Below are 72,089 nucleotides of genomic sequence, written 5' to 3' on the forward strand. Positions count from 1 at the left end.
GAGGTCAATTTAGCATGGCCAATCAACCTAACCCACACATCTTTGGACTGTGGGAGGAAACCCAAGCACCCAGAGGAAACCCACGCACCCAGAGGAAACCCACGCAGACATGGGGAGAATGTGCAAACTCCACTCAGACAGTGACCCAAGGCCAGAATCGAACCAGGATCCCTGGCACTGTGAGACAGCAGTGCTAACCACTGTGCCACCCTAACGGTATGCTTTGTCTGTGTAGCATGCAAGAAACAATACTTTTCATTATACAGTAATACAGCTAACATTAATAAATCAAAATAAAAATAAAAGTTGTACCTTAACGCAGGTAGCTTTAATCTGCAAGCCTGGGCCGAGGAAAATTAACATGTTTGGAAAAAGAAATACTGATAAGATAAACTAGTTGCTGGAATGTCGCTTTTTAACAACATCCAAGTCACAAAAGCACTCTGTCTCTGGCCTCACAATGTTTCCATTTATTGAAAGTTGTCATCACAGTGGAACTTTAATTATCACACTTCTTTTTAAAGATCAGGATTGGTTTCACAATTCCAAAACAAGCCAATTATTTCATTCTATTAACTTTTCTTAATTTAGATCAGAACAATCCATTTCAAGGAATCAATTCCACAAATTGTGAATTTTTTTAAAAAAAAGAGAAATAAACACCAGCACGCAGGATTCCAACATTCAGACAGTATCCAAACAGTGTGAAAGATCCTACCTGTTTAGAGTTTATTTATTAGTGTCACAAGGAGGCTTACATTAACACTGCAATGAAGCTACTGTGAAAATCCCCTAGTCACCACACTCCGGCACCTGTTTGGGTACACTGAGGAAGAATTTAGCACCTAACCAGCACCAGTCTTTCAGACTGTGGGAGGAAACCGGAGCACCAGGAAGAAACCCACGCAGACACGGGGAGAACGTGCAAACTCCGCACTGACAGTGACCCAAGCTGGGAATGGAACCTGGGTCCCTGGAGCTGTGAGGCAGCGGTGCTGACCACTGTGCCACCCTGTGAAAATCACTGACCACTGAAATCATTTAATCCCCTCTCCACTTAACTTCTTTAAAATAGTATTTCCTGTCTTAATACTAATGTCCACTGATGATTGGAGCACAAGATATAGATGTGCGATAAGTCCTTTATTTCCCATCATCAAAGTAGCATCATAACTCGTTCACTGTGCAAAAGCGGAGTTTTTCTGATCATCTCTTCTGCACAGTCAACTCTAGGTTTTTGAATGAGCCTCATCACAGGCCAGGGGCTGAGTCCAAGGCCAATTCAGAGACCGGTGGGCAAACTTCATGTCCAAATCTCATACCCGAAAATAAAACCTGAAATTCCCTCAAGTTCCACAGTTTTACCCAAGTGATGATGTTTTGGCTATCTCCACTGGTTCTGTAGATGAAACACACTATGTAATGGGATACTGAGGAGTACAAACTTTGACCAGTTATCTGCCCCAGCTTTGCGGAATGTCAATGGGCAGGGGTGGAAGTGCCAGAACACTGGGCTGCTTGGGGTAACAACTGCTATGCAGTGACCCATGAGTGTGAACTGGTCAGAACTGGGATGGGGTTTGGTGATGCTCTGTCAAGCACGCAACTCAAAAGCTCGCACTTGAAACACATGGATCTTGGGTGAGGCAGTGGAGAACTCCAACAAGCAATGAGAAGCACCACCTGGAGTGGAAGATTAACAATGACAAACAGAAAAGTACGTAAAACCCTACAGGTCATTTGGACTTACTTAGCTGGTTTGGAAATTCAAACAGCAGCAAGTGGGAGGTAAATTAACCCTTTTCATCCCACCTCATTTAGTTGAGATTTAGTTTATTTTATTTATTTCAAAGTTTTAGTTTATTTATTTATTAGTCACAAGTAAGCTTACATTAACACTCCAATGAAGTTACTGTGAAAATCCCCCAGTCGCCACACTCCGGCCTGTTTGGGTACACTGAGGGAGAATTTAGCACAGCCAATACACCTAAGCAGCAAGGCTTTGGACTGTGGGAGAAAACTAGAGAACCCAGAGGAAACCCACGCAGACACGGGAAGAACATGCAGACTCCACATAGACAGTGACCCAAGGCTGGGAATCGAAGCCGGGTCCCTGGTGCTGGGAGGCAGCAGTGCTGAGCACTGTGCCACCGTGCCACCCCAACTACTGTAAACTATGAAGTTTCACAACCCAGCAAGGGCAAACAAGTGTTGCCAACTAACCGTGTGCAACGTCACAACCAGTGAAGTGTGCATAAACCTCTTCCATCCCTCAAACTGTACACACCGTGAACATTTATTTTAGTATTTGGAACTGGTCATTTAACAACTGAATACAATTAGCAGCAACCGCACCCAGCCTCTTCTGTTGCGTCCATCAACATGGACTGAGGTGCTCTGCACAATACAGAAAAATAAAGGAACAGATAAATTACTTCACAGGTACCAAATAAAAATGTATTTCTACATGCCAGTTAAGGTACAGGCCAGGATCATTTCAATCAATTTGCCTCATGTACAGTCACTTCCAAAAGAAGGATAAATATATCTAATTTACTCTCCTGTGGCCAAAGTTCATTAGAATTCAAGTCTCCCAGATGTAATAAAATTGACTGACATAAAATAAGGGGCAGTCACAACCCTGGCAGGGTGGAAATGCTAAAACTTTGTCACTAGGGTTGAGCTAGTTTTGCCCCATGTGAGTTGGAAGGACTCACAGAATCCCTGCAGTGCAAAAGGAGGCTAATCGGCCCATCGAGTCTGCACCAACCACAATCCCACCCAGGCCCCATTCCTGTGACCCCAGATATTTACCCCAGCTAATCTCCCTGACACTAACGTCAATTTTAGCATGGCCAATCCACCTAACGCGCACATCTTTGGAGGAAACCCGGGCACCCAGAGGAAACCCACGCAGACACGGGGAGAATGTACAAACTCTTACACAGAGAGTGAGTGACCCGAGGCTGGAATTGAACCGGGTCCCTGGGACCCGACTCAAGGTCAGGATCACTGTTGACCTGGAAATTAAGTTATTACGGTGTATATTTCCTCGTATCTTAAATTTGCTCCAACAGACACAAGCAAACCTTATCCACAAATAAAGGTTCTGGCCTGAAGACTGAAAATTAAACTATGGCAAAAACCACAGCTACCTATTTACACCAACATGATTCAACAATAGTAACTAATTTTTCCAATGACTGGATTCTCCCCACCTCCACCCCTTTTACTTTCCCATTTCTTTCCTGAGAGCGCTAGCTCACCGGGAGTAGTGTTCCACAGGTAACGCCCAGTGCCTTTCTAATGACCATCCCGCATTGAATTTAGATAGCTACTATCCCGGATCCTTCCAATCCAGGAGTCTGGGAGGACTGATACCTGTGATGCCTCTTCCCAATTCTGATGTAAAAGACTAACTGAGACACAGCTAGCCAACTCCTTCCGTGTATAGTTAGGGCTGTTTCACCAAACAAGCTGTCAGGGAGCCTGAGAATTGACAGGTAGCTACCAAAAATCAATACCGCCCCCTCACGCACCCTCAGATGGGAAAAGGGAAGGTATTGGGGGGAGTGGGGTGGAAAATCTTTACTTTCATTCCCTTCTTGATCTCTGAGCAAAGCTTAGGGAACACATTTGATGAGCAGTCACATTTACATTCCTTCTTCTCCTAACCCCTTCTGCCTCACACACCCTCACTGCCTCTCAAAACTGTACCTCAAGATAGTGGTTTAACAGCAGCTTCCAGGAAAACTTGAGAACTTTATAAAAAAAGGACTTCTTTCCTTTTTAAAAAAAGTGATATAAATAAGATGCTGTCTCACAGTTGCTGGTATGGAAGATATTGAAGGGAAAGGCAAATTATTTGTTATAGAATGCACTGAAGTAAGCTTTATAAAGCTGAACCTTTACTATGAATGCGCTGTACATGAAGCATTTTCCAAGAGCACTTGTGACAAGATTTCAGATATGACGCAACTTAGATTCAAAGATATGGAACGTGAGATATCTGTGCTGGTGTGACTTATACTGGCTCACCTGTACCTCATTAAACTAGGCATGTGCTGCTTCAAATAAAAACTAATTCAAGTTTCAGTGGATTCTTAACACAACTTAAAATGTTACATTGATCTGTACTGGTGGCAGTCAGTTGGTGCACAAGCTAAATGCACTCAGATTCTAACCCCAGTTCCCACAATACAAACACCCAGTACAAATCTGCACTTTCATGGAATGAAAAAATTAAAAATAATTGAACAAAAAACAGAAACTATTCAACTCCTTCAGGACGAATGAAAGTTCCTTCCCCTTCTCTCAAGTTCTATCAGTCCTCCTTCTTGTCCTTTAAGGCACGAAGTCTCTCCAGGAGAGGAGGGTGGGAGTAATGCCACATGGAATACAGCCAGTCGGCAACTGGGAAACCGAGGTTATCCTTGTTCAGTTTTATCAGTGCAGAGTACAGATCTGTGGCTTTTCCTAGATCCTTCGCGAATGCATCAGCCTGGAATTCAAATCTCCTGCTCAGCACAGTCAGACAAAAGGATAGCACCTGTTTAAAAACAAAAGCAAATTCACCAAACGTCAGATGCAAGTCTGATCAGAAGTTAGTAAAAAATAACAGTTGCTCATGGCTTGACAATGACAAGCCTGCTCTGCCCGTACTCACATATGGTGATGAACTCAGAATATCACACCAAGAACCTAAAGTTTAAAAAGTTTTAAAGTTTATTTATTTGTAGGCTTACATTCACACTGCAATGAAGTTACTGTGAAAACCCCTTAGTCACTACACTCTGGCACCAGTTCGGGCACACTGAGGGAGAATTTAACATGGCCAATGCACTTAATCGGCCTGTCTTTGGACTGTGGGAGGAAACAAGAGCATCCAGAGGAAACCCACACAGACTCAGGGAGAACGTGCAGACTCTGCACACATACTGACCCAAGCCAGGAATTGAACCTGGGTCCCTGGCGCTGTGAGGCAGCAGTGCTAACCACTGTGCCAACATGCTGTCCCAGTTTAAGTGCAATTTCTTCCCACTGCGTACTGGTAGTTCTAAGTGAGTAAGCAAGCCCCGTGATAGCAACAAAGCTCGATTTGAATCAATAAAGGCACAAAGCATTCATAGCAGCTCCATCTTACCTCATTATAGGGAGAGAAAATGAACTGGAAGATGATCATCAGCCCAATGAGAGTCGGCTGGATGTCAGAGAAACCAAAGGCAGTGAAGAGCTCCTTCCTGTCCATGAGAACGGCAAACAGGAAAAAGCAGAAGAAAGAGTTCACCTGAAACAAAAGCATCAGTTTTACACACTGATAATCCCAAACATTAAAGGACATAAACATCTCGAAGCAGATCATACAGAGGGTCAAAGATCTGCATTTTAGGTTAATCCAGAAGAACTGCAGGCTGTAATTTAATTCAAGTTCATTAAACATGCATTACCCTTCAGTTAGCTTGGCACAAAATGTAATTTGATGCAACTCAACACAAAGTTTGCATTTGAGCATAAACAGTTTCAAGCATATGTTTGATTAAAGGCACCAAGATGGAAGCCAGACTAGGGGCAGGAAGGTGGCACAGTGCTTAGCACTGCTGCCTCACAGCGCCAGGGACTCGGGTTCAATTCTGGTCTCGGACGACTCTGTGCAGAGGCTGCATGTTCTCCCTGTGCCTGTGTGGGTTTCTTCCAGGTGGTCCGGTTTCCTCCCACAGTGTGTGGGTTAGGTGGATTGGCCATGCTAAATTGCCCCTTTAGTGTCAAAGTTGGGTGGGTGGGGAGTAATTCTCTAAGCCCGCTACACTGCTCTAGCAGGAGACAGCAGTAGAGGCTGTTTGGCAGGCTCCCTGCTGGGTGCCACAGCCTCCTCGCATCTCCAGCACCAAGGTTTTTTAGAGGCATCAGCTCCATGCTGAAATTCGGCAGATTTAAATATTGAAATTTGAATTTCTGTTTCATTAGCGGGCCCAGGACTGAAATTGCTGGGCCCTCTCCCCTCTCCACATCCTCAACCATCACTGACTCACGCCAGCGGGGTTCACTCCTGCTCCCCACAAACAAGGAAAAGATGGCCGACCTCACTGGACGCCATGGAGGACTCCCCAGAAGGTCAGGGGTAAGAGGGTTGCTGCCTAGGCAGTGCCAGCCTGGCCCCCTGGGACACATGATTGGGGTGGACTGGGGTGGTCACTCTAAGAAGTCTCACAACACCAGGTTAAATCCAACAGGTTTATTTGGTAGCACAAGCTTTCAGAGTGTCCCTCGTTCTTCAGGTGTGACAAGTAGGTCTCCTCTCAATACATCTTACAATTTAAGAAAGGAAATGGATCCTAAATAAATAAATAAACTGTTGCCACACATGCAAGTGGGGCAGATGTTTTTTGATTCTGTAATAAGTTGGCTGCTTTTAGCTGGAAAAGTAGAGGATTCCCTGTAATAGTTTCACCTTCTGTTTCTCCTTGTTACACCAGAAGCCCCAACAGTGCAGGGTGGAACAGATTGCAAAGCCCTCAATGGTCAAATGGCTGACCTATATTCTGACTGCCTAGCTTTGATAGAGGGTCATCTGGACTCAAAACATCAGCTCTTTTCTTTCCATACACATGCTGCCAGGCCTGCTGCGATTTTTCAGCATTTTCTCTTTTGGTACCCACCTGAAGAATGGTTACATGGGGGAGGAGAAACCAAGAAGGCACCAAAAACCTTATTTCAGCAAACCACTCCTTCCAGAAATGGGGAAAAAAAATCCCTTCACAGATTGCAGTAAATTGTTGTAAACTGTACTGCAGTAGACCCAGGGCTATGTGTCCATTCATACTTAACCAGTCCTTCATCACCCACAAATGCAAAGCTCATTAAGTACATACATACATAATATATATGCATTACCTGGCTAATGACAATGTTTTTCACAGTATGGCCCAGTTTCCAGTGCCCAAGTTCATGACCAAGTACAGCTAGAACCTCTTGGTTACTGCATCCTTGCCTCTTATTCTGAAAAGAAAGCATAAATTATATTAAACACAACTGAATGGGCTCCATCTTGTGCTCAAATTTACCTCTAAGATGAAGCAGTCTAACAAGATCCCTCTCCTAGACATGCTAGTTATGACATTCACTCGTGGGTTCTCCATTGCTATACACTGCAAGCCCACCTTCACTGGCCAACATACACACTGGCATTCCCACAGCTCTACGTTATTGGTTTGACCTTACCGGCAACCTCGTACATACAGCCCGAGCCACTATGCAAGATTGACGCCACAATGGGCTGCATCAAAGCTACCCTGCGGGATAAACATAAAATCCCTACACTGCAGAAGGAGGCTATTTGGCCCATCAAGTCTGCACCAACAATAATTGCAACCAGCCCCTGTCCCTGTAACCCCACATATTTACCCTGCTAACCCCCTTGATACTAGGGTTAACTTAGCATGGCCAATCCACCTAACCCACACATCTTTGAAGTGCAGGAGGAAAGCAGAGCATCCGGAGGAAACCCATGCAGACATGGAGAGAATGTGCAAACTCCACACGGGCATAATGACTTTGCCAATTGCAGCTCAATGACCGGACCTAAGAACTGCCACACCCGATTGTCCAATGTGGCCAGTCACCCCAGACTAATCTGGAAGTATAAGGCATCTCAAACATTTGAGCAACAGGGAAAGCTAACTGTTACACACTGCTGCTGTGCAGTAGCAAGGAGTGGTGCTCTCCACTATGAGAACGCTACCATCAAGCCAAAAAGATGTTCTGATTATTACACAAATTAGCAACTTGGTATATAAATTTCAATGCCGATGTGATGCCAGATACGTAGGCCGTACATCCCAACAATGGGTGAATGTCCCTTGCAAAATGCTAACAGTATTCAACCATCCCACACTTGTAAACTCAGAACGTAGTATCCACCATTAGCCATGATGCTGCAATTGGACAGTACTTACTGAACAATCTCAAGTGTCCTAAAAACTACATTATCAAGTCAGTATCATGCAGGCTCAATATGATTCACTTACACTTGCTAAAAGTTACATACATTCATATATAGGGTATCCTCTGCAAACAGATATCTCCAGGCATTGTGTCTTTTTAATTAAACAAAAACTTTGGGAATAAATCTTCCTTGGTCATTCTCCATGGAGATGCCCCAACCAGTCAGAGCCCACTTGCCAACCAAACAGCATCTTTTTCTCATGCAGTATAAATTGTTGTTCCCTTTGAAATTTGATATTTGTGCATCTGTCCTGATGAGTGCAAGACAAGAAGCTTCAACAACACGTCTCATTTTGCAGCAGTACTCAAAAAGAAACATTTGACAAGTAATATTCCACTGCCCAGGTTGGGTGAGCTTCCCACAGGTCAGTCAAGTGTTTGAGCCGACATCACAGACTCCATCACCTGCCCTTATTGTGGTCTGTTGCATTGTCAAGTTAGGCAAGGGCAGGATTGGTCTGCAGCTGGGTGTGGCCATTGTTACCTCCCCAGCCTTCAGCAATGTTGCCCATGACCCAGAAAACAAACAATCAAAACATTTCATTGGAAGTTACGAATATTGCAACCAGCAGGCTTACCTTTGGCCTTAGCTTGCTCTCAGTGGTTTCAGTTTCAGTGCTATCTCCTGCAGCAGTCTGCATTTCAACATTCTCATCAGCTGTCCCTTTGTTTAATGGGGAATGATCTTCAAGGAGCGTATCAAACAGGACAATACGCTTGTTCTTAAAAAAGCCATAAAAGTACGCATTGCTGTGTGATGACCTCTTTGAACCTATTCAAAACACTGAAGGTTAATACATTTTACTACACCACCTTAAGACATTTGTTTTAAGTATGTTATTTTTATATGAAACTTCCAGGAGGTTTTGTACTTAGGCAGCACGGTGGCACAGCATGAGCGCTGCTGCCTCACAGTGCCAGAGGCTTGGGTTCGATTCCCGGCTTGGGTCACTGACTGTGGAGTTTGCACATTCTCCCTGTGTCTGTGTGGGTTTCCTCTGGATGCTCCGGTTTCCTCCCACACTCCAAAGACATGCTGGTTAGGTGCATTGGCCATGCTAAATTCTCCCTCAGTGTACCCTAACAGGCGCCAGGGTGTGGCAACTAGGGGGATTTTCGTAGTAACTACATTTCAGTGTTAATGTAAGCGTACTTGTGACACTAATAAATAAACTTTACCTTTACTTAAAAAGGCAAATCTTCCTAAATTTATTAGACCAGCATTTCATTTTGGATTGTTCACCAAAATTCACTGAAATTGGGGTGGCACAGTGGCATTTACAGTACCAGGGTCCTGGGTTTAATTCCAGCATCAGGTCACTGTCTGTGTGGAGTTTGCATGTTCTCCCCGTGTCTGTGTGAGTTTCCTCTGGGTGCTCTGGTTTCCAACCACGAATGTGCAGGTTGAGTTGATTGGTCATGCTAAATTGCCCTTTAGTGTCAGAGGATTAACAAGGTGGTCAGGAAGGCGAATGGGATGCTGGCCTTCATAGCGAGGGGGATTGAATATAAAAGTAGGGAGGTCTTGCTGCAGCTGTATAGGGCATTGGTGAGGCCGCAGCTGGAGTACTGTGTGCAGTTTTGGGCACCGCACCTGCGCAAAGATATTTTGGCCTTGGAGGGAGTGCAGAGGAGGTTTAATAGGATGATACCGGAGTTGAGGGGGTTGAGCTATGAGGAGAGGCTGAATAAACTAGGCTTGTACTCGTTGGAGTTTAGAAGAATGAGGGGAGATCTCATTGAGACGTATAAGATGATGAATGGGATGGATAGGATAGAGGTGGAGAGACTCTTCCCACTCAAAAAAGACAGTAGGACTAGGGGGCACAGCCTCAAGATAAAGGGGGGGCGGTTTAGAACGGAGTTGAGGAGGAACTTCTTCACTCAAAGGGTGGTGAATCTCTGGAATTCTCTGCCTGTTGAAGTGGTGGAGGCTGCCTCGCTAAATATTTTTAAGATGCGGGTTGATGGGCTTTTGATAAGAGAGGGGATTAAGGGTTATGGGGAGAGGGCGGGAAGGTGGAACTGAGCCACGACAGATCAGCCATGATCTTATTGAATGGCGGGGCAGGCTCGAAGGGCTAGATGGCCTACTCCTGCTCCTATTTCTTATGTTCTTATGTTCTTATATGTAGGGTTACGAGAATAGGGGCTGTGTGGGATTGTGGTCAGTGCAGACTCGATGGACCGAATGGCCTCCTTCTGCACTGTAGGGATTCTATGATTATTAGGTCAAGGGTATTGAAAACCAATTAAAAATTCTGGGTCAAACTGAGCACGGTGAAAAAAATAATGTAACAGGTAAAAATGCTCAACTAGAGGTGAATTCAATGGTTTAAGAAAGCATCTGGCACGGGTAGATTGGAAAGAGCATAAGACCATAAGAACAGGAGCAGAATTAGGCCATTCTTCCCATCGAGTCTCCTCTGCCATTTAATCATGGCTGATACATTTTTGCAGAATAAAGCAGTAATGGAGCATTCAGAGATAAGCTAGTGCAGGTACAAACTAGGATATTCCTTGGAAAAGAAAAAGGTAGAGTATCTGAGGTTAATGTGCCCAGGGTGACAATAGAAATCAGAAAATAAAACAGCAAAAGGAGGTTTATGACATTGATAGGAGCAGGACTCAATGAATAATGCAAGGGAACTGGAGAACTAAATAGAATCCCTACAGTACAGAAAGAGGTCATTCAGACCATCAAGTCAGCACTGACTCTCTGAAAGAGCATCCCATCCTGGTCTTTCCCTCTGCCCTATCCCTGTAATGCTGTGCATTTATCATGGCTAGTTCACCTAGTCTGCACATCTTTGGACACCAAGAGGCAATTTAGCATAGCCCATCCACCTAGCCTGCACATCTTTGGATACTAAGGAGAAATTTAGCATGGCCAATTCACTTAACCTGCACATCTTTGGACACTAAGGGGTATTTTAGCATGGCTGATCCACCTAGCCTGCATATCTTTGGACGTTAAGGTGAAATTTAGCATTGCCATTCCACTTACCCTGCACATTTTTCTTTTGGCCAAGAGGCAGAGCGGGATTATGAGAAAAGATTGGTATTAAAGTGACTCTGTACATCATCTTCTTAACATACAAAGTGTATGTGAAATTAGCTAGGGACAAGTTTGGGCGTAATTGAGAGCCAGAGGGCAATCTTCATGTAAAGCAGAGGACATTGCAATAATAATAAATAAGTATTTTGTATCTGTCTTCATAAAGGAAGTGGTTGATGTGAAGCTATACTCAAGAGGAATGTTCTTGAAGCTGAAATTTGAGAGATTAGCTATTGGATGTTATGGTGAAACAAAAGTCTTGACCTTTGTGAGGGCTCAGTTGGTGAAACAAGCATGCTGATAGATCTCCTAATCTGATATCATGAGGAACAGCTTTGTTACTGTCCCAACCTCCAAATCATTAACATGCAAATCAGGGCTCCTGTGTTCAATTACAGACTAGGCTACCAGTGACGTGTGCCTCCCTGGACATGGTGTCACAGAGTGACTGCCAAACCAATCAAGGAAGAAGAAAACTTAAAGTTTATTTATTAGTGTCACAAGTAGGCTTACATTAACACCGCAATGCAGTTACTGTGAAAATCCTCGAGTCGCCACACTCTAGCGCCTGTTCGGATACACCGAGGGAGAATTTAGCATGGCCATTGCACCTAACCAGCATGTCCTTTGGATTGTGGGATGAAACCCACACAGACACGGGGAGAATGTTCACATTCCGCACAGACAGTGACCCAAGCCAGGAATTGAACCCGGGTTTCAGGAGCCATGAGGCAGCAGTGCAAACCATTGTGCTGTGAAATTATACACTGCTTTCATTTTAACATGAAACACAGTTTCTGAGTCCAACAGGCAAAGCAGCTCCATTTCAAACCATCATAAATGCCTTCCACCATAAGGTGATGTTCCACAGCAGGAGATCTTATCAGCAGCAGAGGCAACCAACTCACCAGCGCTTCAAGGGACAGAGATGAATACAAACCAACGTTCAAGAATCCCACTGATTCAACATCCAGGGGATGTAGAAAATGTAAAGTCAGTTGCTGAAGGGGAAACGCGGCAACAGGGAAAAGCGGCAAACAGTGCCAGCTGAGAGGCTCTATTTATGGAGGCCACTGAATGCTTCTGGTTACGTAGGCAGGCAGGGCGTTATATAATAAAAGGAAATCACAAGGGTTGGCATGTCATGAGATTAGAATCTTTTAAGAAATCTTCAGGAATTTATTACCTGAAATAAATTCAAATTTTTGGCAACACTCAGCAGGTTAGGCAGTATCTGTGCAGAGAAGGAAAATATTTGCATTTATAAAAGTGTTTTTCATGAAGGCTCAAGTTGCTTTACAGCCAATGAAGTACTTTCTAAGTGTGGAACTGTTGCATTCTGGCAAATTTAGTGGCCAAATTGTCACAACAGTGGTGTGATAATGTTTTCTGAAATATTGATTGATGGATAAATATTGAACAGGACACTGGGGATCACTCCCCTCTTCTTCCTCAAAATAGCGCCATGGGTTCTTTTACATCCAGCCAAAACGAGAAAAGATTGATAGGTTTAATGTGTCATCCAAAAGAACGTACCCCCAACAATGCAGCACTCCCTCAATCTTACACTGGAATGTCAGCCTTTATCTTGTGCTCAAATCTGGAGAGGAACTTGAGCCCCTGGTCCCTTGTGACTCAGAGTAAGAGATTACAAATAATCAAGTCACAACAGAGAGAGAAACAAGAATTAACATTTCAAGTTGGTGAGGGGGACCTTTACGGAGAACTTGATGAAAGGTGGTCCACCTAGAATAACTCTTGCCTTTCTCTCTCTGCAGATGCTGCCTGACCTGCTGCACACTGTGAACACTCCGTTTTTACTTTACACTTTTAGCATCCATATTATTTCTCTTCTGTAAAAGTTTGTCCGGATATGAACACATTTTCAGGTTTAGAACGTGGAATCTCTACAGTGCAGAAGGAGGCCATTCAGCCTGTCAGGTCTGATCAGCCCATCCAGGCCATATCCCGATAATCCCACACATTTATCCTAGCTAGTCCTCCTGACATTAAGGGGGCAATCCACCTAACCGGCACATCTTTGGCGTGTGGGAGGAAACTGGAGCACCTGGAGGAAACCCATGCAGTCACGGGGAGAATGTGCAAACTCTGCACAGACAGTGACCAAAGCCGGGAATCGAACTCGAATCCCTGGTGCTCTGAGGCAGCAGTGCTAATCACGGCGCCACCGTACTGTCCCTATTTATTGACACACACTGGAGAAGAGCTGAACATCATTATTCAGTCAACAAGGAAGGTTTCACCAAACGGCAATATGTTCACATTAAACAGGCTACTTTCAGTGAAGACATGAAAACAATTTTACATGCAAGTTTCAGCCAAAAAAATGCTACAGTAAAGATGTATTGTCTCATTTAATGCAGTGTCTTACCCTCTACTACATAAACCTTGGTTAGTGGAAAACTGATACTCTTGGCCATTTCTTCAATATTCTCCCTCAACTCCCCATCAGGAAGTGGGGTGAATTTATCAAACAGTGGTGCAATATAATCAGCATATATCGTTACCAACACCTAAAAAGGATGGAGAAGGGAGACAAAGTTAGAATCACATCAGACCTTTCACATTCATGCTATCAAATAATGCTTTGGTCTCAACAAGAGCATTTCTACCTTGATTTGATTTATTATTGTCACATGTATTGGCATATAGTGAAAGATATTGTTTCTTGCGCACTATCCAGACAAGGCATACTGTTCATAGATTAAATAGTGGGGGGGGAGAAGGAAAGGAAAGGGTACAAAATGTAGTGTTACAATCATAGAAAGATCAATTTAATATAAGGTAGGTCCACTGAAAAGTCTGATGGCAGCAGGGAAGAAGCTGTTCTTGAGGTGGTTGGTGTGTGATCTTAGATTTTTGTATCTGAAGAAGAGAATGTCAGGGGTGTATGGGATCCTTGATTATGCTGGCTGACTTTCTGAGGCAGCGGGAAGTGTAGGCAGTATGAATGGACGGGAGGTTGGTTTGCGTGATGGACTGCACTAGGTTCACACCCCTTTGTAGTTTCTTGTAGTCTTGGTTGAAGCAGGAGCCATATCAAGCTGTGATACAACCAGAAAGTATGCTTTCTAAGGTGCATACTGTCATGCGTCGCAGAAAGAGGTGGATTATCAATACATCCGTGACAAATGATAGGATGAAAAAGCCAGCAATAGTTCGAGAGGTCTTCTTTGATTTTAGTTTCAGTCTTAACATCCATTGTGGATAAATTCTAATTATAAAACAACATCACTCCGACACTTGTGGAGAAACTTTGGGACCATTCAACTTCATTGAAATTCCAAAGTATACAATCATAGAATCGTACAGTACAGAAGGAGGCCATTCGGCCCATCAAGTCTGCACAATCCCACAGAGGCCTTATCCCCTTAACCTCATGCATTTACCCTAGCTAGTCCCCTGACACTAAGGGTCAATTTAACACTGCCAATCCACCTAACTTGTACATCTTTGGACTGTGGGAGGAAACCAGAGCTCCTGGAGGAAACCCACACAGACACAGGGAGAACGTGCAAACGCCACACTGACAGTGACCCAAGGCAGGAATCAAACCTGGGTCCTTGGAGCTGTGAGGCAGCAGTGCTAACCACTGTGCCACCCCAGGGACATTGTTGCTCAAAAGATTTAAAACAGAATGAAACATGTAGCACTATTCTTGAAAATTTGCTCCCGTGTTCATTCAAATTTAAAATTGGAACTTAACCAAAATATTGAAAATGAAAAATTGTCAAAAAGGATAACAAAGCTACTTTTGCATATATATTTAAAAATTAAAATTCTCATTGTGATATATTAAATCTATTGCATTAAAAACTTCTGTAATACTTTGTCTCCTTTTCATATTAGAGAATCATAGAACCTCGAGAGTGCAGAAGGAGACCATTCAGTCCGCACCGACCACAATCTCGCCCAGGCCCTATTCCCATAACCCCCATCTATTTACCCTGTTAATTCCTCTGACACTAGGGTCAATTTAGAATGGCCAATCAACCTAAGCTGCACATCTTTGGACTGTGGGAGGAAACCAGAGCATCTGGAGGAAACTCACGCAGACACAAGGAGAACATGCAGACTCCACACAGATAGTGACCCGAGGTCAGAATTGAACCCGGGTCCCTGGCGCTATGACATTAATATTAATAGGTCCCTTTGCAGTTCGAGAACTGTCTGTGCATAACTTGGCTGCTGCATTTCTCCACATAATAGAAAAGGCACTTCAAAATTCACTGAATGCAGAATATCATGAGGAAACAATGAGGTTAGGCTTAAATGCAAGCCCTTCCTTTCTTTCCTTTCCAGAAGATGGCACCTCAAAAGGACAATCACCAGCCATCTTCATCTTAGTGACTAGTAAGCATGGGTGAAATTGGCAACAAATATTGCAGACTATCATAGCAAGAACACAATCAGCTTGTAGACCTTGTTTTATGATGTATTGCCATTTCATGGCTCTTCATTGACATTGTCCTTACTTGACGTGAACACACACCATCAACAGCAGAAGTCCCCTGGTTACTGATTAGGGACTGACATTTTGACTGGCATCTTCTGTCCTCTCAGGTTCACTGTAGGCCATGGCACTGTCCCTACCATCACCAGCATCAATACTGGGGACTGGATGACAAGCCCATCCTGGTCTCTAAAGCTCAGTGTTCACCAATAAACTCACCAAACCAATGGGAGAGCCGCTCTCCCTGCCACCACTCTACAAAGGTCATAAAGACAAACATTTGCAAGCATATCTTTTGTAATGCTTCAGCATTAAGGTGAAGGCTCAAAATTATAACCATAATATATTTCTTCTTAAATAACTGAAGGAGTGATGAGTTGAAATGTAAAGCCTTGGTGGGCCGAGGAGTGATTGGCACAAGAGTTTTCTTCAAAAGCACCAATAACATTTAATTCAATCCCCGATACAGAACTCTGACAACTTATTTGAGCTTCTCAGGCACAGCAAGTTTGGGAAGCCTAAGCACAATTTTAGGTAGAATGACAGGACAGGAAAACCAATAGCTCAGCATTAATCAAGAGACTTCACCTCAAACATAACAGGTTCATTGGTATGGCAACAGGATGTCTGAAAGCATAAATTTTGGATTCATACAAATGACTAATTTGCAGGATTGTGGGGTAAAAGTTGGGACATGGGATTAAATTGTACAGATATTTTACCAAGTGGTCTCTTGCTGTACTGAGAGGTTCTATGAAATAGTGCAATATAAATGACGTAGGTTGTCCATAAGATATGGGAGCAGAATTAGGCAATTCAGCCCATCAAGTCTGCTCCCATCATTCAATCATGGCTGATAAGTTTCTCAATCCCATTCTTCCTTGATCCCTTTACCATTCAAGAACCTATCTAGCTCAATGACCTGGCCTCCACAGCCTTCTGCGGCAATGAATTCCATAGATTCCCCAATTCCACAGCTTCTGGCTGAAGAAATTCCTCCTCATCTCAGGTCTGAAGAGTCATCCCTTTACTCTGAGGCTGTGCCCTCGCATCCCAGTCTCTCCGACTAATGGAAACATCTTCCCCACATTCATTCTATCCAGGCTTTTCATTATTCTGTAAGTTTCAATGAGATCCCCCCTTCTAAATTCCAAGTACAGACCCAGAGTCCTCGCTGTTCCAAAGAATTGTACCATCAGTTTTGTAGTGCAGTCACTGTTGCAATGTAGGCTAAGCTTCTCAGCCAGCTTACTCACAATAAAGTCCCACAATATCAGGAGCTCAGGAATATCCTCCCGATACATCTGTCTCACTGGCCTCCTTTAAAGACACTTCTTAAAATTTGCCTCTTTGATCAAGCTTTTGGTCAGGTGTCACACTTTGCTCTATAAAGCCTCTGTGAAGTACCTTGGGATGTTTCATCACATTAAAGGTGCTTTCTAACTACAAGTTGTTGTTGTTGAGGTAAACAATCAAGCAATCCCTTACGATGAAATTGGTTGAAGGATAAGTATTAGCCAGGTCACAGGAGAACTTCCCTAATCATCTTTGAATACAGCAGTGGGATCTTTTACTGCCATTGGCAGAGATAGCTGGGACCTCAGTAAATGCCTCATTGCAAAGCAGCACCCAGGCAATACAGCACCGCGGCATCATCCCAGGTGATGTGTTCAAGTCCCAGAGCCAATTCTATGAGATTGAGGAACAAGGCAAACATTTACCTTCGATCGGGTCCACAGTTGCTTGATGCAGGCACCTAGTGAGAGTAACCTTTCCATTCCCTCAGCAATCCCTCACCCCAGAAAAGTCTGAAGGTGATCTCCCCACCCACAAAAACTTCACACATATTCGTAAATTAACCAATCAAGCTTTATATTATTTTAAATTAGACATAAATCAATAGCAAAACAGAACATCAAAACAGAACGAAGTGCATACGGGCAAATTAACAAGAAATCAAAAGTCAGTTGTCTCGATAACTAAGTAGGTGGTAGCACCGTGTATGAGGTGCCCTGGGTACGATTCTTGATCCCAATCAGTTTGCTATCATGACCAACAGAAAGAGCCACTAGAGCTCATTTCAATACTCTTGGCAAGAGATTGAAGAAAGAAAGGCAGGTTCACAGAGAATTGGGGATGGGAAGGGAGTGGGAAAGGAGTGGGCGGAGGTAAGGTTGGGGTAAGGAAACAAAAACAGCTGCCCAAAGTCCTCTACCAATCCCTCTTTAAAATAACCCATTGCCGCTACTGTACAGACTCATGGGAAATGTCTTTTGACCAAGATAAGGGGAGATTTCTGGTACCACTGAGCCTTATCTCCAGATTCAAACCAGAGAAAGTCTACAGCACAGAAGGAAGCCATTTGGCCCATTGTGTTTGTGCTGGCTGTCTCCAAGAGCAACTTGGCTAATTCTGCACCCTTGCTCTTTCCCTGTTGCCCCGAAACCTTTAACTCTTTAGAGGCCTATTCATTCCCCCTTCTGTTAAGCAGTTCATTTCAGATCCAAATCACTCACTGCTTAAAAGACATTTTATCTCATGTCGGCAATGCTTCTTTTGCCAGCCACCTTAAGTCAATGACTTCTGGCTCTTGTCTCCTCCTGCCATGGGGACCAGTTTCCTGAACACCTGCTCTGTCCAGACTCCTGATTTTGAACACTGCTGTCAAACCTCCTCTCAGCCTTCCCTATCCTGCGGAGAGTCCCCCCAGGCTCTCTCATGTCTAAAACTACCATCATTGGGAAAGGACTGGAAAGGGGAACAGGAAGTCAGATTGGAAGGAGGGGACAAAAAGCAGGATTAAAGATAGGAAAGTACTGCGTTACTGTGTCACTGCGTACTCACCAGAGAAACAATTAGTGTGAAAAGCCAAGCGTAGATGAAGAAATAATCCCCACCAATTTTAATGATGTACAACAGGAGCGAGGTTACAGGGAGTAAAATACACTGGGTCACTGCAAATTTCTTCAAGGCATCCTTAAAAAAGAATCCCAAAGTCTGCAGAAATAAATACAACTTGTTACAAGCCAACATTACCACACTGAGCATTAGAATTGTCTATTACGTTTCACTGTAAGAGAATTGGGTGCATTATTGCCTAATCCATTTAAGAATATTTCTCAGTATACAAAATTTAAGGGAAAAGGATAAGACACATATACAGATGTAGCAATGTCCCCTCAGTTCTGTCCGCATCAGAGAGAGCTGTATTGGTTTCAGAATTCCATTCAATCCAACTTGCTGGAAATCTCTAGAGTGTGTGTTTTGGAAAGTTGTGAGGGGTGGAGGGGGGATGGGGGTGGATCTGGATTTTAGCAAGAGATCAAATCAAGTCTCAGGTCAGATCATAACCACCCCAATCCCAACCACCCTCATTCACGTCCTTGTTGTGCATTTTTGTTCTCTGGAAAATCACTTCCTGAAAGGGTGGTAAGGGCAGAAACTGTCACCATAGTAACAAAGTACATGAAAAGCCATGACCCGCAAGGCTACAGATCTGGCACAGAAAGGTGGGATTAGGCTTTCCACCAATCGGCCCGATGGGCTGAATGGCCTCTTTCTGTGCTGTAAACTTTACCTGCTTTCTAAAAGGGTAATCAAGGCTAAGGATTAAAAATATTTACCCTCAGAAAACCTACTGCCTGGGGCTTTTGGCAAAATCTTAACTGAAATTAATTTAGTTTAGAAGTTTTGTCAAAAATGCTGGCAATTAAACTTAAAGCTGCTTCTTAATATTTTTGCACAACCAATAGAAGCCAAAAGCTTAACATTTTGGTGGTGCTGTTTTTAAAAGAAAGATTGATTGTATTTTGTCCAAACTGCTAACAGTCTTCCCAAATGCTGCTCCTGCATATTTATGTTACAGTACTTAGTACATGAGGAGGACTTGTGGTGCAATGGGTAGCTTCCCTGCTTCTGAGCTAGAAATTCCAGGTTCGAGTTCTGCCCCAGGATCTGATGGCCAAGGAAAGTGCATTCATAACATGGTCAAACAGGAAGAGTGGGTCAACCTGTAAATCCTTCCAACAAGCCAATGGTTGGTGGTAAGAGCAGGAGAGACTCCTGGTCAACCACACTTTGCAGTGGCGTCCCACTATATAAACCCCTGGTGACAGACTAGAGACCTGTTCCAGGAATTACTAGCTATGGAAACAGATGAAAGTCTGCCTCAGTGTTCCACTGGGTGCAGGAAGAGAATTGGAACTTAGTACATGCGAATGAGCCAAACAGTCACAGCCAATCTGTGACTGTTAAATAATGAGATTTCTATTGCAACTAATTTACGGGAAAGCATCTAATCTATCTAAAATAGATCAATCTCTCAAAATCCAGGCCGCAATGCAGCACCAGAAAGGGATAAAATCAAGTTCCATACCCTACAACAATTTGTATTTTATTCCCCATTTGGCAAGCATTCCCACATGCCATCATGGTTGGACGCTCTCCCACAAAGGGGAATGAGGGAGCCAGGAAGTGAAGTTTAGGAGACATGGTGGGCTATTTTTGCACAACTTCTGGATACTGGATACACAGGAAAAGGATACACGGGAAAAGGAGATATGAACAGAAATGCAGAGTAAATGAGCAAACTTAAAATAAAAATTATAATTAAAACATTTTGATGATGGATTATTCAGTGTGTCACTAGGCCATGAAGACCAGCTGTGAAACATTACAGAACTGAAACGTCAACGCTTTTTGAGCGGCGCAGTAGCAAAATGGTTAGCAATGCTGCCTCTCAGCTTCAGGGACCCGGTTCCATTCCGGTCTTGAGTCACTGTCTGTGTGGAGTTTGCACATTCTCCCCATGTCTGTGGGGTTTCTTCCGGATGCTATGGGAAATGTGTGGGGTTACGGGGATAGGGCAAGGGAGTACCTGGGTAAGCTACTCTGTTAGAGACGCGATGGGCTGAATTCTCTCTTTTTAGTTCAGATTTCCAGCATCTATTGTATTTTGCTTTGGGAAGGTAACAGTGTTCCTGATTCAATCCCTGGTTATGTACTGAGCCAGCGATTGGTTAGAGCATCGATGGGGTCAATGGTCTCTGACCAGGGAGGGGACTAAAAATCAATGGGAAGATTCCTCCCCTCACAACATGGATAGAAACAGCTTCAATACCAGTACACTCACTGGATTAAGCTTAAACAAAAAATAGGTCATGTTGGGTACCAGAAGGCAGTGGAAACATATTCTAGCTGAATTCACTGTCTCTGAGAAAAAGCAGTGGAAGGACAAATGTTCGATCCTCTTCTTAAAAAAAAACCTCACCTCCTCTTAAACAAAACCTGGACTGTCACAGTTACTGGGACAGGGCAAATTTTGTTTCTAAATTAACAATTTCAATTAACAGTGGGTACACAACGCTGTGGTACAATAAAGCTTTCAGATATTTCAGCCCTAAGTTTTGGAGTTTTCTCCCCAAATCTCTTTCCCTCCCTACCTCTCCTCCTTTAAGACACTCCTTATATCTACCTCTTTGTCAAGGTTTTTGTCACCTGGTCTAGTACAGTATCTCGCTATATGGCTCAAAATCTCAATAACACTCTTGTGTTGCTCCATAGCAAAGTTCCCTCCATTGAAGACACTACATTAATGCTTTCATGGATTATCCTAATTTTTTTTCCTGCTGGCCACAGCAAACACAGGGTTAAAATTGCTCATGGTTAGCTGTCTCTGCATATATACATTACAGCTTTCCATAACATGTCAAAAGTGCTGAAATGCAGCGGTTTGCTTGCCAGCATGGATTAGTGAGCGTCCATTCAGTTGCTTCTGTGATCATGAGATGGAATCAGAACTGTTTGGAGATATCAAATCTGTCTTGCAGGGAGGAGTCAAGCTGTTCCATTCAATTTCAGACATCGTCGCAGGTTACTCATCTTAAGTGTTTCTTTGGCAGCTGCCTTTGTGTGAGCAAACACAATCCTCCGAATGGCTAACCATCTAACTGAATGCTAATGTCTTGCATTCAAGGATACCACCAGGAAGATCTGAAGCTATATTCTTGGGCAGCGTTGCTTGAATAAAATAGCAGAGCCAATATGGTGCTACCACTGGATTCCACAGTCATGGATAACCATGGAGCAAACAGTCGCTTTTCCCCCGCAGGTTAGTTTCACATTCAGCATAAGTGCGGAGGAGGCACCCTTGTTCTTTTTGCTACTGGCATGAATTAAGTTTACCTATTGTAAGTAATTTATAGCAATGTTGGACCATTTACCTGTTTATTATTCACTCACTTTGTCTGGTAGTTTATAGACCAAGCTTAGATTTGAAAGTTTATTCCTCCACCTTGAATGGCTCACAAAGCAGCATATGAAATATTGCAGGAAGTTGCAGCACAGTGGCAAAGATTATGTATTTAACCTCCAAGTCTTGCTACATATACCCAAATGCAGAGGAAATTTACCAGGATTACACTCAGCACAGTGGCACAGTGGTTAGCACTGCTGCCTCTCAGCACCAGGGACCCGGGTTCGATTCCCGGCCTTGGGTCACTGTCTGTGTGGAGTTTGTACTTTCTCCCCACATCTGCCTGGGTTTCCTCCGAGTGCTCCGGTTTCCTCCCACATTATGAAAGATGTGGTTAGATGCATTGACCAGAACAGGTGCCGGATTGTGACGACTAGGGGAATTTCACAATAACTTCATTAGTGCTAATGAAAGCCTTACTTGTGACTAATAAATGAGATTTACTTTAACTTTAAAATATCTAGCAGGTAAAAGCTCATCCTGGTTTGCAGACGCTGTTACAAAAGTGACACAAAATCCCAAAGAAATATTGAAACTTAAAAACCTGCAACTTTTAGTTAGTGATTTATTTTTAAGTATTTTTAATGAAGATTATGTTTTGGTTACTAATTACTTTTTGTGCTTTTAAAGAAAGTTTGGAAATGACATACCTGTTGATTAAAACCGTGTTTCTCCTCAATGATGAAGGTGTTGTAGATGCTCCAGGGAAGGCCTGTGACTGCACTGAATAAGGTGGCTAGAAATAGGAATGCCAAGGATTGAGTTATCTGCAAACAGAAAGGAAAAATATAAGGGGAACTCCTAGTTTTAGAAGTACAGGTTGCGCCACAATGATGATTCCAAGAAGCAGAAGTATTTTTAGTATGAAATACTGCACAATCTGTATGTTAGTTCAGCAAGAATAACATCACTTCTATATCCTCCAAGACGGCAGCTTTACAAGCAAGGGTTCAGAATCGCAGATTAACTGTCGGAAAAATTATATAAGAACTACAAACTTATCTCCCGAATTGCAGTCAGCACACATGTGGATTTTTAAAAAGAAAATTCATGCATGTAGTGGAGAGGAAAGACCATTTTATGCTACAGGCACTTCTTCCATGTATTTTCACTGTATGATACAAGCAACAAACTGGATTTCTCAGCAGGTCTGGCAGCATCTGTAAGGAGAGAAAAGAGCTGACATTTTGAATCCAAATGACCCTGATAAAGGGTCGTCTGGACTCGAAATGTCAGCTCTTTCCTGGTTGAGATTTTCCAGTGTTTTCTCTTTTGGTTTCAGATTCCAGCATCCGCAGTAATTTGCTTTTATTAATAAACTGGATCTGATTGCAGCAGGTCATCTCACCAGCATTCATTAGTCAGACTTTTTCCTGTCTCCTTCAGCTAAAATGTTTTGGAATTTGCTGGACATCTGGGCTTATAACAGTGCACGAGGGCATAACAGTATGACAAGGGCAATGTGGCATCTCGATCAACATTTAACCAACGACATTTTAAGGTTAAGAAAGAAGCAGGAAGTGGGTAAAGTCAAGACAAAACAGGTGCAGAAATAAAGACAAAGAACAAAGAAAATTACATCACAGGAACAGGCCCTTCCGCCCTCCAAGTCTACACCAACCATGCTACCTGATGGATTAGACTGACAGATAAAAAGATAAAAAATTCAAAATGTGATAATTTTAAAGTTCCTCACAATTTATTAAACTGGCCGGTCTCATTCCTGAGTATAAGTTGCTCACTGTCTGGGGTAGAGGTTGATTGCATTGCATCAACAATTATCACATGTACTTGTTAAAATCCAGCTCCAAGTTTATGCGGCAGCAACAAGTTAATGGGCAATTAATGTCAATTCTGCAAACTCTTATAAACAATAGGGAGGCTAAGGAGGCTTGTGCAAAAAGCACACAGCAAAATGATATAACAAGTTTTGGAGAATCGCAACTTGCAGCCAATTTCACTGAATGCGATCACACAAAATGCAATGAAGCAGATGACATGATAAATCTCTTTTAGTAGTGTTGGCCAGGACAGGGAGAATTTAATTGCTCATCTTCTCAGTGGAGCTGTCAGATCTTTCACATTCACTTGTTAAACAGGTAGGGCTCCCGTTTAACATCTCATTCAATACATGGCATTGCCAACAGTGCAGGGCTGCCAGAAGCACTGCACTGAAATATCAATCGTGGACATTGAGGCTCTCAAGTTTCAGGAGCACAACAAGTTTCCGGTTCAGTGGCGATAGTTCTACCATCACCTGGGCAAAGATTCACACTAAGTTCAACTCTTCAGTTCATTCTGGTGAACTTCTTTTAAAGTTAAAGTTTATTTATTAGTGTCACAAGTAAGACTTACACGAACATTACTGTGAAATTCCCCTAGTCGCCACACTCCGGTGCCTGTTCGGGTCAATGAACCTAACCAGCATATATTTCAGGCTGTGGGAGGAAACCGAAGCACCCAGAAGAAACCCACACAGATACGGGGAGAATGTGCAAACTCTGCACAGGCGTGACCTAAGCCGCAAATCGAACCCAGGTCCTTGGCACTGTGAGGTAGCAGTGCTAACTACTGCGCCGCCATGCCGCCTATATGTAAGGAATCTTAAGATTTCAGGCCAGAAAATAATTAAATGCAAGTTATCTGTATGCAATATTTAAAGACAAAAGGAAAATAATGTCAGTGTTCAAATCACATTGTGCAAACTAGATGTAGAACACAGCTTTCATTTAAATTCATGACTCTGGCTGGCATCATCACACGGGATTGAAAACTGTTCATCTCAAAGTGCTTACCTCATACTCGGGTCCTAGACCGAAACGTCCTATGATGTGTCCAGATATTCGCCATAGAAAGGGAATTCCACCTAGCAAAAGGATAAGCTGCAAAGGTAGCAGAATAATAACTTTAAATCATGGAATCCTTACAGCACAAAAAGGAGCCCATTCAGCCCATCAAGCTTGCATCAACAACATTCCTACCCATACCCTAGCCCTGTAACCCCATATATTTACCCTACTCATCTCCCTGACACTAAAGCGCAATTTAGCATGGCCAATAAACCAAAACCACACATCTTTGGAGTGTGTGAGGAAACCGGAGCACCTGGAGGAAACCCATGCAGACACGGGGAGAATGCACAGACTCCACACAGTGACCCAAGGCCAGAATTGAATCCCAGTCCCTGGCGCTGTTAGACAGCACTAACTACTGTGCCACCGGGCTGTAAAAGCTATCATTACTGGCAATGGCTTGGTAATAAACACTACTTTGGTATTACAGTTGTAGCAAATGGGCTATAGTTACAAGCTCACTGTGCTCAGAGGTGGAGGTTTGGCAGTCAGTGCAACAGTTTCAAATTCAAAATTATTTAAAACAAAGCTACAGAGCATCCCCAGGGATGTTAGTTAGAGCAGCACGTAACTGATCCAGAGTCCAGAAGTCCAAGATTCAATTTCCAGGCAGCATACAAAATTCACCAGCTCTCTATTCTGGATAAAGCCCAGGAAAATTTGCAGTGTCTTAATATTTGGCATAAGGGAGGGTAGATTCTTGATCAAAATATAAATCCTAATTGCAATTTACTGGACTCAACTGGAGCAAGAGTAGGGATGCCATAACTGCACTCTGTATCAGTGTCCCTAGGCAAGAGAGTAAAAAAATCGACCAAGGTCCCCACTGTTGCTTCCTATCAGGGCTGCTGCCAGAATTAGATACAAGTCAGAGATGGAGAAGATCAGGTTCAGTTCAACTCCCTCCTCTCTGGATTGAATTTCATTGATGATCTCACTGCCTTGGCTGAAGAATGATGAGCAAGGACAATATCTCACAGCACGAGACAGCAGATTCAGGAGAAGATTAAAGATTATTAACATGGGTGGAAAAAACAACCTCCTCGGATCAAGTGAGTGAATTTGAATACTAATTTCCACTCATGATCAGTTTGCTTTAGTGAATGGGGCAGCTTTGCTTAATACAGGATTCAAACTAAATAAGCCACTCAGCATGTACTTATTACAGTTATATCCATTGGATAGCGATCCCAAAATAGCTGAATATTGGAACAGAACGCAAACACTTCACATTCTGTTTTCAGTTTCAAATTTACACCTTTGTTGTTTATTAAATAGGTTCCAAAATCTCACACTCAAAATACAAGTTACTGTCATTTAAAGACTGACATAACCACAGTAGACATGAGAGACCATTCGAACGGAGGTGAGGTAGAGAACGGGGTTGGGGGGTGGGGGAGGGGAGGGGTCACATTTATATAACTGTCTTTCACTACCTCAAGAACATCACAAACTTTGCGTTTCTCAATCTCATGTCAATAAAAAATAGACCTAATGTCCTTAAATGATCAACCTCTTTTCTCAACTGTGACAACTGATGGTATTGCGCATGACAAGCTGGTTTCCATCATCCTGTCAGTGGCATTTCTCCATCACATCCTTCTGTAGCAAAAAGTTCCACTAATTCATCTCAATTCTTCCTCCCCCTCCCCCACTGCACCATTTTCCATGGAATTTCCTGTCAAATTTCACAACTGCCCACTTCAAAAAGACAAAGCTATCCGCATCGTATAGAATCACAGAATCCCTACAGTGCAGGAAGCGGCCATTTGGCCCATTGAGTCTGCACCGACAACAATGCCACCTAGGCCCTATTCCCATAACCCACACATTTACCTTGACATTAAGGGACAATCTGGCATGGCCAATCAACCTAACCCACACATCCTTGCAGGCAAACTTTTTTTTAAGTCACCGAACAAAGGCACAGGTTACACATTTTCCGAAGAGTATAATGGAACCCCTAAAGTGCAGAAGGAGCCATTTAGCCCACTGAGTTTGTTCCAACTCTTACCCAGGCTTATTTTGCAACCCCACATATTTATTCCACTTATCTCCCTAACCCATATATCTTGGAACAATAAGGGGCAATTTAACATGGCCAATCAAACTAACCTACACATCTTTGGAATGTTGGAGGAAACCGGAGCGCTCAAAAGAAATCCATGCAGACATAGGGAGAACATGCAAACTCCACACAGGCACCCAAGGCTGGAATTAAACCCAAGTCCCCGGCATATGAGGCAGAAGTGCTATTTGTTTTAAATATTTTGCCTTTAGATGAGACTGGGAGGGAAGCAGAGGAGTATGCCTATCTGCAAGTGTTCTCTCTGCCCATTCACTCACTCACCTAGTCCCACAAAAACATCTCTCTAACTGACAGTCAGTTAGGCAACTCACCACTACAAATTCCATGATGTATCCATACACATACACAACCAAAACTGGTTTTTATCTATACAATGCTTCTAAATCAATTCCCACTGCACCACAGGAAGAGAGAAAGTATTCTATTACATGAGAAAGAAGGACTTTGAGGATAGATGTGGAAAGTTAAGTTGGTTTTACTAAACAGTTGACAGCTACGATTGTTAAATATAAATTTAACAGCACATTAGTACCTAATTCCTAATGCACTAATACCCTTGCCTTTCCTGACTTCCAGGAATAATCATAGTAAGAAGTCTCACAACACCAGATTAAAGACCAACAGGTTTATTTAGTAGCAAACGCTTTTGTAACTCTGCTCCTTCGTCAGGTGAGTGGAGAGTTCTGATCAAAAACAGGGCATGTAAAGACACACACTCAGTTTACAGAATATTGATTAGAATGCGAGTCTTTACAGCGAATCAAGTCTTAAATATAGCATTAAGCATAGGTTAAAGAGATGTATATTGCCTCCAGTCAGGACAGTGAGATGTTGCAAGCCCTCTTTCTGTTGGTGAACACTTCAGTGGTCACAGGCACTCAGCCCCTGATCTTCGGGTAAGCGTTCTCCAAGGGTGCCTTCACGACACACGACAGCGCAGAGTTGCTGAGCAGAGACTGATAGCCAAGTTCCGCACACATGAAGACGGCCTCAACCAGGATCTTGGGTTCATGTCACACTATCTGTAACCTCAACAACTTGCCTGGGATTGCATCAGCTGTAAAGACTCGCATTCTAATCAGTATTCTGTAATCTGAGTGTGTATCTTTATATGCTCTGTTTGTGATCAGAACTCTCCACTCACCTGACAAAGGGGCAGAGCTCCGAAAACTAGTGTGTTTGCTACCAAATAAACCTGTTGGATTTTAACCTGGTGTTGTGAGGCTTCTTACTGTGTTTACCCCAGTCCGACACTGGCATCTCCATATCATGACTTCCAGGAATAATGAATAGCATTGGTGAAATTATCCAAAAAAATGTGTAAGGGTGAAGTAAAGAGACAATTGACATCAGAAAATTAAGACCTCACATGAAATAAACAACCTTTCACTTTATCATAGAAATTAGCCATTAAAATTTCCATTTACATATGTATGTGCAGTAGTTTTAGGAATAGTAGCACTACTCACTGTTCCCTCAGTCTCAGAATAAAGACCAGACCAGAATCCAAAAGTACTTTTATCTAGTTGGTACAGCCGAGATTTCTCAAAAGTTTCAGAGTCCATGATCTTCCCCAGTTCTTCAGGCACCAGCGTGGTGTCTCTGTATGTCTTGCGCTAAAGAGCAGGAAAAGAGACACAATTCACACACATGTTTGCAGCAGAAACATTAAATCCCCATTCTGACAGCCAATTTCCTCGCTTTCTGTCTCTGACTTATAATGACAGAGCTCCTGTTTCACTAAAAGTGGTCATTCATAAGTTTGGATGTTGAGCATGAACAAGCTCAACAAGCACTGAAACATCAAGCCCAACCCATTCTTCAGCAGGGGATCGTTTGACAGTAACCAAGAGCAGAAACCCTGACTATTCCCTCCTTTGTTCACCCAGCCACGTAGTAGACAACTGTACATAGGTTCATGGATGCTTGTAGCACGATAAGAAGTCTCACAACAGTCCAACAGATTTATTTGGAATCACAAGGCTTTCGGAGCGCTGCTCCTTCATCAGAAGCACTGCTGTCTCACAATGTCAGAGATCTGGGTTCAATTCCAGCCTTGGGTCACTGTTTGTGTGGAGTTTGTACGTTCTCCCCGTGGCTGCATGGGCTTCCTCCTTACGCTCCAGTTTCCTCCCACACTCCAAAGATGTGCGGGTAAGATGGATTGGCCATGCTAAATTGCCCTTTGTCAAGGCGACTAGCAGGTTAAATAGATGGGGTTGAGGGGATAGGGCTTGGGTGGGATTGTGGTCAGTGCAGACTCAATGGGCCATTCTGATGAAGGAGCAGCGCTCCAAAAGCTCGTGATTCCAAACAAACCAGTTCGACTTTAACCTGGTGTTATAAGATTTCTTACTGTGCCCACCCCCAGTCCAACGCCGGCATCTCCACATCATGTTTATAGCACAGAAGGTGGCCATTCGGCCAATCCTATCCATGCCAGTCAACAAAGATCTAACTATGCCATGCCATTTTCCGGTGCTTGGCCCAAGCCCTGGAGGTTATGGCAGTGCAATGAGTATACCTTGGCTAAGATCAGTCAACACACAGTCCTGTGGAAGTAGAATCCTTCTTGTTTTGCTCTGACTCAGGGCCACAACAATCAAGGTAACCATTTACTGAACACTGACAAAGACATTTTGAAATTGAGCTAAACACATCAAGTGTACTTGGTTTTTTTTCTCCCCCCACTTGCGAAATCCTGAGTAAATGTAAAGTGCCCTTAACCCTCAAGGATTGAAGTTAGTTAACTCTCGTAATCAATTTAAAAAGTCACAGTTAGAAATTAATCTGATCAAAGGTACCCTACTTCAGAGTCCATGTGACACAAGAGATCTTCCCCCTGCCCACCCCACCTCTATCCCCATCATCATCCTCACCACAACTACAATTCCATTATCACTGGCACATCTTCCCATTGCATCACTAACTGTAGTTGACATATGCCAGATATTGGACTGTTGATTTAGAATCATACAATCCTTACAATGCTGAAAGAGGCCATTCAACCCATCGAGCCTGCACTAACCAGAATCCCACCCAGACCCTATCCCTGTAACCCTACCTATTTACCCTTGCTAGTCCCCTTGACATTAAGGGGAAATTTAGCATGGCCAATCCACCTAACCCACACATCTTTCGGACTGTGGGAGGAAACCAGAGCACATGGAGGAAACCCATGCAGAAACGGGGAGAAGGTGCAAACTCCACACAGACAGTGACCCAAGTTGGGAATCGAACCCTGGGACCCTGACACTGTGAGGCAGCAGTGCTAACTACTGTGCCACCATGTCACCCTTGTTAAGTTTCCTGTAGGTACTCAACACAATTGTCTTAATTTCCAAAATAGAATTATGGAATTCAACACAAAACTACAAAGTACCATAACCAATTGTGATGTTTTTAAACAAAAGGTGTCATTAAGAGCACACGGCAAACCTCAGTGATCCCAAACCTGACAAACATTCATGTAGGACATACAAGGACATGAAGTCGGTACAGAAAACGGCAAGGGGAAACGTGATATTTGATAATTGAACAGTTTAGCATTGGGAGGAAGGAGGTATTAATGGTTTTAATGGGCTTCAAAGTGGATAAATCCCCAGGCCCAGACGAGATCTATCCCAGGCTGCTGTGTGAGGCAAAGGAGAAAAATTGCAGGGGCTCTTGATGCTAATTTTCAAATCCTGTCTGGCCACAGATGTTCCAGAGGACCCGAGGGAAGCTAATGTGATACCATTAGTCAAGAAAGGAAGTAGGAAAAAAATAGGAAATGACAGGCCTGTGAGTCCAACTTCAGCGGTAGGGAAACTATAGGAAAAGAATTCTGAGGGACTGAATTAATTTCCAGTTGGGGAGGTAAGGATTAATCAAAGTCAGCATGGCTTTCTCAAGGGGAGATCATGTCTTACAAATTTGATTGAATTTTTTGAGGCAGCGACTAGGTGTGTAGAACAGGGCAGTGAAGCTGATGTAGTTTATCTGGGCTTCGGTAAACTTTTGACAAGATCATGCAAGAAAGGCTGATTAAGAAGCCCTGTTTTAAATGGAAACAAAAATGCCCCCTCAGTGATACAGTGTGTCAGGCACTCCGATACAGTGTGTCAGGCACTCCGATACAGTGTGTCAGGCACTCCGATACAGTGTAACAGTGCAGCAACCCTGACCTGCAATTTTATCATCACCTGACCAAATTAATTTGGGCACCCTTTTGTATGTGGGCTGTCTCAGTGGCAGCCCAGGCAATTTGGGAAATAAGATCCAAAGTTGGCTTAGTGCAGAAGGCATAGGGTGTTGGTTACAGGTTGTTTTTGTTTCTGGAAGCCTGTGTCCAGTGGTGTGCCATAGGGATCGGTGCTGGAGCCCTTGCTGTTTGTAGTGTTAGTCATTAATGATCTAGATGTGAATGTGTGGGGTATGATCAGTAGGTTCACAAATGACATTAAAATTGGTGGTATGGTAAATTGCAAAAGGGAAAGTCTTAGATTACAGGAGGGTATAGACAGGCAGAACAGTGGAATTTAACCCTGAAAAGTGTGAGGTGATGCATTTTGGGAGAACTAATAAGGCAAGGGAGTACACAATGAATGGTAGAGTGCTTGAAGTACAGAGAATCAGTGGGTTTTGGGATGCCTGTCCATATATCCCTGAAAGCAGCAGGACAGATAGATAAGTTGGTTAAGAAGGCATATGGGAGGCCGAGGCACAGAATCCAAGAGCAGGGAGGTTATGATGCAGCTTATAAAATGCTCATTAGGCCACAGCTGGAATACTGTGTGCAGTTCTGGTCATCACACTATAGGAAGGATGTGATTGCACTAGAGAGGGTGCAGAGAAGATTCAGATGTTTTCTGGGCTGGAGCATTTCAGCTATGAAGAGAGGCTGGATAGGCTGAGGGGGGATCCTAATTGAGGTGTACAAATTGTGAAGGACACAGATAAGGTAGATAGGAGGAAACCTTTCCCTTTAGTTGAAGGCATAGATTTAGTTAAGGGGCAGAAGATATAGAGAGAATTGAGGAAATACTTTATCACCCAGAGGGTGATGGGAATCTGGAACTCATTGCCTGAAAGAGTAGTAGAGATGGGAACCCTTGCAACATTTAAGAAATATTTAAATGAGTATTTGAAACACTATATCGTACAAGGTTATGAACCAAGTGCTGGAAAATGCAATTAGAATATTTAGGTGCTTGATGGCTGGCACGGACAGAATGGGACGAAGGGCCTCTTTCTGTGCTGTAAAACTCTATGACTGGGAGACACAGGCTTGTGGTTTTGGGCAGGAGATATGGGGGGAAAATGTGAGGAAGAACCGTTCTTACACAGCAAGTGGAATAGGGGTGGCACAGTGGCTAGAACTGCTGCCTCACAGCACCAGGGACCCGGGTTCAATTCTGGCTTCGGGTCACTATCTGTGGGGAATTAGCACATTCTCCCTGTGTCTGTCTGGGTTTCCTCTGGTGGATGGGTGTTTGCGCGAGTGCTCCAGTTTCCTCCCACAGTCCAAAGATGTACAGGTTAGGTTGATTGGCATGCTATAAATTGACCGTAGTGTCTGGGATTAGCAGCGTAAATACATGGATTTACAGGAATAGGACTGGGGGGGATTGTGGTTGGTTAGGACTCAATAGGCCAAATGGCCTCTTTCTGCACTACAGGGATTCTATGATTCTTCTATGGTAATGAGCCGAAACCCATTGCCTTTGAGGATGGTGGAAGCAGAGATGATCAAGGATTTCAACAGGATTGGATATAACTCTTGGGGCTAAAAGGATCAAGGAATATGGAGAGCTGGAAAGGCAGGATCAGGGTACTGAATTCAATGATCAACCATGATCAAAATGAATGGCAGAACAGGCTCAAAGGGCTGAATGGCCTACTCCTGCTTCTAGTTTCTATGAAATTGGATGGGCACTTGAAGGAAACTTGCTTGCTAAAAGGATGAAACAAATGATGGGACTGACTGGATCACTTGACAGCTAGCTGTCATGGACTCGATGTGCCAAATGGCCTCTTTCTATAATCACGATAATTCTCTCATCACGCATGGTGTATTACTTTTAAGCCCCCCCCATCACCACCACCACTACCACAGCCTTTGCTTTTTCCAATTACACAGCAGTGGAATGTTCAGTTTGTTACTGGAGACAAAATGTATGTAGTTTAAGCAATCATGTTTAAACTTAAACCATTGGGAAAGGAGTCTGTGTGTGTGTGTGTGTGTGAGTGAGTGAGAGACAGAGAGGGGCAAAGACCACTCTTTCACTATCTGGCTCATTCAAAAGCTGTCTATCTAATCAAAAAGCAAGGATTTAAATTTCAAATTAAAGGAGTTCAATTGTTATTTTTTTAAAAAGAAACCTTGTAACCAATTCTTTGCACCGTTAATAGCAGAAGGGCAAATTGAAGTTTATTTATTAGTCACAAGTAGGCTTACATTCACACTGCGATGAAAATCCCCTCATCACCACACTCTGGCACCTGTTCGGGTACACTGAGGGAGAATTTAGTAGGGCCGATGCACCCCAACCCGCATATCTTTGGGTTGTGGGAGGAAACTGGAGCACTCGGAGGAAATCCACACAGACATGGGGAGAATGTGCAAACTCTGCACAGACAGTGACCAGAGGCCGGGAATCGAACCCAGGTCCCTGGCACTGTGAGGCAGCAGTGCTAACCACTGTGCCACCGTGATGGCCCACGTACAACAAGATGCCAAAATTGATTGGGTAAAGTGATGTTAAAATAGCAGGTAAGGGTTGCTGCACTGTTACATTGTATCAGAGTGCCTGACACATTGTATCAGAGTGCCTGACACATTGTATCAGAGTGCCTGACACATTGTATCACTGAGGGGGCATTTTTGTTTCCATTTAAAACAGGACTTGCAGACAATTCACTCTGATCCTCCAAGGTGGGGATTATTCTTCTTTTTGGGTCTCACTCCTCATCCCCATTTCTCCTGTAATGGGGGGTGGTGGTTAATGTGGCTCCCACTTACCTGTCTGTGGGCCAGGTAGGCCTCCCACACATACACGGCCCAGGAAAAGAGCAGCACCGAGTAAAAGATTTGGTTTTCGATGCTTAACTCTGCAATAAAGCGAATCATGATTGCCCCTGCCACTTCCGACTGTCACTGGCACCGGAAAACTGTTTACTTTTCTTTCAATTTCCCCTTTGACAGGCACGTGGCCCTAGCTAGAGATAATAAAAGTCAGTTTCTACAGAAACAGCTCTCCACTTTTCCCCCTCTGCTTTCCTTTACTCGCTGCTTTAGTCCCTTTTTTCAATTAAATCTTTATAGTTTTTTCTCTCTCCCTATCTCTACTGAACCAGCCCTTGCTGCCGGCTGTGTTACAGTTAAATGGGTCCGGGCGGACAGGAAATTGGTGCGCTGAGGAATATTGTTCCGTCGCACAGACAGAATTTGTCCTTGCCTACAGAAGCAGACAGTGGGGGTTCCCTCAAACCAAACCAAATCAAACTAAACTAAACTAAACTGAACAAAGAAAAGTGCCACCTCCTCACAACTGATAAAAATCATAAATCACAAAGAAACAACAAATTAAATAATGCCAACAAAAAACAGAAAATGCTGGAAAATCTCAGCAGTTCTGACAGCATCAACAGAAAATGCCGGAAAGTCTTAGCAGGTGGTGGTGGCACAGTGGTTAGCATTGCTGCCTCACAGCGTCAGGCATCCAGGTTTCATTCCCGGCTTGGGTCACTGTCTGTGTGGAGTCTGCACGCTCTCCCTGTGTCTGTGTGAGGTTCCTCTGGGTGCTCTGGTTTCCTCCCACAAAGTTAAAAGTTTGTTTATTAGTCACAAGTAAGGCTTACGTTAACACTACAACAAAGTTACTGTGAAATTCCCCTAGTTGCCACACTCCGGCAGCTGTTCGGGTCAATGCACCTAATCAGCACATCTTTCAAAATGTGGGAGGAAACCCGCGTAGACATGGGGAGACTGCGCAAACTCCACACAGACAGCGACCCAAAGTGGGAATCAAACCGGGTCCCAGAGGAACCTCACGCAGACACAGGGAGAATGTGCAGACTCTACGCAGACAGTGACCCACGCCGGGAATGAAACCTGGATGCCTGACGCTGTGAGGCAGCAGTATTAACCACTTTGCCACCTGAAAGATGTGTTGGTTAGGTGCATTGGCCATGCTAGATTCTCCCTCTGTGTGCCCAAACAGGTGCTGAAGTGTGGCATCTAGGGGATTTTCACAGTAACTTCATTTCAGTGTTAATATAAGCCTTCGTGTGACACTCATAAATAAACCTAAATCAGGTCTGACAGCATCAGCAGAAAATGCTGGAAAATTTCACCAAGTCTGACACCATCCTTTCAGATTCCAACAGCTTCAGTATTTTGCCTTTAAGAAGTACCGTCTTGCCAGCGAGGTCTTAATCCCTGCAATGCAACCAGCATTGTGGAAAGGCATCAGAAGTGATGATGGTTTCCACATTTTCCTTGTCCAGGGTCCCCTAGTTGTAGCAGATGTAAGTAAAAGGGAAGGAACACAAGTGGCAAGTGGCAGGATGAGCTGGATAAAACACCACGAGCGTTGACATTAATTTGAAAGCAAAACGCTGTGGATGCTGGAAATCGGAAATAAAAAACAGAAAATGTTGGAAAAATTTGGCCAATCTGCAGAGATTGAAACAGAGTTAATGTTTTGAATCCTTATTACATCTGAAGAAGAGTCGAACAAACTCAAAACATTGACTCTTTCTCCATAGATGCTGTCAGCCCTACTGAGATTTTCCAACATTTTCTGCTTTTATACAAGCATTGCAGCTTGTTCCTCTTTCAAGGTGAACCGTGTAATTTGCAGAGCTCAGAACTGCTCCTGTTCATACTTTCTTTTATTTTTCTGTGTAAGTATATAAGTTGATTCCAAGGCAGGAGTCCTGTGTCCATGGTGAGGTGTGAATACTCTGTCTTATAGTTTTAAAGCTGATATTGGAAAACATAGAAATATAGAAAATAGGAGCAGGAACAGGCCATTTGGCCCTTCGAGCCTGCTCCACCATTCAATATAATCATGGGTGTTCATGCACTTTCACCTTCCCACTCTCACTTCCTCTTCATAATCCCTTGATTCCTTTAGCTGCAAGGGCCACGTTCAGCTCCCTCTTGAACATATCTAATAAACTGGCTCCAGCAGCTTTCTGTGGGAGAGAATTCCACAGGTTCACAACTCTCTGAGTGAAGAAGTTCTTCCACATCTCTGTCCTGAATGGCTAATCCTTTATTCTTAGACTGACCCCTAGTTCTGGACTTCCCCAACATTGGGAACCTTCTTCCCACATCCAGCCTGAGAAGGTCCATCAGGATTTTATATGTTTCTATGGGATCCCCCTCTCATTCTTCTAAATTCCAGTGAGTACAAGTCCAGTCGATCCAGTCTCTCTTCATATGTCAGTCCTGCCATTCCAGGATTCAGCCTGGTGAACCTTTGTGGACTCCCTCAATCTCAAGAATGTCCTTCCTCAAACTAGGAAACCAAAACTGCACACAATACTCAAGGTGTGGCCTTATCAAGGCCCTGTATAACTGCAGCAAGACATCCTTACTCCGATACTCAAATCCTCCTGCTACGAAGGCCAGTATGCCATTAGCTTTCCTCACTGCCTGCTGTACCTGCACATCAACCTTCAGAAACTGTTCCACCATGACACCCAGGTCATGTTGCACTTCCCCTTTTGCTAAACTGTCACCATTCAGCTAATAATCTTCCTTCTTGTTTTTGCTACCAAAGTGGATAAATTCACATTTATCCACATTATATTGCCTTTGCCAAGTATTTGTCCATTCAGCCAGCCTGTCCAAGTCACCCTGCAGTGTCTTAGTATCCTTCCCACAGCACACACTGCCACCCAGCTTAGTGCCAACTGCAAATTTGGAGATATTGCATTCAATTCCTTCATCAAAATCATTGATGTAGTTGGTGAAAAGCTGGGGTCCCAGCACTGAACCCTGCCATACATCACTAGTCACTGCCTGCCACTCTGAAAAGGACCTATTTATTCCCACTCTCTGCTTCCTGTCTGTCAACTATTATCAATATATTAGCCCAATAACAAGAGTTTTAATTTTGTTCACTAATCTCTTGTGTAGAGCCTTGTCAAAAGTCTTTTGAAAGCCCAGATACACAACATTCACTGGTTAACCCTTGTCCACTCTACTGCTCACATCCTCAAAAAACATGATGGGGCAGTGTAAAGTGTGACAAATTCCATAGGAACATAGAAATTAGGTGCAGAAGTCAGAAATTCACTCCTTCGAGACTGCTCCGCCACTTAATCAGATCCTGGCTGATCTCTCCTGGTCTCAAATCCACCTCTCCACCTGTTCCACATATCTCTTTAACCCTTTTTTAATATGTGATTTGATTTGATTTATTATTGTCACATGTATTAACATACAGTGAAAAGTATTTTTTCTTGTGCACTATACAGAAAAAAAAATACTGTTCATAGAGAAGGAAGTGAGAGAGTGCAGAACGTAGTTGTTGGAGAATTTAAAAGAGTTAGAATGAATTTTAGAAGCATAGAATGAGAGTAAAAGGTAGAATTAAAAGGTGTGCTGGACACAGTTTGCAAGAAGTTGTTTCACTCCGGCACCATCAATGCAATGTCTTACCAGACAATCTTACCCATCAGAAGTGACAATTAGTGCAGGGGGAAAAGATTTGTGCAGATGATCAGAAGACAGAGGATTAGAGCAGATCAGATGCAAGTTTATTAATTACTGTCACAAGGAGACTTATATTAACACTGCAATGAAGTTACTGTGAAAATCCCCTTCTTGCCTCTCTGGCGTCTGTTTGGGTACACTGAGGGAGAATTTAGCACGGGCAATGCATCTAACCAGCATGTCTTTCAGATAGTGAGAGGATGCTGGAGCACCTGGAGGAAACCCACACAGACACGGGGTGATATGCAAATTCCACATAGTCACCTAATTCTGGAATCGAACCCATGTCCCTGGCACTGTGATAACCACCATGCCACCCTTGTCCCTATCTGGATGTCATATATCCTGTCATTGTTATATGTAACTCTGACAAAATAGCAATTTAGGAAGCAGAGGTAGTTGAAGCAGCATAGTTTGTAAATAGAAACATAGAAACTAGAAGCAGGAGTGGGCCATTTAGCCCTTCGAGCCTGCTCCACCGTTCATTTTGGTCATGGCAGATCATTGAATTCAATATCCTGGTCCCCCCTTCCCCTCCATATCCCTTGACTCCTTTAGCCCCAAGAGCTAGATCTAATTTCTTCTTGAAATCAGACAATGTTTTGGCCTCAACTACTTTCTGTGGTGGTGAATTTCACACATTCAACACTTGTTGGGTGATGAAATTTCTCCCCCCCTCAGTTTTAAAAGGTTTACCCCTTATCCTCAAATTAAGACTCCTAGTTGGGAACATTCTCCCTGAATCTACCCTGTCTAAACCTGTTAGAATTTTATAAGTTTCAATGAGATCCCATCTCACTCTTCTAAACTCCAGACTTCTGTAAGCCTACTTGTGATGCTTAGAACTTTGCAATTATTATCTATCCTGGTGACTAAATGAACAAGACTATTAGGTGTTAGTCTTTCAGTATTGACCTTGTTGACTAAGTGACTTAGAGAGTCATAGCATCATTACAGCTTGGGAGTCAGTTTAAATGAGCGACAGAGTGGCACAGTGTTTAGCACTGCTGCTTCACAGCTCCAGGGACCTAGGTTCAATTGCCGGCTTGGGTCACTGTCTGAGTGGAGTTTGCACATTCTCCTCGTGTCTGTGCGGGTTTCCTCCAGGTTCTCTAGTTTCCTCCCACAGTAAGAAGTCTCACAACACCAGGTTAACGTCCATCTGGTTTATTTGGTAGCAAACACCACCACATCGTTCCTCCCACAGTCCAAAGATGTGCGGGTTAAGTTGATTGGCCATGCTAAAATTGCCCTTAGTGTCTGAGATGTTTAGGTTAGAGGATTAATGGGTAAATATGTAGAGATATGGGGTAGGGCCTGGCTGGGTTTGTGGTCGGTGCAAACTCGGTGGGCCAAATGGCCTCTTTCTATACTGTAGGGTTCTATGATTCTATGAACTCTGTTGGCTGTATAGCTAGTTTGTGATGCAGAGCAATGCCAACAGTGTGGGTTCAATTTCCATATCAGTTGAGGTTATTCTTGAAGGCCCTGCCTTCTCAAACTTGCTCCCTGCCTAAGGTACGGTGATCCTCAGGTTAAATCACCAGTAGTCACAGCCTTCTGGGACAATAGGACCTTACCTTTCAGCCTAATCTATATGTGCAATAGCACAGGCAATCCTGTCCTATCTTATTGCACGTTTTTCTTCAGGTTCATTGGACAAATAACAAGCACTGACTTACTTCACAAGCTGTGGTTAATTGGAGCACTGGGTGAAGTAGTGGCCTAGTGGTATTCTCACTGGGCTAGTAATCTTAGTAGACCTAGGGTAATTATCTGGGGACCTGGCTCAAATCCCACCATGACACATGGTGAAATTTGAATTCAATAAAAATCTGGTTCATTGTCCATGTTTTCCAGCAGATCAATCATCTCAGACCAGTCCAGGGATTGAATCTGGGATTTTTCTGATCAGGTTAGCTCAATGATAGTTCAGATTAGGGAAGACTATTGCTATTCACAGATAATATTTGCATAGCACGTGCTGTCAGCTGTCTTTGCAGGATTTTTTGTGTGTAAAGTCCCAGTGTGGGACTTGAATCCACAACTTTGTAGTTTAGAGACACCAATGCTATGGACTGAGTGTCAGTAACCCAGGTTAGCATCTCCAATGGCAGTAACAAGAAAGAAAGCAACGTCAGGATGTTGCAACATACTAACCTCACCAAAGAGCTGAAGAAAATCAACATAATTATCTTGATAGTTTCCAGCACAGTAACGCCTCGATGTCATATATGAATCAGATTTAAATTATATTTGACAACAAAGGCGGCATGGTGGCATAATGGTTAGCACTGCTGCCTCACAATGCCAGGGACCTGGGTTCAATTCCCAGCCTTGGATCACTGTCTGTGTGGAGTCTGCACGGTCTCCCCCATGTCTGTGTGGGTTTCCTCCGGGTGCTCCAGTTTCCTCCCACAGTCAAAAAGATGTGCGGGTTAGGTTGATTGGCCAGGATAATTTGCCTCTTAGTGTTAGGGGAATAGCAGGGTAAATACATTAGGTTTACAGGAATAGGGCCTGTGTTGTTGGTGCAGGCTTAATGGGCTGAATGGCCTCCTTCTGCAACGTAGGGATTCTAAAGTGATAAATCCCTAAAGAATCTGCATTGTTCAGCTATTTCTGAAAAGTCCCACTTTATGGGTTTTTTTCTGATAGATTACAGTGACAATGTGCCTTTGGAGAGTCAGATAGGGAAGTTGAAAAGAGGACTCCCTGCATCACCCAGAAATACCAAATTTTCTTCAAAGTCTGAATGGAATCCATAAACACACATGAGGTTTCCTTTGAGACAAGTTTACACATGGAATGGTATTTGGAGCAAATGATATGCTGACTGACTCTGCAGGCTTGCAATGCATCAAGCAGAACTTCCAGAAAGTAATCCTTTCTCTCAGTGTTCAGCCTAAGACAGAGAAAAGAAAACAGGAGAATATTTATTGTTGGTTTTCCAGAAGCCAGTTGTATAATCCCACCTTCTTGATAATCCATTCCCTCTGCTAATCCTCATGGTTTGAAGTCAGAGGTTCCAGCAGCCTTTCAAAACAAGGATGCTGTGGTTTCAATCTGACTGTAAGAATTTATCCTTAGCACAGTAACTCCTCAATGTTATACTTGAATTAGGTTTAAATTATATTCTATGTTCTATGTTTTCTCCTGCCGGTGTTGTGTTCAATGCTGTTTTCTTCAAGTTTAAAGCTTTATTGATTGGTATCATTACGTAGTCTTATTTTAATACTGCAATGAAGTTACTGTGAAAATCCCCTAGACGCCACATTCCAGAGCCTGTTTGGGTACACTGAGGAAGAATTTAGCACGGTCAATGTACCCGAACCAGCACGTCTTTCACACTGTGGGAGGAAACTGGAGCACCTGGAAGAAACCCATGCAGAAATGGGGAGAACATGCAAACTCCATAGACCTTGACCCAAAACCGGGAATCGAACCCGGGTCCCTGGTGCTGTGATGCCGCAGTGCTAACCCATTGCGCCACCGTGCTTCAGGAAGGGAGTCAGATAACCAATTTTGATGTGATCCTTTATTTCTCCCTAGACTAACAGGTCTGTGGTAAAAATGAACATGTTTGTCCCATTTCCTGTTGTGCACCCCATCAGTTCATTCTAGATCTTCTCTGTAATTTCTTGATGTTTCCAATAGGTCCTGGATCTGAATGCCATTTATCCGTTGATCTGGAGTATTCCCAACCCATTCAGATCCTTCCTCAGTTCAACGTTTGGCTCTATTTCCTGTCTGGTAGCAACTGGGTGAAGTCGGTTATTTCATCATTATTGGGTCAAAACCCTGGAACTTCCTACATAACAGCACTGTGGCAATATCGTCACCACTGCAGTGGTTATGAAGGGCAAACTGGGAATGGGCCATAAATGCCAGCCTTGCCAGCGATGCCCATATCCAGTGAAAGAATAAATAGAAATAAAATGTAAAAGGGCACAATCTGCCAGAAACTCCCCACACTGCACGTCTGGGGTGTATCATAATGCAGTCTCAGACGCACAGAGGCGGCTCCTTCAATAGAGTGGTCTTTGTGCAATGTATAAATTTACCCAATGACACTTTTACTCATTATACTTAACATGGACACTGAATTAAGATGCTCAACAATAAGTGATCCAGCCACAACATGTGTATTCACTTTCTCTGTAGGATGACAGACAGAAATATGTTTTAATAATCATAGAATCCTTACAGCACAGAAGGAGGCCATTTGGCCCATCAGGTCTGGACTGACCACAATCCCACCCAGGCTCAATTCCCATAGCCCTTCATATTTACTCTGCTAACCCCCATGACACTAAGTGGCAACTTACCATGGCCAATTAACCTGATTCACACATTTTTGGACTGTGAGAGGAAACCAGAGCACTCAGAGGAAACCCACGCAGACACGGGGAGGACATGCAGATTCCACACACAGACAGTCACCCAAGCCGGAATTGAACCCAGGTCCCTAGCGTTGTGAGGCAGCAGTGCTAACCACTGTGCCACCGTGCCACTCCAAAGTACCCATGGTACACATGCATCATTTGGTTAGCACAGTGGTAAAGTGATTAGCGTTGCTGCCTTACAGTGCCAAGGACCTGGGTTCAATTCTGGCCTCAGGTGACTATTTGTAGTTTGCACGTTCTCCCCGTATCTGCATGGGTTTCCTCCGGGTGCTCTGGTTTCTTCCCACAGTCTAAATATGTGCACGTTAGCTGAATTGGCCATGCTAAATTGACCCTTAGCGTCACGGGAATTAGCAAGGTAAATGCATAGTTTACGAGGATAGGGCGTGAGTGAGATTGTTGTTGATGCAGGCTCGATGGGCCAAATGGTCTCCTTCTGCATTGTAGGGATTCTTTGATCTTCTAGTCTATGTCAGCCTTCTTTGATTTTAGTAATGTTAGCAGGTCTGGGATGTTGTGATTAGTGCTGTTGGTTTCACAGGCCACCCGATTGAGCTCTGATTATTTCTCACTCTCCTCTCCTCCATGGCCCAATCAGCCATTCTTTGTGGTGAAGCAGGACAGTTAATTTTGGTAAACTATTCATAGAATCATAGAAACAGTGCAGAAGGAGGCCATTCGACCCATCAAGTCTGCACCAACAACAATTCCACCCAGGCCTGATGCCTAGAACTTCATCCATTTACCCACTCTTCCCTCCAACCTGCACATCCTGGGACACTAAAGGCCAATTTAGCATGAACCTAACCTGCACATCTTTGGACTGTGGGAAGAAAGCAGAACACCCGGAGGAATCTCACACAGACACAGGGAGAATGTGCAGACTCCACACTGACAGTGATCTGAGCCAGGAATCGAACCCAGGGTCCCTGGAGCTGTGAAGCAGCAGTGCTAACCACCGCACTGCCCCCATTCGCCATGGAGATGACAGTGGGATGCTTACCTAATTACGCCACACATTACTTTACTCCCTATCCACCAACACACTTATAACATGGTAGGTTCTCATTTTATCACTTGAAACTCTTGATTGAATTGCATAGAACTGTAACAGACTCCTAGGTATTCATTCTTATGCGCTTGTTACCAACCTGTTTTCAGGTTCTTTTATACCGTCATTCATGTGTTCTGATTCCAAAAGGTTTGGAATTTCAGTTTGTTATTACCCATATCAGTATTTCTCCAGATCAATAGCTCCACCCGCATCAATATCTTCACTTTCTTCAGTTAGGGGGAAATATTGCTCCACTTGGATTTCACCGTGCTCAGATTTATGTTCCGTGGAGTAAAACTCACAAGACGCTGAGCAGGGACACAGAGACCAGTGTGCTAATGTCTTAGCTGGCACCCATTTGTCAGTTAATTCTTTCCTAAGCCTCTTGCCAAGTCCAGCATTTTGGCAGGGATACATGAGAAGGAGCTGTTGCAAGGCTGGCACAGTCACTAGGTTATCTACTTGGCACCTCTTACTGCTTACACATCAACAGAATGATAATCTCCAGTCTAAGACAGACGTGCACATTCTCAGATAATTTTTTTTGGGGATATAACAGAGGGAGCTGGGATACCGTTCGGATCAGCGCCGACTGTTACAAGGGTGCTGTGACACACTTCTTCCAGCAATTCAACAGAGAATTGGGAAATGACTGAATATTGCTGGCTAATTAGTCTCCAAGGCTCCTGCAGTCAGTGTAAATTTGCTTGCAATTTCGAACATGCGTTCAGCAGCTACCTTCATTGTTACTGATAGCACATGATCAAGCCCAGTATCAGTCGTCAGCTTTCCTTTGTCCTTTATATGATCTGAGTGAGGGCAGGAACTTTTTTTATAGATTAGTTAGGACACCATGATTGGCATGGACTTTGATTTTCACACTAACTTCATTGCAGTGTTAACATAAGCCGATTTGTGACACTAATAAATAAACTTTAAATTTTAAAACCTTTATACCAAATATGCCACAGTCGTTCTTCAAGTAGAATCATTTGAATCATAAAATCCCTACGGTGCAGAAGTAGGCCATTCGGCCCATTGAATCTGCACTATCTATCCAACAGAACATCCCACCAAGTTCATTTCCTGTAACTCCACATATTTACCCTGCTGATCCCCCCAACCTACACATCTTAGGACACAAAGGGGCAATTTAACATGGCCAATCCACCTAACCTTACATCTTTGGATTGTGGGAGGAAACCGGAGGAAATACACACAGAAAAGGAGAGAACGTGCAAACTCCATACAGACAGTCACCCAAGGCCAGAACTAAACCTGGTCGCTGGCAGCAGTGCTAACCATTGTGCCCTTAGCATGGAATTTGTTTTTACAACTAAAACGGACAGATACAATCACATTCAAAAGTTGATGGCTTCAATGATGAAGCTATTATTGCACTCAAAATACCTCCCTTGATTACGTGAGACTTAAACGCTTAATTAGAATCATAGAAATCCCTCAGTGCAGAAAGAGGCCATTCAGCCCATTGAGTCTGCACTAACAATGATCCCACCCTGTGGCCTATCCCCACATCCCCACACATGCATCTGGCTAAGTCCCTCTAACCTACATATCCCAGGCCACTAAGGGGCAATTTAGCATGGCCAATCAACCTAGCCCACATATCTTTGGAAAGCTTAGTGTTCCAAGATGTATAGGTTAAGAGGATTAGTGAGGTAAATACATGGGGTTATGGGCTGGTAAGATGCTCTCTCAGAGAGTAGGCCCAGGCTCAATGAGCCAAATGGCATCCTTCTGCACTGTAGGGATTCTATGATGCTATTTTCAGGTACACTGAGGGAGTATTTAGCATGGCCAATGCACCAAACCAGTACATCTTTCCGACTATGAGAGGAAACTGGAGCACCTGGAGGAAACCCATGCAGACACGGGGACAATGTGCAAAATCCACACAGTCACCCAAGGCCAGAATTGAACCCAGGTCCCAGGCACTGTGAGGCAGCAGTGCTAACCACTGTGCCACCATGCCACCCACAAATCAGCAGCATGCCTGCCATATTTACAATGATAATCAAAGATCAATTGTTATCTGATCATATGCTGTCCATGCCCTAAAAAGATTGGCGTAAGAGGTCAAGTGGGAATGGGCAAGACAAATTTTTTTAAAAATTGTTCAAGGGGAATGATTGAAGGGGTTTTATCTTTGGGGGCTGCTCTTTGTGGTTTGCTGCAGAGGCCCCCCCCCCCAAATAGAACACTCTCCCATTCTTCCCACTCACTATCCCCAGACCCCACCTTCCCTAAACCCTCCCCCAACCCACAACTCCGGACATCCCTGCTCCAGGATCTATGGGCCTTCTTTAACTCCTTTCTTGCAGCCCCGCAGTGCCCACTAATGTGCTTTTGGTGCTCCCAGGATAAGAACATAAGAACATAAGAAATAGGAGCAGGAGTAGGCCATCTAGCCCTTCGAGCCTGCCCCGCCATTCAATAAGATCATGGCTGATCTGAAGTGGATCAGTTCCACTTTCCCGCTTTTTCCCCATAACCCTTAATTCCCTTGTCTATCAAAAACCTATCTACCCGTGACTTAAATATATTTAGCGAGGTAGCCTCCACCACTTCAACGGGCAGAGAATTCCAGAGATTCACCACCCTTTGAGTGAAGAAGTTCCTCCTCAAATCTGATCTAAACTGCACCCCCCTTATCTTGAGGCTGTGTCCTCTAGTCCTGCTATCCTTTCTGAGCTAATGAATGGCATTGCCAGCCAGGCTGATTGGCCAACAGCTCCTGAGAACAGGGCAACAATCTGCAACAAAATGGAAGCACAAGAAAAAACACAGGAAGCAAGATATCTTATCATGTGGTGAAGACTCCATCTGCACACTGGCAACGCCTTTGAGAAAATGCAGAGGAAATTTACCAGGATTACACTTGACAAGGTGGCAGAGTGGTTAGCAATGCTGCCTCACAGTGCCAGGGACCCGGGTTCGATTCCCAGCTTGGGTCACTGACTGTGTGGGGGTTGCACGTTCTCATGTCTGCATGGGTTTCCTCCGGGTGCTCCAGTTTCCTCCAAAGTCCAAAGATGTGCGGGTTAGATGGATTGGCCATGATAAATTGTCCCTTAGTGTTAGGGGGACTATCCAGAGTAAACGCATGGAGTTATGGGGATAGGGCCTGGGTGGGATTGTAGTCGGTGCAGACTCAATGGGCTGAATGTCCTCCGTCGGCAGTGTAGGGTTCTATGATTCTATAAAGGACTCCAGTTATGTGGAGAGACCAAATTAAAGAAAAAAGAACAAGAAAATTACAGCGCAGGAACAGGCCCATTGGCTCTCCAAGCCTGCACCGACCATGCTGCCCAACTGAACTAAAACTACATACCCTTCCAGGGACCATATCTCTCTATTCCCATCCTATTCATGTATTTGTCCAGACTCCCCTTAAAAATCACTATCACATCCGATGGTGACTTTGACACCCATCATTATGAAATGCTTCGAAAGGTTAGTCACGGCATGAATTAATTCCAGCCTCCCGGACTACCTGAATCCATTACAATTTGCCTACTGCCACAACAGGTCCACAGCAGGCACCATCTCCCTGGTACTGCATTCAGCCCTGGAACACCTAGATAACAAGGACATCTATGTCAGACTCCTATTTATTGACCACAGCTCTGCCTTCAAAACTATTATTCCCACAAAACTCATCTCCAAAGTCCGTGGTCTGAGCCTCGGCACCTCCCTCTGCAACTGGATCCTGAACTTCCCTAACTCACAGACCACAATCAGTAAGGACAGGTAACAACACCTCCTCCACGATCATCCTCAATACCGGTGCCCCACAAGGCTGTGATATCAATCCCTTACTATGCTCCTTATACACAAAGAACAAAGAAAATTACAGCACCGGAACAGGCCCTTCAGCCCTTCAAGTCTGTACTGACCATGCCGCCCAACTTAACTAAAATCCCCCACTCTTTCGGGGACCATATCCCTCTATTCCCATCCTATTCATGTATTGGTCAACACCCCTTAAAAGTCACTACCATATCCGCTTCCACTACCTCCTCTGGCAATGCGTTTCCGGGCACCAGTTTTTTACACTCTCTGTGTAAAAAACTTGCCTCGTACATCTCCTCTAAACCTTGCCCCTCACACCTTAAATCTGTGCCCCCTAGTAATTGACTCTTCCACCCTGGGAAAAAGCTTCTGACTATCCACTCTGTCCATGCCCCTCATAATCTTGTAGACAAATTAGCTAGGGCTATTTTCCTTTTGAGCAGAGAAAGTTAAGGAGAGATTTACTGGAAGGGTTTATTGACAGGGTAAATATTGAGAAAGTGTTTACACCAGCAGACAGCAGGACCAGTTTCTTTTTACTGTATTTTCACACACTGTTTTTTCCCTTTGGGGAAGTGGTGGAAGGATTCCTAAGCTGATTATCAGCCCATTCAACCAGGTAACCAGAGGAGAAGATTTAAGGTAATTGGCAGAAACCGAGAGGATGGAGAGATTTTCATTTTGCAGAGTGATGTCTAGCCAAGAACACAAAATGCCTGAAAGTCTGCAGAAGGAAATTGGATGATAACATTCTGAAAGGGGACTGGAGAAGTACTGGGAAGTGAGAAAATTTTGTCAGGCTATTGGGGGAAAAGAAACAGTGGAGGGAATTAAGAGCCAGTGCAAGTGGACCGGGCTAAATGGCTTTTTCCTCGAACAAAGAAAATTACAGCACAGGAACAGGCCCTTTGGCCCTCCAAGTCTACACCAACCATGCTGCCCAACTAAACTAAAATGCCCCTATCCTTCCGGGGACCATATCTCCCTGCATTCCTATCCTACTCATGTATTCCCGTGCTGAATGATTGAGGGCTGCCCATTTTCAGGAAGCATTCGGAAAAACCCAAGGGTGAGCGGGAAGAAGGCTGATGTTTCCCTGTGAAAGGCCCATCAGAGATCAAAGGTCAATGGCCCAAGCCACCTTGGGTGGTTCACTCCCTGACTGGGCCAGATTTTAACTTGACATAGAGTGATGTACAAGGCAAGATTTTTAACACAGTGTGTGGAGGGTGCCCTGGAACTTGCTGCCGGGGGGGAGGCAGTGGAAGCAAATACAATAGTGAGTTTTAAGGGGCATCTGGACAAATGCATGAATAGGATGGGAGTAGAGGGATATGTTCCCTGGAAGGGTAGGGGTTTTTTTAGTTAAGTTGGACAGCCTGGTCGGTGCAAGCTTGGAAGGCCGAAAGACCTGTTCCGGCGCTGTAATTTTCTTTGTTTTTTGTTCTTTGAGTGCATTTGGAATGAGTGGACATTACAGAGAGTGCTAAGGACTAACATCGATAACAAACAAGATGCGAGACTTCAAAATATGAAGCTCTTTACTGAGATAATATAATACATTGTAGCTTGTTTAGTATTTCGTTACGTGGCACCTCGATTTATCAGGGTGGAAGTTTTATTCAAAGCGATTTCCTTTTGTTTCTTTTTCGTTAATGTTGCTCTAACTGGCCTTTCGTTCAGATTATATGATGAGAGTCCAGTTCAGTGCTGAAGACACTGGGAGTGTGGCACCGTGAGCAGACGCAGCTGGAGGAGCGGCTGGTGCACTCCGAGCCAGCGACTCGGCGAGTCATCTTCTTCGCAAATTTCATTATCATCTCTTCCATGTCTCGGATCTTCATCTCCATCTGCTGGAGTTTCCTCATGATCTTCTCTTGGATGGCGAGCCCTCTGCGGAAACGTTTGATTTCTTTCCTCTTCTTCTCGTTTTTCAGGTATTTCTTGTTGGAGGGGGATCCGATTTTCAAAATGCACGCGTACTTCTCCCACATTTTCTGCAACCAAACATATCTGTAGTTAACAGGGAGCAGCCTACGGAGCGCATAAAGAAAATGTCGGGTTAGGCCACCAAGAGATCCATTCAAAGACCCACAGGCTCTTTTCCCAGCTGAAGGAAGTGCTCTGTCAATTAAGAACATAAGAAATAGGAGCAGGAGTCGGCCATCTAGCCCTTCGAGCCTGCCCCGCCATTCAATAAGATCATGGCTGATCTGAAGTGGATCAGTTCTACTTTCCCGCTCTCTCCCCATAACCCTTAATTCCCTTGTCTATCAGAAATCTATCTAACCGTGACTTAAATATATTCAGCGAGGCAGCCTCCACCACTTCAACGGGCAGAGAATTCCAGAGATTCACCACCCTTTGAGTGAAGAAGTTCCTCCACAACTCCGTTCTAAACTGCCCTCCCCTTATTTTGAGGCTGTGCCCTCTTGTTCTGCTATCCTTTCTAAGCTGGAAGAATCTCTCTACCTCTACCCTATCTATCCCCTTCATTATCTTGTACGTCTCTACAAGATCCCCCCTCAGCCTTCTAAACTCCAACGAGTACAGACCCAGTCTATTCAATCTCTCTTCATAAGCTATGTTCTTATGTTCTTAGGCACAGTAAAGAGTTTCACAACTCCAGGTTAAAGTCCAACAGGTTTATTTGGTAGCACAAACTTTCAGAGTGCTGCTCCCTCATCAGGTGAGTGGAGGTTGGGTTCACAAACAGGGCCTATGTAGACACAGACTCCATTTACAAGATAATGGTTGGATGCAAGTCTTAGGTGAACAGGTACCTGTTAAGACTCGCATTCCAACCATTATATTGTCAATTGAATCTGTGTCCACATACGCCTTGTCTGTGATGAAGGGGCAGTGGTCTGAAAGCTCGTGCTACCAACTAAACCTGTTGGACTTTAACCTGGTGTAGTGAGACTTTTTACAGATCTTGAAAACTGACATCACCAATCACCGCCACCAACCCCCAAAAGATTGACTATCTTACAGATCATGTTTAGATTCAGATTGGAAAGATGTCTTTTTTATAGAATCCCTACAGGGCAGAGGGAGGCCATTTGGCCCATTGATCCTGCACCAACAACAATCCCACCTCATCCCCGTAACCCCATGTATCTACCCTAGCTGGACCCCCGACACTCAGGGGCAATTTAGCATGGCCAATCCACCGAACCCACACATCTTTGGAGGATGGGAGGAACCTGGAGCACCCAGAGGAAACCCACGCAGACATGGAGATGACATACAAACTCAGACAGTGACCTGAAGCTGGAATTGAACCCAGATCCTGAAGCTGGAATTGAACCCAGATCCATGGCGCTGTGAGGCAGCAGTGTTCACCACCGCGCTGCCCCAAATCATTTGGCTGAAATATTGATTCAGGTGGAGTAAGCTATACTCCCGCAGTGACCAACACATTCAGTTTGGGTGGGGGAAGTGTGCAGGGATTGACAAAAAAAAAGTGGACTAACAAGAGGAATTCATGTAGCCTGCTGCTACCAGACGTTTTTTCTATACGACTAGACATTTGGAAAATTTGTTCCTGATATACATACAATGTATATCCCACACAGCCACAACCCAACACCCAGCCAGTGGCGCTCCAGCACCATCCCTGGCAGCAAGGTGTAATTACAACACAGCAAGTTTACATTTATATTTATATTATATATGTTATATATATTTGAATGTTGGAATTTTTAACACTACAGAATCGTAAAATCCCTACAATGCAGAAGGAGGCCATTCGGTCCATTAAGAGTGCACCAACTCTGTGAAAGAGCGTCATACCCAGGCTCACACTTCCGCCCTATCCCCATAACCTTACAACAATAAGGACAGGCCATTTGGCCAAACTGGTCCATGCTAGTATTTACACTACACACAAGGCTCTGTCCACCCTTCTTCATGGAATCATAGGATCCCACAGTGCAAAAGGAGGCCATTTGGCCCATCGAGTCTGCACTGACTATGAGGAGAACATGCAAACTCGACACACACGGTATGGACACCCTATCAGCACAACCTTCCATTTTCTCGCTCTTGTGTTCACCTAGTTTCCTCTAAAATGCTACTCAAATCGAGACATTTTTCTTACACTGAACACAATTAGTTCATCCCCTGTTTTAAGCATAGAGTTGGACCATATCTTAATAATAGTTTTGTTTAGGCTGTCTGTGTTGTTTGACAGAAACAAAAATGTGACCATTTCTCCAATATTGAGGCAGCTGGTGAATTTCTGGTCACATTGGTCACACTCAGTTAGAGAGTCTGTGGTTCTGGACCCACAGGACCCCATGCCAGGACATTCTGTGCTCTGTGACAGTGGAGTCTTTGGTTTAAATTTCTCAGAGGTCACTCAGGAATTGGTAGCTCCAAACATTTTGTATATAAAATATATGTTCACCTATCTGTATTATATAAACCAAATGAACCTGTCACACACTTGTCCTTGTAACTCCCACACAGCCACAACCCAACACCCAGCCAGTGGCGCTCCAGCACCATCCCTGGCAGCAAGGTGTAATTACAACACAGCAAGTTTACATTTATATTTATATTATATATGTTATATATATTTGAATGTTGGAATTTTTAACACTACAGAATCATAAAATCCCTACAACACAGAAGGAGGCCATTCAGTCCATTAAGAGTGCACCAACTCTCCGAAAGACATCATACCCAGGCTCACAACTCCGCCCTATCCCCATAACCTTACAACAATAAGGACATAGTAGAGACCAAAGAGTCATATACAGTGCAGAAGAGAACCTTCGACCCATTGAGTCTGCACCAACGCGCGAGAAACACGCAACGTGTTTCTAATCCAGCACTTGTCCCGTAGCCTTGAATGTTGCAATGTGCCACATGTTCATCCAGGTACTTTTTAAAGGATGTGAGGCAACCCACGTCCACCGCCCTCCCTGGCAGCACATTTCAGACCCTCATGACTCATGGGTAAAAATGTTTTGCCTCACATCCCTCTAAACTCCTGCCCCTCACCTTGAGCCCACGTTCCCTTGTGACTGACCCTTCAGCAATAGGGAACGGCTGTTCCCTATCCGCTCTGTCCCTCAGAATCGTGTACACCTCGATCAGGTTGCCCCTCAGTCTCCTCTGCTTCAATGAAAACAACCCAAACCTAACCAACTTCTCTTCACACCTTATCCCATCCCAGGCAGCATCCTGGTGAATCTCCTTTGCATCTCTCTCCAGTGCAATCACATCCTCTGATAATATGGCGACCAGAACTTGCACACTGTGCTCCAGCTGTGGTCTCACCAAAGTTTTATACAACTCCAACATGACTTCCCTGCTTTTATAATCGATACCTCAATTGATAAGGGCAGGTGTCCTATATGCCTTTTTCACCACCCGACTAACACGCCTTTCCATTTCCAAAGATCTGTGGACAAACACGCCAAGGTGCCTTTGTTCCACAGAACTTCCTAGTGTCATGCCGTTTATTGAATATTTCCTTGTCAAATTACTCCTTCCAAAGTGTATCACCTCACACTTTTCAAGTTTAAATTCCATCTGCCCCTTTTCTATCCATTTGACCATCCCGTCTTGCATCTTCTTGTTGGCCAAGACACTCTGCCTCACAGTTAACAACGCAGCCAATCATTGTATCATCAGCAAAGTTAATGATCCTACAGCATTCTCCCCCCCCCAACTACATAGCTGTCTATGTTGTTTATATAAATGACAAAGAACAGGGGGGCCAGCACAGATCCCTGTGGTACACCACTGGACACTGGCTTCCAGTCACTAAAGCAGTCTTCTGTCATCACCCTCTGTCTCCTACAACTGAGCCAATTTTGAATCCACTTTATCAAGTCACCCTTTATCCCATGTGAATTTACTTCCTTTACAAGTCTCCCTTGTGGGACCTTAGCAAAGGCTTTGTTGAAATCCATATAAATTACATCAACTGCAATATTCCCGTCCACAAACCTAGTCACCTCCTCAAAAAAATTCAATCAAATTTGTTAGGCATGATCTCCCTCCGATGAAGCCATGCTGACCATCCCTGATCAACCTTTACCTCTCCAAGTGGAGATAGGTTCTCTCCTTCAGGGTTTTCTCCAAGTTTTCCTACCACTGATGTGAGACTCGCTGGTCTGCAGTTGCCCAGCTTATCCCTACAACACTTCTTAAATAGCAGAACCACATTAGCTGTTCTCCAACCCTCTGGCACCTTCCCCATGGTAAGAAGTCTCACAACACCAGGTTAGAGTCCAACCAGTTTATTTGATAGTAATCTTACAAGCTTTCGGAAACGGTGTTCCTTCATCAGTTGTGTGGAAGGTTCCAGACACCTTCCACACACCTGACGAAAGAACACCGTTAGGAATAATGGTAGGAAGGACTATTACTTACGTGGCGAAAAACTGCAGCAGGCGACGGTGCAGAGGGACCTCGGGGTCCTTGTGCATGAGTCGCAAAAACCCAGCTTGCAGGTGCAGCAGGTGGTCAGGAAGGCGAATGGGATGCTGGCCTTCATAGCGAGGGGGATTGAATATAAAAGTAGGGAGGCCTTGCTGCAGCTGTATAGGGCATTGGTGAGGCCGCAGCTGGAGTACTGTGTGCAGTTTTGGGCACCGCACCTGCGCAAAGATATTTTGGCCTTGGAGGGAGTGCAGAGGAGGTTTACTAGGCTGATACCGGAGTTGAGGGGGTTGAGCTATGAGGAGAGGCTGAATAAACTAGGCTTGTACTCGTTCGAGTTTAGAAGAATGAGGGGAGATCTCATTGAGACGTATAAGATGATGAATGGGATGGATAGGATAGAGGTGGAGAGACTCTTCCCGCTCAAAAAAGACAGTAGGACTAGAGGGCACAGCCTCAATATAAAGGGGGGGTCGGTTTAGAACGGAGTTGAGGAGGAACTTCTTCACTCAAAGGGTGGTGAATCTCTGGAATTCTCTGCCCGTTGAAGTGGTGGAGGCTGCCTCGCTAAATATTTTTAAGACGCGGGTTGATGGGTTTTTGATAAGAGAGGGGATTAAGGGTTATGGGGAGAGGGCGGGAAAGTGGAACTGAGCCACGACAGATCAGCCATGATCTTATTGAATGGCGGGGCAGGCTCGAAGGGCTAGATGGCCTACTCCTGCTCCTATTTCTTATGTTCTTATGTTCTTAAATAAACTGTTGGACTCTAACCTGGTGTTGTGAGACTTCTGACTGTGATTATTCCAGTCCAACGCCGGCATCTCTACATCATGAACCTTTCCCATGGCCAGAGAGGAATTAAAATTAGGATCGGAGCCCTTGCAATCTCCTCCCTTTCCTCCCACAGTAGCCTGGGACACAAATCATCTGGACCTGGAGGTTGGTCCGCTTTTAAGCCTGCCAATACCTTGTCAATCCTTGTGACAATTTGCTCAAGAACTTTGCAGTCTCTCCTCCTGGATTCCATACCATCATCCTCTTCAACACTCGACCTGACATATTTTAATGTCACTTCACCTGATGACACTATATGACTGACTCCATGAGTGCAAAAGGAGAGTCATCAGTATAAATATATTACAACAATTTACGTAAAGAAATGCTATGTATAAAAAGTCCTACATGAAATACTAAATGTTCACATTGTTTAAGTGAATAAAACTATTTTTTAAAATATAATGCATGACAATTTAATTATATAACTAACCATTATCATCGTTTGGACCCTTCGTTTCTTAAGGAAGTTAATAAAGAAACAGATCAGGACAATTAAACAGGCAACCAGGAAAGCTCGGGCTAGGAAATTATCCAGGATAAAGCTTAAATCGGTTTCCTGTGTTATGTGGGGTGCACACCAGGACTTGGAGGATGTTCTGGTGAAGTCACTGGGGATGGTTTCTGTCCGAACCCTTTGCCAAGCTCGGCATCCGGTCGTTTCACACTGGTCAGGATGAGCATTCCGTCTGGAGGAGAAAATCTCAGAAAGCAGCGCAGCCATTGAAACCTGGAGGAATGGTGAACAGCGACTGTGTGTGCTGCATGAATGAGATCCTGCCACTGATCAAGAAATCTCTGGTAATTACACTACAAGGGCTGGTGAATTATGAGGTAACAAGTGCTATTTGTGATGCTTCATCAGTGTATTGTATTCCCTACCCCCTCAGCAATACTAAAGCCTGATTGGATCCCCTTCCACCCGCCCTGATTTTTAATGGACCTTTGTGACATAAGAATAACTTAAATTGAAGATTATGCCATGGTCAGTGGTGTGATTCTTATAAACCCATAGCTCTGGCCACCCATCCACTTTGCACGCTTTCAGATTGATCCACCCAAACCTGAGGATTCCCGGGGTGGAATCATTCTGGTAAATCTCCTCCGCACCCTCTCAAGGACACTCAGGTCTTTGCTCGTGTGTGGTGACCAAAACAGGAAGCAGTACTCAAGCTCTGGCTTAACTAGAGCTACGAAGCCCAAGATCCCACGTGCTTTCCTAAGCACTCTCTCAATATACCCTGACACGAGGTGGCACAGTGGTTAGCACTGTTGCCTCACAGCGCCAGGGACCCGGCTTCGATTCCTGGCTTGGGTCACTGTGTGTGTGGAGTTTGCACATTCTCCCCGTGTCTGCATGGGTTTCCTCCCACAGTTCACAAAACGTGCCGGTTTGAGGCCATGCTAAATTTTCCCTCGGTGTATCCAAACAGGTGCCAGAGTGAGGTGACCAGGGGATTTTCACAGTAACTTCATTGCAGTGTTAATGTAAGTCTACTTGTGTCAATAATAAATTAACTTTAAACCTTCAATGATTGAGGCACATGAACCCCAAACTCCCTTTGTCTCTTCAGAATTGCGTCATTCAGACGATAATGCTTCTTCCCACCTCTTCTGCAAAAATCACATCACCTCACGCTTCTCTGGATTAAATTCCATCCCCTTTAGCCAACTCCAGCATATAACAAATAGCTTGTTCCTGTATCAATGCGTCTCTACAATATGCCTGCAATCGTGGTCTATATCAAAGCCAATAGATTCAAATATCAATTTGAAGCAGATTTGAGCTGTAAATGTGTGAAAAAAGTCTTTATTCAATGTGGTCACACCTCTCCCGATCGAAGGCTGGAGTTTTGCATTGGGAATAGTCCGGAATTGGCTCTGGGAAAACTCTTTCTGCTGAGTGTGCTGTTTTTGGATGTGTGCGATACAACCCACCATGTTGTCGCTGCAGACAAACATGTTTTCACTGTTTTCCTGCTGCAGTGAGAAACCCCGGAGCATCTATCCTAATACTTACTTCCTCAAAAAACACAATTAAGTTCTTCAAACAGCACTTCCCTTAAGTGAAACACGTTGGCTTGATCTAATCATAGAATCCCTGTAGTGCAGAAGGAGGCCATTTGGCCCATCATGTCTGCACCGACAATAATCCCACCTAGGCCCTATTCTCATAACCCTACATATTCACCCTGCTAATCCCTCTAACCTGGAACACTCAGGGGCAATTTAGCATGGCCAATACACCTAACCTGCACATCTTTAGACTGTGGGAGGAAACTAGAGCACCCAGAAGGGATCCACGCAGACATGGGGAGAATGTGCAAACTCCACACAGACAGTGACCCAAACTGGGAATCAAACCCGGGTCCCTGGAACTGTGAGGCAGCAGTGCTAACTGCCGTGCCACTGTGCCGCCCAATCATGCTATGCTTTTCCAAGTACATAGAAGCATAGAAGGTAGGAGCAGGAGAAGGCCATTTGGTCCTCTGAGCCTGCCCCGCCACTCATAATGATTATGGCTGATCGTCCAATTCAATAGCCTAATCCTGCTTTCTCCCCATAACCTTTGATCCCATTCATCCCAAGTGCTATATCCAGCTGTGTCTTGAATATATTCAATGTTTTGACATCAACTACTTCTTGCGGTAATGAATTTCACATGCTCACCACTCCTTGGGTGAAGAAATGTCTCATCACCTCTGTCTTAAATGGTCTACCCTGAATCCTCAGACTGTGATCCTTGGTTCTGGACTCCCCCACCATCAGGAACATCCTGCATGTACCTTGTCTAGCCCTGTTGGAATTTTATAAGTGTGAGATTCCACCCCTCATTTGTCTGAACTCCTGTGAAAATAATCCTAACCTAGTCAATCTCTCCTCATACATCGGTCCTGCCGTCCCCAGAATCAGCCTGGTAAATCCTTGCTACACTTCCCCGAGAGCAAGAACATCCTTCCTCAGAAAAGGAGACCAAAACTGCACACAATACTCTAGGTGTGATCTCACCAAGGCCCCTGTATAATTGCAACAAAACATCCCTCTCCTCTTCTCGAAACCTCTCGCAATGAAGGCCAACATACCATTTGCCTTTTTTATCGCCTGCTGCACCTGCATCCTTACCTTCCTTAACACTTCCATAATGATAGATTCCAGCATTTCCCCAGCAACCAATGTTAGGCTAACTGGCCTGTAATTCCCTGTTTCCTCTCTCATCCTTGAAATAAACAAAGTAACATTTGCCTACTTCCAATCCAATGGGACTGTTCCCAAATCCCATGAATTGTAGAAAACCACAGCCAATGTATTCACTATCTCTGCAGTTATTTCCTTCAGATCCCTGGGGCGTAGACCGTGTCCCAGGGATTTATTGGATTTTAGTCCCTTAAATTTCTCCAATACTGTCTCTCTGCTGATGCTAATTTCCATAATTTAGCCTCTTGGTTAGGTTATTTTTATTGTGAAGACAGACACAAAGTATTTGTTCAATGCCTCTGCCTTTTCCTCATTCCATGAAACCCTTTGTCCGCACATCACTCTAAGCCACACATTTAACTCTCTAATCTGCTTGTGCTGGTGACAACTGGTGCGCGGCTCAACTAACAATCTGGAAATCACCTCTGATGTTTTGCATGTCGATTTGAACCCTAACTCCTCAAATTCTCTTAGCAGAACATCATTCTTCATTCTACCAACGTTGTTGGTTCGCCTGTGGCCCACAACAATTGGATCCTCCCCTTCCCCATCCTTTCCAGCTGCAGGAGACATCCTCAACTCTGGCACAACCTTCAGAACTCTCAGTCGTAGCAGAGAACAGTATCTTTCCCTCTGCCTATATATACTGTCTCCACTATCACTACCACGTTCGTCTTTGCTCCCTCCACTTGAATGGCATCATTCACCGTGGTGCTATGATCAGTCCGCTCATCCACTTTGCAGTCCTTCCCATCCACACACATAGCAAGCACCTTGTACCCTGTTGGACAAATTCAGGGGGTTGAGGCTCCTCCATCACTGCATGCTGGGTCCCCACACCTGTCTGACTTGCAGCTATACCCTCCCGTCCCTGACCATCGACCAACTCTAAGACTTTGCCTTACCTAAAGAGCATGACTGCCTTCTGGAACACAGTAAGAAGTCTCACAACACCAGGTTAAAATCCGACAGGTTTATTTGGAATCACGAGCTTTTGGAGCGCTGTTCCTTTATCAGGTGAGTGACCCATCATCCTCTGTCTCCTATAACTAAGCCAATTTTGTCACTTACCTGACAAAAGTGCAGCGCTCTGAAAGCCCGTGATTGGAATCAATGGGTGCTATTCTGGTTGGTGGTTGGTGACTAGTGGAGTGCCGCAAGGCTCGGTGCTGGGGCCTCAACTGTTTACCATTTACATGGATGATCTGGAGGAGGGGGCTGAGTGTAGGGTAACGAAATTTGCTGATGACACGAAGATGAGTGGAAAAGCAAATTGCGTGGAAGGCGCGGAAAGTCTGCAAAGAGATCTGGATAGGCTCAGTGAGTGGGTGAGGATTTGGCAGATGGAGTGTAATGTTAGCAAGTGTGAGGTTTGGTAGAAATAATAGTGGGAGGGATTATTATTTAAAGGGCAAAAAGCTGCAGCATGCTACGGTGCAGAGGGACCTGGGGGTCCTTGTGCATGAGTCGCAAAAGCCCAGTCTGCAGGTGCAGCAGGTGATCAAGAAGGCAAATGGGATGCTGGCCTTTATAGCGAGGGGGATAGAATATAAAAGCAGGGAGGTCTTGCTGCAACTGTACAGGGCACTGATGAGGCCGCAACTGGAGTACTGTGTGCAATTTTGGTCGCCGCATTTGCGGAAGGGTATATTGGTCTTGGAGGGAGTGCAGAGAAGGTTCACTAGGCTGATACCGGAGATGAGGGGGTAAGCCTATGAGGGGAGATTGAATAGACTGGGTCTGTACTCGTTGGAGTTTAGAAGGCTGAGGGGGGGATCTTATAGAGACGTATAAGATAATGAAGGGGATGGATAGGGTAGAGGTAGAGAGATTCTTCCCACTTAGAAAGGATAGCAGGACTAGAGGGCACAGCCTCGAGATAAGGGGGGGTGCAGTTTAGATCAGAGTTGAGAAGGAACTTCTTCACTCAAAGGGTGGTGAATCTCTGGAATTCTCTGCCTGTTGAAGTGGTGGAAGCTACCTCGCTGAATATATTTAAGACATGGGTAGATAGGTTGTTGGTAGACAGGGGAATTAAGGGTTATGGGGAGAAAGCGGGAAAGTGGAACTGATCCACTTCAGATCAGCCATGATCGTATTGAATGGCGGGGCAGGCTCGAAGGGCTAGATGGCCTACTCCTGCTCCTATTTCTTATGTTCTTATGAATGCAAATAAACCTGTTGGATTTTAAGCTGGTGTTGTGAGACTTCTAACTGTGCCTACCCCAGTCCAACGCCGACATCTCCACATTCTGGAACAAAATGCCCAAGCATGTTTGCCCCTCTCTGATGCACCCCCATTGTGAACAGATCAGAGTCTGGCTCTGCAGCTTGGAGCAGATGTTGTCTGAGTTGCAGACACTTTCTACAGAAATGGTTGTCTGGGATTGCAGTGCATTCCACACATTCCCACATTCTACAGTCACCGCACACACAGCCCTGCCATTCCTGCTCAACCTTATTCAATTAATTAATCTACATCTAATATTTTCAGACGACGTGCTGAACAGCTAAACTCAGCAGTTCAATAATCCAACTCAAACTTTGGTCAAGCCATATTTTCGTATACATTTCTTTCCCTTCTGGAAAATGGTGAAACAATTCCCAGGCTGATTATCCCAGGCATGTCATGAACATTCCTTCTGCGGCTAACAAGCCCTGTAGTGGGATTATGAACCTGGATCATCCAGCCCAGAAGCAGGGGCATTACCACTACACCACAGGGACCTACTTCAATCAGTCAGAATATGCAGGGTTGGGATCCCTTTCATACAGACCCAGTGAGTTGAACACTGGATAAAAGCAAATTACTTTGCGGATGCTGGAAACTGAAACCAAAAGAGAAAACACTGGAAAATCTCAGCAGGTCTGGCAGCATCTGTAAGGAGAGAGAAGAGCTGACTTTTCAAGTTCAGATAACCCTTTGTCAAAGCTAAAAGGCATAGAAAGTGGGAGATATTTATACTGCAGGGGGAGGGAATGAAAGATGAGTCATAGCCGCAGAAACCAGGGGAAAAGATTGCTCATGGCAGCCCAGAGAGAGAATAAAGGATGTGAATGGGCAAACAGCAGAGAAGCTATAAGCTGTGACAAATGGAGATGTTGGGGGGGATGGGGGGGGGATTGGGACAGAGGTAGAATGTAGAAAAGGGTACGGGAGGGAGAAAGGGTAAGGGGAGGGGGATGAAGTAGGGAAAAGGAAAGACCGAGGGGTGGGGAAGACAAATGAAGAAAGACCATAAAGAAATAAAAGGTAGAGAACAGTAAAAAAATTAGATAAACTAGAACAAAGAACAAAGAAAATTACAGCACAGTTACAGACCCTTCAGCCCTCCAAGCCTGCACCGACCATGCTGCCCACCTGAACTAAAACCCCCTACTCTTCAGGGGACCATATCCCTTTATTCACATCCTATTTATGTATTTGTCAAGACGTATCTTAAAAGCCACTATGGTAGCTGCTTCCACTACCTAGCCCGGCAGCGAGTTCCAGGTGAGCCGGTGGAGTTCATTACCACAGGAAATAGTTGATGCCAAAACATTGAGTGTATTTAAAAGGCGGCTGGATAAAGCACTTGGGATGAATAGGGAAAAAAGCAGGAATAGTCAGATGATCATCCATGATCATCATGAATGGTGAAGCAGGCTGGAAGGGCCAAATGGCCTCCTCCTGCTCCTATCGTCTATGCTTGTATGTTTCTATGCTTCAGTGATGGCCATGCAAGGAGTTCTCACATCACAGCCTGGTAGTCATCTCGTGAATCCTTCCATCTCCTCCTCGATTGGGACTGGCTGCTTTTCCGAGGCAGCGGGAAGTGTAGACGGAGTCAATGGATGGGAGGCTGGTTTGGGTGATGGACTGGGCTTCATTCACTACCCTTTGCAGTTTGTTACGGTCTTGGTCAGAGCAGGAGCCACACCAAGCTGTGATACAACCAGAAAGAATGCTTTCTATGCTACATTTGTAAAAATTGGTGCAAATCGTAGAAGACAAGCTAAATTTTTTTAGCCTCCTGAGAAGGTAGAGGTGGGCTTTCTTAAGTATAGCGGCACTGTGGAGGGACCAGGGCAGGTTAATTACTTATGAGGGGCATTACTTACATTAAAGGCGCTGTATAAATGCAAGTTGTTGTTGTCGACTCTGCTCTTGGAGAGAAGCCTAAAAGCATTTAATCCAAAACCTCAGGAGGGTCACGGGCACAGGGTCAGATTTGCAAATGCCGGTGGGTCAGGGCGCACTGCCTGCCACCCCTCCACCGGGGCAAATGTGAGAATCTGCAAACAGCTTCCTGAGGGCTGGCGATGAATGATTCTCCTCCCTATTGCGGCTGAGAATGAGTGATGTCTTTAGCCAGCCCTCAGTCCTGGGCTCTGAACAAGCTGTGCACCTTTGTTCCACAGCACTAATTGTACGCTTGGTATCAACCTGTCAGACGTAAATATTTTGTACCCACAAATCAAGCTCCAAATGATGATGTGCGACGAGGCAGCCCTTGTTTACATTTTCAATTCTTGTGCAAGGAAATCTTTAAAGTTAGTGAGCACAGAATGTAACAGCCACGTCCTAGCGGTGACCCTGTGACATTAGACTGGAGGGGGGGAGTGACAGCTGGGAAGAAGGCACCTTATCCCTCAAGCTGACAGCTTTGGAAAGATTCCATGCCCCCTGTGTGTAATGTTGAAGAAAGAGCTCTCACATAATGGATTGCACCGTCTGTGCTCTGAACGCTTCTCTCCCAGCCAGTAATACCAGAATAGAGAAACTCACTCGACTGTGACATAAGCCTGGGTTGTGGAAGTCATAAGGAATAGAAGCTATTATCCTGTAACCACAGACAACTATACCTTTGTGCAAAATTCCTTCAGAAAGCAGCAATGAATGCTTTTGAAATGCGTTTTCGTCCCGCATTCTGTCACTGCAGCTGGGTGACTATCGCCATTAGCATCATGTATGAGTTACAGAGTGAGGAGAAATAAATTAACCAGGCCTCCAACTTGTGTTTATGAACTCCTGACTTGAAACTAGTAACTAAAAAGTGTCCGTATGCATGTGTGTGTGTTTATATGTGTGTTTCTGTGTGTGTGTGATTGTCTATGTGTGACTGTCTGTTTGAGGGTACGATTCTGTATGAGTCTGTGTGTGCCTATTTGTGAATGTGTGAGTGATTGTGTATGTGTGTGTGTGTGTTTGAGAGTATGATTCTGTGTGTGTGTGTGTTGAAAGAGTGTCTGTGTATTTGTGTGTCTGTGTATATTTGGCTGTGCGCATGTGTGTATATGTGTGTGTGTGAATGATTGTCTATACGTGAGTATGTATACGTGAAGGTGTGATTCTCCATGTTTGAGTATGTTTGTGTGTGTGTCTGAGTGATTGTCCATGTGTGAGCGTGTTTGTGTGTGTGTGTCTGAGTGATTGTCCATGTGTGAGTATGTTTGTGTGTGTGTGTCTGAGTGATTGTCCATGTGTGAGTATGTGTGTCTGAGTGTGTGATTCTGTGTGTGAATGTGTGTTTTGTTTTGATTTGATTTATTATTGTCATGTGTATTAGTATACAGTGAGAAGTATTGTTTCTTGCGTTCTATACAAACAAAGCGTACTATGCAAAGAAGAAAAGGAGAGAGTGCAGAATGTAGTGTTACAGTCATAGCTAGGGTGTAGAGAAAGATCAACGTTGTGTGGTAGGTCCATTCAAAAGTCTGATGGCAGCAGGGAAGAAGCTGTTCTTGAGTCAGTTGATGTGTGTGTGTGTGAGTGATTGGCAATGTGTGAGTATGTGTGTGTCTGATTCTGTGCATGGGATGTCAAAGTGTGTGTGTGTGTCAACGTGTGTGTGTGCATATGTGTCTGTGTGTGTGTGTGTGTGTGTCAGTGTGTGTATGTGTGTGTGTCAGTGTGTATGTGTGTCAGTGTGTGTGTGTCAGTGTGTGTGTGTCAGTGTGTGTGTGTTTCAGTGTGTGTGTGTCAGTGTGTGTGTGTGCATGTGTGTGTCAGTGTGTGTGTGTCAGTGTGTGTGTTTCAGTGTGTGTGTGTTTCAGTGTGTGTGTGTGTCAGTGTGTGTGTGTTTCAGTGCAGGGCAGTGGGCCCTGATCCCACGCTCAGGATGCTATTTTTAAATTTAAATGCCCCACTTTGGGAGGGAGAGAGCTCAGCACCGAGTGGGAGCTGCTTTCCTGGTGCCAGTGACAGACGACAGCCATTTTGGGGGCCGCCACTGCCTTGCTGTAGAGAGCAGACGGTTCTTTGCAGGGGCCAGGCAGGCGAGATGATGCTGGGGCAGTGACTGGAACAAGATCCAGGAAAGATCAGTTTCAAAGCAGTGGAGAGAAGGTTCCTGAAAACCCAGCCAGCAGCGTCGACTGTGACACACAAACAAACTCCAAATAACTCAGGTATGTCACATTCAAGATTAAAAACTGCACCCCTGAACAGACAGGTCCCTTAACAAACTCATTAATGGGCTGTTCATTGGCAATCCCCTTCCCCTCACACCCCAGCAACATTCCAAACTCTCCGAGGCTTCAGGATCCTGAGTGTGCTCCCCGGACCGTAATCTTAAACCCTGGTCCTGACTCACCAGCATTCGCAAATCTGACCCTGTGCCTGTGAATCTCCTGAGGTTTTGGATTAAATGTTTTTAGGCTTCGCTTCAAGAGCCGAGGCAACAACAACAACTTGCATTTATATAGCACCTTCACCATAGGTGCTTCTCATAAGAAATTAACCTGCCCTGGTCTCTCCATGCCAACACTATAGTTTAGACAGCCCACCACTGCCTCTACTTTCTCAAAGAGGCTAACAAAATTCGACATGTCCGCTACGACTCTCACCAATTTTTACAGTTGCACCACAGAAAGCATCCTTTCCAAATGTATCACAGCTTGGTTCGGCTCCTGCTTTGTCCAAGACTGCAAGAAACTACAAAGGGTTGTGAATGTAGCCCAGTCCACTACACAAACCAGCCTCCCATCCGTTGACTCTGTCTACACTTCCCGCTGCCTCGGCAAAGCAGCCAGCATAATCAAGGATCCCACACACCCCGGACATTCTCTCTTCCACCTTCTTTCATCGGGAAAAAGATACAAAAGTCTGAGAACACCTACCAAGCACAGTTTCTTCCCTGCTGCCATCAGACTTTTGAATAGACCTACCTTATATTAATCTGATCTTTCTCTACACCCTCGCTATGACTGTAACACTATATTCTGCACCCTCTCCTTTCCTTCTCCCCTATGTGCTCTATCAACAGTATCCTTTGTCTGTATAGCACGCAAGAAACAATATTTTTCACTGTATCCCAATGCATGTGACAATAATAACTCATAAGAACATAAGAAATAGGAGCAGGAGTAGGCCATCTAGCCCTTCGAGCCTGCCCCGCCATTCAATAAGATCATGGCTGATCTGTCGTGGCTCAGTTCCACATTCCCGCCCTCTCCCCATAACCCTTAATTCCCTCTCTTATGAAAAACCCATCAACCCGCGTCTTAAAAATATTTAGCGAGGCAGCCTCCACCACTTCAACGGGCAGAGAATTCCAGAGATTCACCACCCTTTGAGTGAAGAAGTTCCTCCTCAACTCCGTTCTAAACCGCCCCCCCTTTATCTTGAGGCTGTGCCCCCTAGTCCTACTGTCCTTTCTGAGCGGGAAGAGTCTCTCCACCTCTATCCTATCCATCCCATTCATCATCTTATACTCAAATCAAATCAGAGTGATTAAAAGTTGAACAACAGCGTGCGGTATTTGGACAGAATACCAAAAGCTCAGTTGAAGGGGTAGCTTTCACAGTCTCACTCAATGAGAGTGTGGAATCAAGAACCCGTTCTGGAGGTTAGCATGCTGCTGGCATTCCCTCCTGTAGCTGGACCAAGTCCCTGGCTGAGGGTGGCAGGGGAAGTCAGCTGCTTGAGTCAGAAGGCACGGTGGACACAGAAGGAGGCCAGCTTAAATCGGGTGGTTCAAAGGAAATTTTGACTATTCCAAATGGATACATCCCATAAACAGCTGAAATCAGTTTTACTAAAACCAATTTTATTTGACATTACTTTAGGTCTCCCCTCGACAAATAGAAAATGGATCCAAAATAAATAAATAAGTAACTTGTCCCCGCACATGCAAATGGAACAGGAGATCTTTGATTCTGTACTAAATTGGCTGCTGTCAGCTGGGCTCAGTCAGAAGCCTCTCAGCGCCAGGTTAAAGTCCGATAGGTTTATTTGGAATCACGAGCTTTTGGAGCGCTGCCCCTTCATCAGGTGAGTGGGGACTCACCTGATGAAGTGAATGAGTGCTCACAGAACCAGAATTCCTGCCTTGGGTGACCGTCTGTGTGGAGTTTGTATGCTCTCCCCTTGTCTGCGTGAGTTTCCTCCAGTTTCCTCCCACAGATGTGTGGGTTAGGTGAATTGGGGGGTTAGCAGGGGGGTAACGCATGGAGTTACGGGGATGGAGTCTGGGTGGGATTGTTGTCAGTGCAGAATCGATGGGCATCAGGGGGATTAGCAGGGTAAATATGTGGGGGTAGGGCCTGGTTGGGATTGTCTCCGGGCAGCGTGGGGAAGCTGTGGACAGCGTGGGGGAAGCAGATATGCAGAAGGAATCAGGCTGGGCGAACACTCACCCAGTCTGCTCTGAGTAAGATCTGTCCAGTTCCCCAGCAATCCTCAACCCTCCTCCATTGGACACCCCTCTTTCACTCTGGGGTAAAAACTCCGCACTATCGGTTACCTAAATGGGAAAGCTATAATTTTGTTGCTGGTACAGGCTCGATGGGCTGAACGGCCTCGTTCTGCACTGTAGGGATTCTATGATTGTATGAGAGCAGACCTGGGTGTGTGCGTGAGTGTGGTTGTGTGTGTGTGTGTGTGTGCGTGTGTGATTGTATGTGTGTGTGTGTGCGTGTGTGTGTGCGTACGTGTGTTTGTGATTGTGTGCGTGTGTGTGTACGTGTGTGTTTGTGATTGTATGTGTGTAATTGTGTGTGCATGTGTTTGTGTGTGTGTGTGTGTGCGTGTGTGATTGTGCGTGTGTGTATGAGTGTGCGTACGTGTGTGTGTGTGATTGTGTGTGTGTGCGTATGTGTGTGTGTGATTGTATGTGCGCATGTGTGTGTGTGATTGTGTGTGTGTGTGTGTGATTGTGTGTGTGTGTACATGTGTGTGTGTGATTGTGTGTGTGTGCGTATGTGTGTGTGTGATTGTATGTGCGCATGTGTGTGTGTGATTGTGTGTGTGTGATTGTGTGTGTGTGTGCGTACGTGTGTGTGTGTGCGTACGTGTGTGTGTGTGTGTGTGTGATTGTGTGCGTGTGTGTGTGGGTCAGGCTGGGAATTTGATAGCGAGGGGGGTGGGTTGTAGGATTCGCAGCCAAGAGGCCTCTGGCTCTGACTGATCAAAAGAGAATTGTTAGTCGGGGCATTTTCGATTGGCTGCGATGTATCTTCAGAGAGGCCAGTTCATCAGCAAACATCACCAACCCCCCCACAACACCTCTCACTGCTTCAGATTTGTCTATGGGTGACTTGAATTTCACTGCAGCACGTTACCACGGCAACGGCAGGAGTCAAATCCCAGAGGCAGCTCCGGGCAGCGTGGGGAAGCTGTGGACAGCGTGGCGGAGGGGGGGGGAGCAGGCACGCAGACAGAACCAAGCTGGGCGGACAACGCCTTCCATTCACAGTCGCCCAGTCTGCTCCGAGTAAGATCTCACCGTGCGAACTGTCCAGTTCCCGAGCAATCCTCAACCCTCCTCCACTGGACTCCCCTCTTTCACTCCGGGGTAAAAACTCCACACTATCGGTTAGCTAAATGGGAACGCTTTAATTTTGCGTCAACGTAATTGTGCCTTGTGGGGGGGAGGGGACTTTTTGCCAGAGGGGGCATGTGGGGGGGTGCTGGGGGAGGGGGGTCCGTGGGGGGGAAGGGGAAGTAAATGCCACAGAACGCTCTTTTCATCTTCACTAATCTGCAGCCAAAAATGTCATTTTAAGCAGCAATTGATGTGAATCGTAGAATCCGTGCTGCACAGAGAAAGGCCATTCAGCCCATCGAGTCTGCACTGGCAACATTCCCACCCAGGCCCTATTCCCATAACCCTGCATATTTACATTGCCAAACCCCTGTCACTAGGGTTAATTTAGCACAGCCAAATCCACCTAACCTGCACATCTTTGGACTGTGGGAGGAAACCGGAGCACCCGGAGGAAACCCACGCAGACATGGGGAGAACATGCAGACTCCATACAGTCACCAAAGCTGGAGTTGAACCCGGTTCCCTGGCGCTGTGAAGCAGCAGTGCTAACCACTGTGCCACCGTGTCGCCCAGATTGCTGAGTTAAAAACAAAACTGCGCACATGGCAAATTTCATAGGAACGTGGGTGTCACTGCCTAGTCCAATGTTTATTGCCCATCTCTGTTTGCCCTTAACTGATCCACCTCTAACCTCGACCACTGCAGTCTCTCTGCAGATGGGGACTGTATTCCCAAAGTGCGGAATAAGTGTGGGCGGGGGGTGGGGGGGGTTAGTTCTAGGATTCTATCTCCATGACAACGAGGGTATTATGATAAAAACTCAAATCAGGGTGATTTGTAACTTGGAGGTGGGTGGTGCCTCCATGCAATCCACTGCCCTTGTCCATGCACTGATGGGCCTGTTTCTACCTTTGAATCAAAGATTGGTGTCGACACATTTGGCTCACTGTTTCGCTGCCAGCTAAAATCAAAGCAACATACCGTAGGTGCTCGTAATCGGAAGTAAAAACAGAAAATTCTGGAAAAACTCAGCAGGTCTGGCAGCATCTGTGGAGAGAGAAACAGCGTTAATGTTTCAAGTCCACTTGATTGAAGAGGAATCATAGAATCCTACAGTGCAAAAGGAGGCCATTTGGCCCATCGAGTCTGATTCGACCACAATCCCCCCACACCTTATCCCGATAACGGCATGCATTTACCTTAGCTAGCCCCTCTGACACTAAGGGGCAATTTAGCATGACCAATCAACCTAACCCACACATCTTTGAACTGTGGGAGGAAGCTGGAGCACCTGGAGGAAACCCACGCAGACACAGGGAGAATGTGCAGACTCCGCACAGGCAGTGACCCAAGCTGGGAATCAAACCCGGATCTTGGTGCTGTGAGGCAGCAGTGCTTATTACAGCACCACCTTGTCTGAATCATAGCGACTTGAAACATTAAGGGTGGAATCTTCCCGTCTTGCCCACCACTCGAATTGCAGTGGGCAGGGCTGGACCATTCAATGGTGCATTGACCTCAGGCAGGATCTTCCAGCCTTGGGGTGTGCGCAGCTGGAAACATTAAGGGTTAGTCCCACCCTAACTCTTGTTTCTCTCGCCACAGATGCTGCCAGACTCTCCGTTTTTATCCTTGAGCTACTCAGTTAACCCCACCCTCATCATTCCCCAGTTAGGCTGATTGGCCATGCTAAAAAATCAGGGGGATTAGCAGGCTAAATACATGGAGATACAGGGGATAGGGCCCGGGTGGATTGTTGTCGATGCAGGCTTGATGGGCCAAATGGCCTCTTTATGCACTGTTGGGATTCTATGCGCGTGATCTTACTGGCCATTCACACCTCGCTCCCACTGCAGCGAGGTTGGAGAATTCGGCGGCCAGTCCACTCTCCATTGACTGCAGCGGGAAGGGAAAATCCTATTAGATTCCAGCCTATGGTTCTATGGTAGCTTTCCAATGTCTTTCCCCTTCAGTTAATGATCCAATTTCCTTTTAAAAAAGTTACATGGAGTTATAGAATCATAGAGGCTTACAGCATGGAAAAAGGCCCTTCGGCCCAACTTGTCCATGCTGCCCTTTTTTTAAACCCTAAACTGGTCCCAATTGCCCGCATCTGGCCCATATCCCCCTATCCCCATCTTACCCAAGTAACTGTCTAAATGCTTTTTAAAAGTCAAAATTGTGCTTGCCTCTACTTGTCCCAGACACTCACCACCCTCTATGCGAAAAAATTGCCCCACTGGACACTTTTGTATTTCTCCCCTCTCACCTGAAACTGTGCCCTCACCTTAAGCCTATGCGGTGGAACCTGCCTCCATCACACTGACAGCCTGTGCATTCCAGGTCCTAACCACTCGCTGTAAAAAAACTTTTCCATCATGTCACTTAATCAGCTTAACGTATCCGCCAACGCCCCAACCCATCTGCCAAGGGGAACATCTATTCTCTGCAGAACCCGCCGAATTTGGATTTTACAGTTTCAGTGTATTATTCATTGCAAATACTGGCTGTACTTCCACCCTTTCCTGCACTGATTTCAAAATTGGTCTCTGAAGGGTCTTGAGTGATAAACAATATCTGTCTACACATCGCACACAAAAACTGAAGCCTCCATTTCAGCAATCACATTGGCCAACTATCACACACCAATGGAGATTCTCATCATCTGATAACAATCACGTGACTTTTCCAAATATTAGGTTTACTTTCTAGAAGTTGCGTTTGTCATTAGTGATCACAGAATTTTCTCCGATTGTAAATATCACTTTTGTGTCATTCCCCAGTGATAACTGGCCAACTCTAACTTTGGAATGCAATCTCCTGGTAACCGTGTGACTGTAATGACGTTACAATGGCCAATGACATCATAAAGGAATGAAGGGCCTTTGAGGTTTAGGCACTGCTGTGCTGCAGGAAGTGTGCACAGCAAGATCCCATAATATGATCAGATCATCTGTTTTGACGAGGCTGAATAATGGATGAATCTGGAACAGGGCAGTGCTCAGAACAAAGAACAAAGTGCAGCACAGGTACAGGCCCTTCGGCCCTCCAAGCCTGTGCCAATCATGATGTCCTAACCAAATTTTAAAAAACCTTCTGCCCTTACTCTGCTCGTATGCCTCTATCCCCTCCCTGTTCATCTACCCACCCAGATGCCTCTTAAATGTTGCTAATGTGCCTGCTTCCGCCACCTCCTCTGGCAGTGCATTCCAGGTACCCACCATTCTCCGGGTGGGATTTTCCGGCCACACTCATCCCCAGACCAGTGAGGACCTTTGCACGGCCCTGTCCTGCCCTCTACGATTCCCATGGCAGATGGGATGGGAATATTCTGTTCTCTTCGTGAGAAACTTCCCCCGCACATCTCCCTTAAACTTCCCCCTCTCTCACCTTGAACTTATGCCCCCTTGTAACTGAGACTTCCACCCTGGGAAAAAGCCTCTGACTATCCACCCTGTCTATGTCTCTCATAGTTTTGTCGACCCCTATCAGGTCTCCCCTCAGCTTTGGTCTTTCCAGTGAAAACAACTGTAGTTTATTCAACCTCCCCTCATGGCCAACGCCCTCGAGACCAGACAATGTCCTGGTGAACCGTCTTTGCACTCTGTCCAAAGCTTCCATGTGCTTACTTCTCCAAGAATGTTGTGGTGTCTGGGTTGTTGATTCAAGCGGAGCATTTCTACAAACCGAGCTTGCTTTCATCAATTTCAAACATATTGGTTCATTTTCTCAATTAAACCTTAAGCTGACTCTGAAACCAAAGCCTCTTACGTTTCCCCTATCCTGGGAAAGGAGTTTGAATGTTGAATATTTGACCACTCAAATTTAAGAAGGGATTTTTCAATCCCATTCTGGTGTAGAATTAACTGCTCCCTGGATTGTAACTAATCAAAGCTGCAACATTATACTGAAATGATTTTTGTGTTGGGACCTGAAAAGCTCTCAGTTTTTAACCTGTTTAAAGTTAAAATTCTTATATTTCATTGAATAAGTTAATGAAATAGCAGTTTTGTGATACGAACTCAGGGTTCCATCCAGCACTCACATTGCCTGGCAGTTCTGTGGAAATTCTCTGGGCAGGACAGTGACACAGTGGTTAGCACTGCTGCCTCACAGTGCCAGGGACCCGGGTTCGATTCCAGCTTCGGGTGGCACATTCTCCCCGTGTCTGCGTGAGTTTCCTCCAGATGCTGTAGTTAAAACATTGAGGGTTCAAATCCCAGAGCACAAAATTCAAGGCTGACACTCCAATGCAGTACTGAGAGAGTGTTGCAGTGTCAGAGGTACATCCATTCAGGTGACTCCAGAGCCACAGCAATGTGGTTGACTCTCAAATGCCCTCTGAACAAGGGCAACTAGGGATGGGCAATGAAGTTACTTTATTGTCACAAGTGGGCTTACATTAACACTGCAATGAAGTTACTGTGAAAATCCCCTGTTTGGCACACTCTGGTGTCTGTTTGGGTACAGTGAGGGAGAATTTAGCATGGCCAATTCAGCACGTCTTTCAGACTATGGGAGGAAACCGGAGCATCCGGAGGAAACCCACACAGACACGGGGAGAAAGTGTGGACTCCGCACAGACAGTGACCTAAGCCAGGAATCGAACCCAGCTCCCTGGCACTGTGAGGCAGCAGTGCTAACCACTGAGCCACCGGGCTGTCAGCGACACCCATGTCCCACGAATGAATGTAAAGAAAACGCTCTACTCTGGCTGAGCTCAGCTGAATAACCAGCTCTGTGGATTGTCTGATTAAAAAGCAAACTGGGAAAAATCCGATGTCTGAGTGACTCTTACAGAACCGGGCTTTTTAAAGGTGTAAAGTGCTACTGAAACATGTAAATAATGCAAGCACAGAGCGGCTAATTTGCTCATACTTTATTCTGTCTAAGTATCCAGGGGTGATTTAGGCATGATACTGGGCCGAGAAATCCCTCATTTGTACGAATGGAGGCTGCAGCGGACTCTGTCCTTTGGACTCCAGTGAGCCAACTTCTCTCCTGGATATTTTTGATCTCTGGCACCAAGTGCAGCTGCAGCCCTGCGACGGAGAGGTGTTTTCCATCTGGAGCTTCCTTTGCTGTTTCACTTGATCGACAACATAAGCAACCATATCTTCCACTGCGGACAGCTTACATTCCACCAGATGGAGTCTTCTTGCCAGCCTGCCCTGTGCAAACATTCCTCTGCGCAGATA

General features: G+C 44.8%; 1 protein-coding gene across 1 annotated transcript; it reads right to left on the reverse strand.

Annotated features, from left to right (window-relative positions):
• Positions 1 to 456: 456 nt before the first annotated feature.
• zmpste24 (zinc metallopeptidase, STE24 homolog) lies at positions 457 to 34,096 on the reverse strand. Its single transcript, XM_080211383.1, has 10 exons — positions 33,731 to 34,096; positions 28,197 to 28,343; positions 24,582 to 24,668; positions 22,437 to 22,553; positions 18,378 to 18,530; positions 13,452 to 13,593; positions 8,580 to 8,773; positions 6,892 to 6,996; positions 5,144 to 5,287; positions 457 to 4,549 (listed from the first exon to the last, which is right to left on the reverse strand). The coding sequence occupies exons 1-10, from the start codon at positions 33,836 to 33,838 to the stop codon at positions 4,325 to 4,327; spliced, it is 1,422 nt and encodes a 473-aa protein (XP_080067509.1). The 5' UTR covers positions 33,839 to 34,096; the 3' UTR covers positions 457 to 4,324.
• Positions 34,097 to 72,089: the final 37,993 nt, after the last annotated feature.

This window comes from Carcharhinus amblyrhynchos, chromosome 24 (genome assembly GCF_965287045.1).
Source record: "Carcharhinus amblyrhynchos chromosome 24, sCarAmb.v2.hapA, whole genome shotgun sequence".
Lineage (NCBI taxonomy): Eukaryota > Metazoa > Chordata > Chondrichthyes > Carcharhiniformes > Carcharhinidae > Carcharhinus > Carcharhinus amblyrhynchos.

What these genes read in the sequence shown, in the direction of transcription:
- zmpste24 (XM_080211383.1), bottom strand. Translation starts at nt 33,838, where the DNA reads ATGATTCGCTTTATTGCAGAGTTAAGCATCGAAAACCAAATCTTTTAC. An exon ending in TCACACTAATTGTTTCTCTG is followed by an intron (nt 13,594 to 18,377) that starts GTGAGTACGCAG and finishes CATCCTTTTTAG; the next exon opens with GTGTTGGTAACGATATATGC. An exon ending in TTTTCTCTCCCTATAATGAG is followed by an intron (nt 4,550 to 5,143) that starts GTAAGATGGAGC and finishes GTTTTTAAACAG; the next exon opens with GTGCTATCCTTTTGTCTGAC.